This window comes from Pleurodeles waltl, chromosome 5, assembly GCF_031143425.1.
Source record: "Pleurodeles waltl isolate 20211129_DDA chromosome 5, aPleWal1.hap1.20221129, whole genome shotgun sequence".
NCBI lineage: Eukaryota > Metazoa > Chordata > Amphibia > Caudata > Salamandridae > Pleurodeles > Pleurodeles waltl.
Genome location: NC_090444.1, coordinates 1,744,390,129 through 1,744,462,217, shown reverse-complemented (window position 1 = coordinate 1,744,462,217; position 72,089 = coordinate 1,744,390,129).

Sequence of the window (72,089 nt, the reverse complement as noted above, 5' to 3'; positions counted from 1 at the left end):
ACAGGGCCCGCCGTGAAGATAGGCACCGCTGAACAGGGCCCGCCGTGCAGAAGAGCACCGCTGAACAGGGCCCGCGTGAAGATAGGCACCGCTGAACAGGGCCCGCCGTGCAGAAGAGCACCGCTGAACAGGGCCCGCCGTGAAGATAGGCACCGCTGAACAGGGCCCGCCGTGCAGAAGAGCACCGCTCCGCTGGGCCCCGCCGTCTCAAGCACCGCTCCGCTGGGCCCTTCCTGTCAAGCACCGCTCCGCTGGGCCCCGCCGTCTCAAGCACCGCTCCGCTGGGCCCCTTCATCTCAAGCACCGCTCCGCTGGGCCCCGCCGTCTCAAGCACCGCTCCGCTGGGCCCTTCCTGTCAAGCACCGCTCCGCTGGGCCACGCCGTCTCAAGCACCGCTCCGCTGGGCCCCGCCGTCTCAAGCACCGCTCCGCTGGGCCCTTCCTGTCAAGCACCGCTCCGCTGGGCCCCGCCGTCTCAAGCACCGCTCCGCTGGGCCCCGCCGTCTCAAGCACCGCTCCGCTGGGCCCCTTCATCTCAAGCACCGCTCCGCTGGGCCCCGCCGTCTCAAGCACCGCTCCGCTGGGCCCTTCCTGTCAAGCACCGCTCCGCTGGGCCACGCCGTCTCAAGCACCGCTCCGCTGGGCCCCGCTGTCTCAAGCACCGCTCCGCTGGGCCCCTTTATCTCAAGCACCGCTCCGCTGGGCCCCGCCGTCTCAAGCACCGCTCCGCTGGGCCCTTCCTGTCAAGCACCGCTCCGCTGGGCCCCGCCGTCTCAAGCACTGCTCCGCTGGGCCCTTCCTGTCAAGCACCGCTCCGCTGGGCCCCGCCGTCTTAAGCACCGCTCCGCTGGGCCCCTTCATCTCAAGCACCGCTCCGCTGGGCCCGCCGTCTCAAGCACTGCTCCGCTGGGCCCCGCCGTCTCAAGCACCGCTCCGCTGGGCCCTTCCTGTCAAGCACCGCTCCGCTGGGCCCCGCCATCTCAACCACCGCTCCGCTGGGCCCCTTCATCTCAACCACCGCTCCGCTGGGCCCCGCCGTCTCAAGCACCGCTCCGCTGGGCCCCGCCGTCTCAAGCACCGCTGGGCCCTTCCTGTCAAGCACCGCTCTGCTGGCCCACGCCGTCTCAAGCACCGCTCCGCTGGGCCCCGCCGTCTCAAGCACCGCTCCGCTGGGCCCTTCCTGTCAAGCACCGCTCCTCTGGGCCCCGCCGTCTCAAGCACCGCTCCGCTGGGCCCCTTCATCTCAAGCACCGCTCCGCTGGGCCCCGCCGTCTCAAGCACCGCTCCGCTGGGCCCCGCCGTCTCAAGCACCGTTCCGCTGGGCCCCTTCATCTCAAGCACCGCTCCGCTGGGCCCCGCCGTCTCAAGCACCGCTCCGCTGGGCCCCGCCGTCTCAAGCACCGTTCCGCTGGGCCCCTTCATCTCAAGCACCGCTCCGCTGGGCCCCGCCGTCTCAAGCACCGCTCCGCTGGGCCCCTTCATCTCGAGCACCGCTCCGCTGGGCCCCGCCGTCTCAAGCACCGCTCCGCTGGGCCCTTCCTGTCAAGCACCGCTCCGCTGGGCCCCTCCGTCTCAAGCACCGCTCCGCTGGGCCCTTCCTGTCAAGCACCGCTCCGCTGGGCCCCTTCATCTCAAGCACCGTTTATGGTTCACTGTGCCCACCATGCCTCCTCCTTGACCAGTAGAGACTGTTATCCACTTGAGAGACTGTGGCTTTGCACTCCCCAGGATGGCAGAGTGGGCAACCCACCCACTGTAGAGACTTGAGAGACTGTGGCTTTGCACTCCCCAGGATGGTACAGTGGGCAACCCACCCACTGTAGAGACTTGAGAGACTGTGGCTTTGCACTCCCCAGGATGGTACAGTGGGCAACCCACCCACTGTAGAGACTTGAGAGACTGTGGCTTTGCACTCCCCAGGATGGCAGAGTGGGCAACCCACCCACTGTAGAGACTTGAGAGACTGTGGCTTTGCACTCCCCAGGATGGCAGAGTGGGCAACCCACCCACTGTAGAGACTTGAGAGACTGTGGCTTTGCACTCCCCAGGATGGCACAGTGGGCATGGTGGCCCATTCGTGGATCTTGCGTCGTGGACTCATGTGGCTGTGGTGCCCCCCCCTTCCCTTCCCCCTGAGGTGCCTGTAGTATTTTCATCAGATGCCCCTGCAGTGTTCTCTCCAAAGGACTCAGGTCTCCTGTGTGGGCTTTGCCCTTGTGTCGCTACACTGTAGCCCACGGACTGTTCCATTTGACTTTGATGCAGCGGACTAATTGCCTCGGTTCTCCATAGCAGTGTGTATAGTATTTTTTTGTTATGGATATTTTGCATAGTTGCCGATACATATCAGAGTCTATTTTTTATATAAAATTTTGGTTCACAATTTAATTATGTCTTTGCATTTTTCAGGGGGGTTTGGGTGGTGTCACTGTGCATTGTTGCTCTGCATTGGTGTGTACATAGTTTGGGGGGGTGGGGGTCGCATATGTGTGTGCCCGTAACCTTTCCTCCTCCCCCCTCCCGTGTGTCGTAGGTGCAGTACTCACCGTTGTCGTCTGCGCCGGAGTTCGTACTCGTGGTAGATGAGCAGGTAGACGAGTGCAGGTAGGATGTTTAATTCGGGTTCCATGCTGTCCTCCGTACTCGTGGAGTGTGTTTTGGTGAGCGTTTTCCCGTCCGTAGTCTGTTTCCGCCGTGTTTTTATCGGCGGGGCTCCCGCCCCGGAAAAGGTGGCGGATTGGTGATTTGTAATACTGTGGGTGGTACATTGTCTGCCGCCTGCCTGTTGGCGGTGACCGCTGCGCTGTTTGTCTGTACCGCGGTGGCGGTCGGAGTGTTAATGTGGCGGGCTGTGTTGGCGGTTGCCGCCAGGGTCAGAATTCCATTTTTTGGACCGCCGGCCTGTTGGCGGGTTGGCCGCCGCTTTATCACCGACCGCCAGGGTTAGAATCACCCCCTTAGTGTCCTACTTAGCTAACTTTAATCGGCTGGTAGCTGCGACATCCTGGCCTGAAGAAAAGCAAGCAGCCTTGTTCTACAAAGGACTCAAGGAGGAGTTAAAAGACATTCTTGCTCAAATAGACCCGCAGCCTACAGACTGTCAAGATCTGATAAACCTCGTTTTGAGACTGAATCATCATTTAGCAGAACGAAGGGGAACATGCAAAAAGACTGAGAAATATTCCCGGCGTGTTCACAATTATAGCAAATCGCGAACCCAGAAAGAAAGAACTCCAGAACCTATGGAAATCAAAACAATCAGGAGGCCTTTGACCAAAGACGAAAAGGACCTACGTAGAAAGAATGAACAATGTCTTTATTGCGGGCGCAAGGGTCATTTCGCCAAAGAATGTCCAATCAAACCAAAGAGCAAATGAGGTCCTGTCCAGAAACTTGCAGCAAATGCACAAGTCGAGCCGGAAAACTAAATCACCCAAGATGTAAAGAAGGGTTGCTCTTGGGTGTCACCGTGGGCCCTTCACAATCTAGACATCTCAAACTGGGCATAAAAGTTCAAGTAAAGAAAAAGAACTATTTCAAGAAGGTCCTCGTAGATTCTGGGGCTATCGGGAACTTTGTTGAAGCCCAGTTGGTCCGCGCATGAGGGATCCCATGTGTCGAGAAGAAGAATCCAGAAATAATACAAGCAGTAGATGGAAAACTCTTGACTGGAGGCCCAGTAACTCTTCAGACTGTCCCCTTGTCGGTGATCTGTGAGGGGAAGAACCAAACAACCAAACATAAAGAGAAACTCATCCTTGACATGATCCATGCTCCTCAGTATGGAATTATCCTTGGTTTACCCTGGTTAACTCATCACAATCCTGAGATTAATTGGGCAGAACGGAAGGTCGTGTTCTCTTCAGCTCTATGTAAAGAAAAATGCTTCCAGAAGTCTCAAGTAACCAAAGATTGCAACTCTTACATAGCCACTGCAGTGGAGAAAGAAGTAAAGTTGCCCAAACAATATTCATCCTATGAAGATGTATTCGATGAAAAAGAAGCAGAAACCTTGCCTCCTCATAGACCTTACGACTGTCAAATTGATCTAATCCCAGGTGCTATACTCCCCAGCTGTCGTGTATACACCCTGTCAGAACATGAAAATCAACATTTACGAAAGTATCTAGATCAATTCTTGGAGAATGATTTCATCCGCCCTTCTAAGTCTCCTGCAGCCTCTCCTTTGTTTTTTGTCCCTAAATTGAATGGAGATCTTCAAGCTTGTATTGACGATAGGGGTTTGAACAAGGTCACCATCAAGAATAAATACCCCTTGCCCCTGATTCCGGTCTTGCTGTAACAAGTAAAGAAAGCTCAAATCTACACTAAGCTCGATCTACTAGGTGCTTATCATTTAGTCAGAATGAGACAGGGCGACAAATGGAAAACAGCATTCAAGACAAGATATGGTCTCTTTGAATACACCGTCATGCCTTTTGGTCTGTGTAATGCTCCAGCAGCATTTCAATTTTTCCTGAATGATGTTCTTAGAGAGAATCTCGACATATTTGCAATAGTCTACATCGATGACATTTTGATCTACTCTGACAATGAAAACAAACATGTGCAACATGTCAAGAAAATTTTCGCAGCCCTTCGAAAGCACTATTTATATTGCCAACTAACCAAGTGTGTGTTTCATGTTTATACTGTTGAGTTTTTAGGGGTTATCCTTACCCCTCAAGGTATGGTCATGGCAGAAAAGAAAGTACAAGCTGTATCTGATTGTCCCACTCCAAAGACTTTTTGAGATGTACAATGTTTCCTGGGGTTTGCAAACTTTTACCGCAGGTTTATAAACCATTTCTCTCAAACAGTGGCCCCAATCACTAAGTTATTGAGAAAGAAAGAAAAATTTGTATGGTCCCCAGAAGCTGATCAAGCCTTTTTAACTTTGAAAGAAGCTTTTTCCACTGCCCCAGTCTTGACGCACCCTGATGTGGATCATCCATTCATAGTGGAAGCCGATGCCTCAGATGTGGCAATTGGTGCAGTCTTGTCACAACGAAGCAAAGACACTGGCCAACTTCATCCTGTAGCTTACATGTCTCGAAAGCTGAACGAAGCCGAACAGAACTATGTCATTGCTGAAAAAGAGCTTCTTCGCAAGTTAGTATTTCATTGGTTGCATGTTATACTTACGGCAGGTCATCCAGGTACTCCTAAAACTCTTGAATTAATCCAACGCTACTTTTGGTGGCCTACTCTGATGAGAGACGTCAAAACTATGGTAAACAACTGCGAAGTCTGTGCTCGCATCAAGACAAGTCATTCAAAACCAAAAGGGTTGTTGCATACGCTCCCAACTCCATGTCGACCTTGGGAACACACCTCTTTAGACTTCAATACAGGACTACCATTGGTTCAACAACATTCAGTAATTCTTGTGGTAGTAGATAGTCTCACAAAATATGGACATTTCACTGCCTGTAAGAAATTGCCCACATCCAGTGACCTAGCAACCATCTTACTGAATAACGAGGTCCGTTATCACGGGCTGCCAAAAAGGATTCTCTCTGATAGAGGGTCGCAATTTGCCTCCAATTTCTGGAAAACATAGTGCAGAACACTTCAAGTCACGTCCACACTATCTACTAACCATCATCCTCAAACAGATGGTCAAACTGAGAGACTAAATCAGACATTGAAGCAATATCTGCGTGCTTACGCTGAGAAAGCACTTCATTCTTGGACATCAATGCTCTGGTTATCTGAGTTAGCCTACAATAACTCATTTCACACATCCACTGGTGTTACACCCTTTTTTGGCTTGTTTGGCTATCATCCTAACACCTTGCCCATCACGATCCCTCAATTAAGTTCTCTTACATCAGCTGTGTCGAAAACCATTCGACACCTTCACCAAACCCAGAAATTGATTCAACAGCATTTAGAAAAAGCCAAACAAAAATACAAAAAGCATTACGACAAGAAACATTGTGAGGGACCTCAGTATCAACCAGGTGGTAAAGTGTGGCTTTCTACAAGACATATAGACTTCAAGAAAAAGCACATGTTTAATCCCAAATTCATAGGTCCCTACACTGTCCTTCAGCAAATCAATCCTGTGACCTATAAACTGCAATTACCAAGGTTATTGCGTATTCATCCAGTGTTTCACACTTCTCTCCTGAAAAAGGCAGTCCAGAAGGACTTTCCTCATCCAGCTCCAGTTCTAGTACAGGGGGAAGTGGCATACGAAGTCAAGAAGGTGTTGGATTCCAAACTGAGAGGGTGTAACCTATGGTACTTAATCTCGTGGAAGGGTTATGGCGCTGAAAGTAACTCATGGGTTTCCACATCTGATATTCATGTTCCACTACTGGTGAGGTGTTTTCATCGTCTCAATCCAGGCAAGCCAGGCCCTAGAGCGCGTTTGGGAGAGGGGAGTACTGTCAACATCAGGGCATTGTGCGCTCTACGGGCGACTGGAATGCAAAAACCCAACACTTATGAAATAACGTAATTCAAGCATTATGTTGCTATGCTGTTGTTTAACCTTTTGCATTGCAGAGTTTAATCCTGAAGACTTATATTCAAGGTGCTTGTAAATACTGTTCATTTGCAATGTATTGCTGCAGGCTTTCAGTGTGTCTGGGTGTGGTCCCTTTCCAGGGCCTTCTAGAAGCTTTCTCTGCAGCATGACTGGGTGTGGTTTGTGGGCTGGGCCAGACTGTATATAAGGCTCACTATTCAGAGGTCCCGGTGCAGAGCAGCAGCAATTTCCTGAGCTCCTGTTCCGGAGGCCTATCTTGATCTTCCAGGCCTTGCCCTTCATTGTATTGGTGATCCTTGATCAGGGCAGTAAGACGGAGGTCGGGCTGGGCCCCAGATCCAGTTTTCGCCTATTATCAGATAACACACGCCTATTTTTTAACATTTTAAGTAAATCTGTGACATACTGAGATTCACTTTTTGCAATCGCTCTTGATGCTGAAAAAGCTTTTGATCATGTTAACTGATTCTTTATTTTTTCAACGCTTTCATGGTTTGGCTTTGGAACTAAATTTATAAATCTTATCTTATTACTATATTCCTCTCCTAAAGCTGCTATCTATTTGAATGGTCTCATCTCTCCTTCGTTCTCACTTCATAGAGGAGTTTTTCAGGGATGTCCGTTATCATGGCTTCTGTTTGTTCTTGCCTTGGAACCCTTTTATTGAAACTTAAGGCTAATTAAAATTTATATGGGTTTCAGTTCGGAGAGGGACAGATAAAATTTTCAGCTTAGGCTGATGACATCTTACTTTTTATGTCAAATCCGAAATCTTCACTTCCTTCTTTTCTTTCTGAGGTAGAACATTTTGCTTCTATTTCGGGGTATAAGTTAAATAAAGAAAAATGTGAAATTCTCCCCTTAAATAAATGTTGCCTTCCGGATGACTTTAAATCTTCTGAATTTCACTAGAACAATGTCAAAATTAAATATCTTGGTCTATGGTTTAAATCTTCATTTCGGGATACAATTTCTTGTAACTTCTTGCAACTATTCTCTAGCCTTGAGTCTCTTATTTCTAAATGGAAACCTTTATTTCTATCCTGGTGGAGAAGATTCAATTCTCTAAAGATGATGTTACTTCCAATCTTTCTCTTCTATTTATCAAATATTCCAATTAATATTACGAATAATTATTTCAAAAGGTTGAACTCCATTTTAACTAAATTCTTATGAATTAATAAGAGACCCAGAATGTCTCTTCAAAAATTAATGAGACCTAAAATTCACAGAGGAGTTAATTTTCCGAATCTTCATTCTTATCATATGGCTTTTTCTCTTAAACAGCCTTCCTGTTTATTGACCAAAGATGTTTCCACTTTTTTGCCTTTATGGGTTGAGGTTGAAAAAACCTGTGTTGCTCCTTTTACGTTTCCGTAAGTATTAACTCTTTGAAAAAAGCCTTTATTTATTTCCCTCCCGATTTTGAAAAATTCATGCAGAATTTTGCAACCTAATTTTACTTCATATGATGAAGGCAGACTGCAATTTCTGAATTCGTCAATCTGGTACAACAAACTCATCAAGTTAAATAATAAAACCATTTACTGGAAATCGTGGCATTTGAAGGGGTTGAATTGGGTCCACTAACTTTTCGACAATGATTCCCCTCTTTCTTTTGAGCAAGCGCGTTTTCTTTTTTCACTTCCTTCCTCTTTTAATAAGAAATATGATGCCCTAATACAAGCTATAAATACTTATCAATCTTTCTCAGTTCAGCAAGAACCATTTGTTCGGTCTTCTCCAAATTAAGAACTTGTTGCTGCTCTCTGCCTCAGCTTTCCGTATTTACCAAACAGTTACAGCTCTTCCTGTAGATAGACCTAAATCAGCAATAGAAATACAATGGGGGAAAGATTTGGCTATTTCACTTTCTCCCTCATTGTGGAATAATGTGCGGATTAAAATACGAAAGACCTCAAGAGCAGATAATGCAATTCAAACTTTGGCCCTCATTCTGACCTTGGCGGGCGGCGGAGGCCGCCCGCCAAAGTCCCGCCGTCAGGTTACCGTTCCGCGGTCGAAAGACCGCGGCGGTAATTCTGACTTTCCCGCTGGGCTGGCGGGCGGTCGCCTTCAGGCCGCCCGCCAGCCCAGCGGGAAAGAGGCTTCCACAATGAAGCCGGCTCGGAATCGAGCCGGCGGAGTGGAAGCTGTGCGACGGGTGCAGTTGCACCCGTCGCGTATTTCACTGTCTGCGCAGCAGACAGTGAAATACATTTAGGGGCCCTCTTACGGGGGCCCCTGCAATGCCCATGCCAGTGGCATGGGCACTGCAGGGGCCCCCAGGGGCCCCGCGACCCCCCCTACCGCCATCCGGTTCCCGGCGGTCGGACCGCCGGGATCTGGATGGCGGTAGGGGGGGTCGGAATCCCCTCGGCGGCGCAGCTAGCTGCGCCGCCTTGGAGGATTCAATGGGGCGGCGGTACACTGGCGGGAGACCGCCAGTGTTGCCGGTCCGACCGCGGCTTTACCGCCGCGGTCGGAATCCCCATTGGAGCACCGCCGGCCTGTCGGCGGTGCTCCCGCGGTCCTCCGCCCTGGCGGTCTTTGACCGCCAGGGTCAGAATGACCGCCTTTATTTTTTATTTATAATAGACTATTAATTACACCATCACCTTTACATAAAATTAATTTAAACCTTTCACCCGCATGCTGGTCTTGTAGTGAACCGGTTTCAGATCTTAAACACATTCCCTTATGTGCCCATACACTTTTCAATTTTGGATTAAGGTTTGGAATCAGATTAATATCATTTTTAAAACTCAAATCTCCTTAACTTTTGCAAATATATTTTTAGGCAGCCTTGCCTCCGACTGGTCACTTTTAAAAAAAAACTCTATTGTAATTTTGGATCTATTGTTGGCTGTTGCTTTTCAACAAATTACGAAATCTTGGAAAGACTCCTCTCAATTATCCGTTCAAGCTTGGTGGTATGGTATATGTTATAACCATCAGTTGGATAGAGCTTATGTTTACCCTGTGTCCCTGGGTATTAAAAGAGACATGTAATGGTTGCCTATTACGAATTACCTTAACTCTTTGGCTTACTCTGCATGCAATCATTTTCTTAGAAATGAAGAGGTTTCTAAACCACCATGAACTGTTTCTCCTTATTTTTTATTGTACTTAACCTACTGTTTATAACTTTTTCTACTGATATATTTAAATATATGCATGTACATTTTGCTATTTAAAGTATTAATATATGTATTATGCTTCTTATGGTGCACCTTTTAGGAAATTGAACTGTTACTGTTTTCTTTTCTCTCTTCTTATCAAATGTATTTATATCTTTTGAATATTGTATGAATCTTCAATAAACTTTCTATTTTCAAACATAAAAAAAAATAATACTTACCTTTCCAATATTTTTATTGTTGATATTCTTGCCAAGATATTTTGAGAGTTTGCACATGCTGTGAGGAGAGCACATCAGTGAAAGTCAGGGCCTTGGTTTGAAACTGCAACTCAGTCGTTCAGTGGAGGTGACAAGCATTTGTTTGAAGAGAGAACAGTGTATGTGAGAGTAATGTGCGCCTGCGCTCACCTGCAAGAGGAGGCCTGTGGAGGTCCCTCTGATCCCCCTCTGACTCCCCAGGGGTGATTCACTGGATATTCTGCCTGTGTGCTTCCTCTCTGCAGTGCACCATCAGTATGCCACCTGACAGTTTCTTTACTTCTATACCCACGTCATGATATGGTACAGATACAAAGGCATAGTGTTCTCTCATTTGTATGGGGAACACCTCATTGTGATTGTGGCAACGCAAAATGTGCACAACATGATCAATATTATAGAAGGGCCTACACAAGCATCTGCAGCCCGTCTATAACACCAAAGCTCCCCAGCGGTGCCTAAACAGGGAATTAAGGTCTGTTGGACCCCTCCAGCACTTTCTGTAAAAAAGCCACTAATGTGATGGAGAATTAATGATCCTTACTGGCTGGGGTTATGACTTCATATCAATCAAATCAAATCAAATCATTAACATTTATAAAGCGCGCTACTCACCCGTGCGAGTCTCAAGGCGCTAGGGGAAAGGGGTGGTTACTGCTGCTCGAAAAGCCAGGTTTTTAGAAGTCTCCGGAATGCGGAGTGGTCCTGGGTGGTCCTGAGGCTGGTGGGGAGGGAGTTCCAGGTCTTGGCTGCAAGGAAGGAGAAAGACCTCCCACCCGCCGTGGAGCGGCGGATGCGAGGGACGGCAGCGAGCGCGAGGCCAGAGGAACGGAGGAGGCGGGTGGGGACGTAGAAGCTGAGGTGTCGGTTGAGGTATTCCGGTCCCTTGTTGTGGAGGGCTTTGTGTGCGTGGGTGAGAAGTCGAAAGGTGATCCTTTTGCTGACTGGGAGCCAATGCAGGTGTCTCAGGTGTGCGGAGATGTGGCTGTTGCGGGGTACGTCTAGGATGAGGCGGGCTTAGGCGTTTTAAATGCGTTGCAGGCGATTTTGGAGTTTGGCGGTGGTCCCAGCGTAGATGGTGTTGCCGTAGTCCAGGCGGCTCATGACGAGGGCGTGGGTCACGGTTTTTCTAGTGTCGGCGGGGATCCAGCGGAAGATCTTGCGGAGAATGCGGAGGGTGAGGAAGCAGGCGGAGGACACGGCGTTGACTTGCTTGGACATGGTGAGGAGGGGGTCCAAGATGAAGCCGAGGTTGCGGGCGTGGTCTGTGGGGGTCGGTGCGGTGCCGAGGGCCGTGGGCCACCAGGAGTCGTCCCAGGCGGACGGGTTGTTGCCGAGGATGAGGACTTCCGTTTTGTCAGAGTTCAGCTTTAGGCGGCTGAGCCTCATCCAATCTGCGACGTCCTTCATCCCCTCTTGTAGGTTGGTCTTGGCGCTGGCGGGGTCCTTGGTGAGGGAGAGTATAAGTTGGGTGTCGTCGGCGTAGGAGGTGATGATGATGTAGTGCTTGCGTACGATGTTGGCGAGGGGGCTCATGTAGATATTGAAGAGTGTTGGGCTGAGCGATGAGCCTTGAGGTACGCCGCAGATGATCTCGGTGGGGTCTGAGCGAAACGGTGGGAGGTAAACTCTTTGGGAACGGTTTGAGAGGAAGGAGGCGATCCAGTCCAGGGCCTGGCCTTGGATCCCGGTGGAGCGGAGGCGGGTGATTAGGGTGCGGTGACAGACGGTGTCGAAGGCAGCCGAGAGGTCGAGGAGGATGAGGGCGACTGTTTCACCGTTGTCCATCAGGGTTCTGATGTCGTCTGTGACTGAGATGAGGGCGGTTTCAGTGCTGTGGTTGGTTCGGAATCTGGTTTGTGAAGGGTCGAGCAGGTTGTTGTTTTCCAGGAAGGTGGTCAGCTGTTTGTTGACGGTCTTCTCTATTACCTTGGCTGGGAAAGGCAGGAGAGAGATGGGGCGGAAGTTTTTCAGGTCGCTCCGGTCAGCCGTAGGTTTCTTTAGGAGGGCGTTGACTTCGGCGTGTTTCCAGCATTCGGGGAAGGTAGCAGAAGAGAAAGAAGAGTTGATGACGGCCTGGAGGTGCGGGGCGATGATGTCGTCAGCTTTATTAAAGATGAAGTGAGGGCAGGGGTCCGAAGGGGCGCCGGAGTGGGTAGAGTTCATGATGGATTTGGTTTCTTCAGTGTTGATGTGGGTCCAGTTGTTGAGGGTGAAGGCAGGGGGTGCGGGTTCGGTGATGTTAGGTTGGGTCTGGTGTCCGAAGCTGTAGTGGAGGTCGCTGATATTTCGATGGAAGAAGGTGGCGAGGGATTCGCACAACTCCTGTGAGGGCGTGACGGCGTTGGCGTTGGCGTTGGGGTTGGAGAACCCCTTGACGATGCTGAAAAGTTCTCTGCTGTTGTGGCTGTTTTTGTCCAGTCTGTCGGTGAAAAAGTTCCTTTTGGCAGCGCGGATCAGGTGGTGGTGTTCGCGGGTAGCGTTCTTGAGGGCGGTCATGTTGTCAGCGGTGTGGTCCTTGCGCCAGGCCTTCTCGAGGGTGCGACAAGTTTTCTTTGATTCTTTGAGGGTGTCAGAGAACCAGAGAGGTTTTTTGGTGTTGGTCTGTCGATGCGTGCGTTTGAGGGGAGCAAAGTTGTCTGCGCAGTTGGAGATCCAGTTTGTGAGGCTGAGGGCTGCGTCGTTGGGGTCGGTGGTGAGGGTGGGTTGGTTGGTGGTGAGTGCGGAGAAGAGTTGATCTTCGGGGATCTTGTTCCACTGTTGACGAGGGATGGGTTGAGTGCGGAGGTGGCGGGTCTCGCATCGGAATGTGAAGTGGACATAGCTGTGGTCGGTCCAGTGTAGAGCGGAGGTGTGGCTGAAGAAGATGTGTTTGCTGGCGGAGAAGATAGGGTCGAGCGTGTGTCCGGCGATGTGGGTGGCGGTGTTCACCAGTTGCTTGAGGCCGAGGTTGGCGAGGTTGTCGAGCAGGGCGGTTGTGTTGGGGTCGTTGTTCTGTTCCAGATGGAAGTTGAGGTCGCCTAGGAGGATGTAGTCCGGCGAGGCGAGGGCGTGCGGGGAGATGAAGTCGGCGATGGTGTCACTGAAAGGGGCACGCGGTCCGGGGGGACGGTAGACGAGGGATCCTCTGAGGGTGGTCCTGGGGTCGGTGCGAATTTGAAAATGCAGATGTTCAGCAGCGAGAGGGGTGTCTTCGGTGGAGGTGGTGACGCTGATGGAGTCTTTGAAGACGATGGCGATACCTCCTCCTACTTGGTTGGTGCGGTCTTTTCTGGAGATCTTGTAGCCTTCGGGGATGGCAGTGGCGATGTCTGGAGCTGATGAGGCGTTCATCCAGGTTTCCGTGATGAAGGCGACGTCCGGAGCTGTGGTCCCAGAGTTCAACGGCGTGCTTGTGGACAGAGCGAGCGTTGACCAGGATGCACTTGAAGTGGTTGATGGCGCGTGGGCTGGTGGTCGTGGTAGTTGCGTGGTGGAAGATGCGTTTGCAGGTGTTACAGGCGAAGGGTCCATGGGTGCGCTTGGGGTGGGCTTGGAAGCAGGTGTTGGAGCGCCCGGGGTTGAGGGCGTGGAGGGTGGTGGGGTCGTAGCGGGTCAGCAGGGTAGGGGAGGGTTGGGGACCAGGGGTCGTGGCGCTGGGTGCGGGCCAGGCGCGGACGGGCGCAGACAGGCTTGCCCCTGGTGCGCCTCCGGCACGCCAGCGGCGCGCCCGCTGCGCGGTCGCGCAGCGGCCGCCATAAGAGGGCGGAGGGGGGAGGGGTCAGCTGGGGGCGAATGGGAGCTGGGTGGCAGGGGCGTGCAGGAGGTCGCGGCAGGAAAGCGCGAGGGAGGGGGGGGACAGGTAGAGTGAGAAGAGCTGGGGGAGGGGGGTTTAAGGGTGGAGGGGGGTGAGTGTTAGAGTTTTAGGAGAATAGGGAGAATAGGGAGATAGATAGGAGTAGGGTTGAAAAGATAGTAGTGTCATACCTGCACTGAAAACAAACGGAGTCAGGGTTTTATTCAAAGGAATATAACTGACAAACCTAAGACCACAAAAGAACAATAGACAGGTTCATGGAAGAACTGCCTGTGGGCTTTGGTCATACTGCTCACTAGTGGGAAACAGAAATAATTAAAAAAACTTGAAAACGGAAGTAGGATGTTTAAATGAATACAATTTTAAAAATACAATTAATGCATAATCTCTCCAACAGTTCTCTAAATCTCCTGATAAAAAGCACTCCCTCTCTTTTAGTGGCAGCATTTAATTCTGGAATAAAAAATCCCAGTCAAACTGAGGTCATCAAACTGACAGGCTACATTTTCTGTGAGTGATGAAAAGATCACAGGAAGCACTCCTGTTTCTGTTTTGAATGGTAGCGACTTCAGCATGTTATATGATGAAACAGGTTTATCTGAAGAGTCAGTTTTATGGTATGTTGCCAGGCAGTGAAAATGTTATCTTTATAATAGAAAAGGAAAGGAGCATGAGTTATGACAGATGAGTAGTAGTCCTTTTATAGATTTCTGGCACCTTGCACACACAAAAGAGCCAGAATCTGCACTGCATTTTGGAAAGGGACCAGAAGTCACACATTCGAATTCTGTTCAAGAACTGAGCAGCAAGGCAAAACCTTAGTTGTCCGAGTAGAAGTAAAATGAGTCCACAATCATTGACAGTGGTCATTCAATGCTTGTGTTATGCACATTTAAAGATTTCGACCTTTTGGTGAGAAACAGAGAGCGTGGGTCTCCGACACAGTTTCTAAAAATACCCAGAGAGTGGACCAGTGTCCGGGGGTCAGCACAAAATTAATTGATTATTTTCTTTCCAGGGAGGGGTATATGTGGTCCCCCCTCCCCAGAATCATTCTTGGCCCGGGAACCACATCCTCCAGGCTGACGCTGCAACAGAACACAGGCCAAAGGAGCCCAGCCAGACCCAGGTGCTCTTACTGGGAGAGGAAGACAAGCTGCTCCCACTGAGGAGCAGCAAAGAAAATGCTGGCCCCCCACACATGGAAGGTTAGCAGGGCAGGTGGGAGTGGGCTCCCCAAGCTGTCCCCAACACCCTACCTATCCATGGGTGCTCAGTGAGCTGAGACACTAAGGAAAAAACTGCACCAAAATGAAAAAGAAAAGTAAACACACATGTGGCAAAGCTGCACTGAAGGAGAACTCACTGTTATAATATTCACTGCTGCTTGTGCTGGAGCGCCTCATAATGCTTTGCATGGGCCTGTTTTTACCCTTTTCTTTCCTTGTGGTGCCCCAACGAGGGGCAGGGATACCTACTCTGAGAGCGTTGTGGTGGCTGCAGGGAGTGCAGCAGCCCTCCCCAGTAGTGATTTCCCAAGTCAACCATATGTCTCTTAGGGCCAGATGTAGGCAAAACCGGAATTGCGACTCGCAAATTGCCAGTCTGAGCGACTCACAATTTGCGAGTCGCAATGCCAGATGCAGGATGGTGTCCCTGACACCATCTGCGAATCGCAAGGGGGTCGCAAAGACCCACCTCATTAATACTAATGAGGTGGGTCGCAATTTGCGACCCCCTTGCGATTCGCAGCACTCACAGGGATGGTGGCCTGCTGGAGACAGCAGACCACCATGTCTGTGACTGCTTTTCAATAAAGCAGTTATTTTTTTTGTATTGCAGCCCGTTTCCCTTAAAGGAAAACGAGTTGCAATACACTCAAAAAAATTAAACTTTTTTTTCCCCATTTTTTCAGAGCTGGCAGTGGTCCATAGGACCACTGCCTGCTCTGAAAAAAATGTTTACAGAGCCATTCACAAAGGGGAAGGGGTCCCATGGGGACCCCTTCCCTTTTGCGAATGGGCTAGCATCCATTTGAAATGGGTACTAACTGCGAATTGCTTTGCGACCGCGTTCGCGGTCACAAAGCAATTCTACATTGCGATGCGAATCGCAAATAGGAAGGGGAACACCCCTTCCTATTTGCGAGTCCCATTCCCATTTTGCGAGTCGGTAACCAGGTTACCGACTCGCAAAATGGGAATGAGCATCGCGTTGTGCGTTTTGCATGGCGCAAACATCTAAATTCGCTGTTTGCACCATTTAAAACACTTACTACTTCTTGCCCTTGGTTCCTAAGATACATGGCCTGGGTAGACTGGTTTCTTTTATTTTCAAACATTCTTGAAGCTGGATGTTTTGCTCTAGGGCTCATGAGTTTAAGAACCTCTAGTGGGTGGTCTTATGGCTGCATTCTATATAGCCTTAGTATGTAGAAGTAAGACTTGCATGTTATTTTGAGGTTCAATGCTTTATTTAAAGTTTATTGCTGATAATGATTTTTGGTAAATAGTACAATGCTTCATATTATAATGTAGTGACCCCCCTTGACAAAGCTAATAGGCTTTCCTTGCATTTTAATATGGTAATGCTTTGACAAAACTAAAAGGCTTGCCTTATATTACAATGTGTTCCAGCTTAAATTTTGAAATGATGTGATGGTGGGGTGGGTTTGCACACTGTATTTCCATGAGCGCGTGCCAGGCCATAGTGTCCTTTAAACCCCTATTACACACACACTAGGCCTGTATAAGGGGGGTTCTACGCCATAGTTTTAGGGACTGCAAGAGATACTCACACCATAGATTTGGGTGAAGGGGTGGGCCCATTTTCTTAGGTTGTAAGATTTGATTGTGGGCCCCAGGAAACTGTTCTGCTTGCCATGCCAGATTGCCTGTGAAGGAGCCCACAGCGAGTCATTTCTTTTGTAGAAATTTTCCTTCCATTGTCACAGTCTCAAGGCCACTGGAAAGGTGATGCAGGAGGGTTCCCAGATGTTGTGGCTCCCAACGGTTTACCACCAGGAGGGTGTGGTGGCCCGAGAAATGTTCCCATGGTGGGGGTGCGAGAAGATTGTGGTTCCCATCACCCCAATGTTCCCCATAGGTTATCTGGAGGGGAGCGGAGATGTCCAAGGGTAATGGTGGGTAGCCCGGTAAGGAGATACTTCCTGAATTAGAAGGTGTAGTGACAGACCCTGAGGAGATAAGAAATGGGAAGTGGGCTCCCTAGATCTCTGGGATAGATTGGTATTAGATCCTGAGATGTCAGGAAAGGGTAGGTAACTGCCTGAGTACATTGAAGGATGTCATCCTAGGGCTGTATTATCTGAAAATGGTGTGGTGGCTGTGGCAATGCCCAGTCAGGTGTCCAATCAGGTAGGTCCTGTGGGGTCAGACCCAAGGAGGCTCTGTAGATGAACTTGTGGTGCAGGAGGTGGCTGATGCCACTGTACTCCAGCCAGAGGACCAGGTGATACCATTATCTTAAAAAGAAACCAGAACATTGGCCTGGAGGGAGGAAATAATGTCTGTCGAGGACTGTCTCTCTGAGCTGCTGGAAGAAATTCTGCAGAGGCTCTGCCTTAGGAGACTCTGCCTGGTGCACTTTGGGAGCACCCGTTGGAGTGGAGGCCCAAAGGAAGAAAAGTGTGCAGAAGATAGGTGAACCACCATGACCTACCCAAGTGGCCAGGAGGGGACTATCATAAGTGAAGGGACCCTGACCATCATTCTGGAGTTAGGGAAGCATGTCTGTTAGTGATTGTCACTTCGAGCTGTCAGAAGGACAGGCTGCAAAGGGTCTGCCTTAGTAGACTCCTGCCTGGTGACCTTCTTGTGCACCAGTCTTGGGATAAGTGTCCTGAGTCCCCATGAAGTCCTGGCTTGCCAGACATTAGTTTGCAGTGCAGCCCCCAGCATGACGGTGCAGAAGGCCAGTGCACCAGCAGTTACATAACCAGGCGGCTCAAGTGAAGAGGCCCTGTGAATCAGTCTGGTTTGGTGCTAAGCACTTCTGGCGAGGACTGCCACTCAGAGCTGTAAGAAGGGCAGGCTGCAGAGGATTGTGTCTTGCATATGTCTGCTGGGTGCACTTTAAGGGCCGTATTTATACTTTTTGGCGCACAACTGCGCCAACGCAGTTGTGCGTCAAAAAATTTAACGCCGGCTAACGCCATTCCAAAGCGCCATGCGGGCGCCTTATTTATGGAATGACGTTAGCCGGCGGAGCTGACTGGTGTGCGTCATAAAAAATGACCCACACCAGGCAGCGCCGGCGTAGGGGAAAATGGAGCTTGGGCGTCAAAGAATGGGGCAAGTCGGTCTGAGGCAAAAAATCTGCCTCAACCCGATTAGCGCAATTTTTTTTGACTCCCACCCTCCATTGACATGACTCCTGTCTTAGCAAAGACAGGAGTCATGCCCCCTTGCCCAATGGCCATGCCCAGGGGACTTCTGTCCCCTGGGCATGGTCATTTGGCATAGTGGCATGTAGGGGGACACAAATCAGGCCCCCCTATGCCACAAAAAAAAAAAAAAAAAATACTTACCTGAACTTACCTTAAGTTCCCTGGGATGGGTCCCTCCATCCTTGGGCGTCCTCCTGGGGTGGGCAAGGGTGGCAGGGGGTGTCCCTGGGGGCATGGGAGGGCACCTCTGGGCTCCTTCCGAGCCCACAGGTCCCTTAACGCCTGCCCTGACCAGGCGTTAAGAAATGACGCAAAAGCGGCTGGACGTCATTTTTTTTTACCCGCCCACTCCCGGGCGTCATTTTTGCCCGGGAGTATAAATACGGCGCACATGCCTCGGAGTCATTTTTTAGAAGGGAACGCCTACCTTGCATATCATTAACGCAAGGAAGGTGTCCACGCTAAAAAATGACGCAAACTCCAAGATCTTTGGCGCTAGACGGGTCTAACACCAAAGTATAAATATGGAGTTAGTTTTGCGTCGGATTTGCGTACAAAAAAACAACGCAAATCCGGCGCAAACAGAGTATAAATATGCCCCTAAGTATGCCAGTTGGGACATATGCACATGTTGAGATGGGGGAAGGCGGCAATGGATGACTAGAGGATGATCTGTCAATTTTCACTGGGAGATGTGTAGGGGTGGCCAGAATATTTTATTCCGCCCAGGAAATTGGCAGAATTTTGGACACTCTGTATTACTCTTTAACACAGAATTGTGGCCAAATTCTGCCATTCGCTGCGTGGCAGAATTTCTCTCCTGTGAGGCTCCAGAAAAGGTGAGCCCAAGCGAGATTTGGTATCCCCTAAAGTGGCAGTCAAAATCGGTCACGAGCAGCCGCAGTCAGAGGGCTGAGCAGATTTGCTGCAGCTCAAATAGATTTTCTACTTGAGCTGCAGCAAAATCAACTTGAATAGCTGTAAACCCTTGAGCAATGAATGGTGCAGTTTATGCAGATTTATGAGCACTACTCATGCTACTTGAACTAAATTGCAGCATGAGCAGAACAAGCTGCACATTCTCCAGCCATTGGTGGAACTCTTTGGAATCTCATGGAGTTTTTTTGTAACTCAATGGAACACCACAGAGTGAACTTTTTCATATTTCTCCCACCCCTAGAGATATGTAGGGTTCCTGGTTGGTCTCCATGTGGATCACATGAAGGGCAGAATCTAGTCTGGAAAGGGGCCTGGGTGAGGCATGTCCTACACAGTGCCCAGTGGTGCTTCCAATTGATCCAGTGGGGCTTGAGAGCCCATGGGTGAAGGGTTCCTTTGGTGGGAACTGTCTGAGATGACTCTTATCGAGGAAGCACTTCGTGTTTGGGCTATGGTTTCCTTAAGAAACACAGTTTCTCAACAATTGCATGGTAATTGGACTGCAGCTGTTTGCCACCTGTGTTTGCCTTTTAAGATAAGACCACTGTGAAACAGCTAGGGTAAGGGACACTGGGCTGGTTAGATTTGAGCATGTGTGCACACGATTGTGCACACAGATGATACACATGAAAAACAACAATCAACCTTCCTGTGGCAGTTTTAAACTGCAAATTAGACCTGTCAAAATAACCCATTTTGACAGGCTTAAACCTTTTTCAAAATATTAATATGTAGGTCTTATTACCCATGAAGGTAGAGTGCAGGATATTTGAAAGTGAGACATGAAGACATTATTGTTGAATAAGTCTATTGCTGCTGCCTTAGGGAATTATTGGGCTGTAATGTAACATTTATTAAATGTAGATTCAGATTGATAGTGGCTATAGAAATACTTCTTTACACTCATTTTAATTGTAATTTGAAATCATCTTCAGCGGTAAATCCACATTTTAAAATATTTTTCGAAAGTTAGCATTTCTCTCCTTAAGGTTTGTGGGGGCCATTCTGTAAGTGGTTAGCTGCCTCGGCTGGTAATGGCTGGCCCATTGGCAAATGTGCAATAGGGCCAGGAAGGAGACAAAGGGGTCTGGGTGTAGAGGTGTTTTGTAACTATTCCTAATTTTTTACATCACTCCCCCTTGTCACACTCTTAGTTATCACTAAGTCTAACACTTAAGTTTGTGTACATCTGTGCTACCCATTCTGAAATTCCCATCAAGAAAAAATTGGTGGGACAGAGATCTCCATCCAGAGGACATCCATTTTGGAGTACGTAAATTGGTGCTACTATACATATCCCAACATAGCTTTTTTTTATGGGCCCTGAGTTTCAGTTTTGTTATCAAGCCCTTTTTAAAGCACATGCTGATCCTCCATTCTACAGCAAGCTTGAGAGGAAGAGAAGTTAGAAAGGAGAAGCAATATTTCCCAGTTCAATCTATAGTGCATGCTAACCAAGACCCGTCTTTTGCAGTCCTATACTCTTGAACTATAAATACCACTTTCAACACTTGATCATTTCTTTGGACATTTTAGCACCTCATTTCATCCTATTTTGACACTCACAAGTCAGAAAGTTTCCCAAGTACTGCTCTGGTCTTTGCATTTTCATGTTCAGATTTTCTTATATTCTTAAGCCTTTGCTGGAGCTGTTGAGCACAGGGGTATGTGGGTATCAGCTTCTGCGGCAAAGGGGTTCTAAGTCAAGCAATCACTTTAGTGTTTGGAAGTTACAGTTTTGCAGAGAGAGTGTTTATTCTTCTCTATTATCTAAGAATTCATCGTGTGCCAATTTCTCACTTGCTCCATGAATTTCTAGTCATAACAAACTGTGGTAGTAGCATAAGTGACATAACACGCCATTGTCACCGATTGACATCAAATGACTGACCGCAATTCATCAACCTCCTTCAAGCAAGCACACCAATTGTATTTAGACTACTTTTAAAATCCTAAATAGTAGAATATGCATATTAGGTCAAGCACAAGCTGAACATGGAAAGCTTTCACTACTGCACACTGGGGAAGACCAACTACCCCTTCTAACAGTGTCCGTGCAAATCTATCAGTATGATGACTGTAGGGCAGTTAGAGGATAACCAGCAACAGGAGACATCTTCTTGTATAGGAACTTAACAATGAAGTCAGAGACTATCATTCATAGAGTGCACTCATCCTTTGCAGGCCTCTGAAATCCACCAGGGCTTTACTCATCATTGTTTCCCTAAGTGATTCCCATGCAAGGGATCTAGTAAACATGACTTCCAAATATTTATATTTCTCACCAGTTTCCAGATTTTCAGTGCCTAAGTGCCTGGGCCCATATTTATACTTTTTGACGCAAAACTGCGCCGGCGCAGTTTTGCGTCAAAAATATTCCAGCCGGATAACGCCATTTTGGTGCGCCGTGCGGGCGTCAAATTTATACTTTGACGCACGGCAGTGCAAACCACAGGTGTAAGTCATTTTTTTTTACGCACACCGCAGCGTCGAGTCGTAAAGCAAAACGACGTTAATGCGGCACACGGATATGCAGTGTTTTTTGACGCAATAGCGTCAAAATTCCCCGCGAACACAGACATTTCAGCAGAGGAGAGCCAAAATGGATCCAAGATGCCTGTACAGACCCCAGGAAGATGGCAACAGACCAGGAACCAGCCAGGAGGACCCACACAAGAACCAGGACACTTTTAAGAAGAAAAGAAAGTGTTGCTTCAGTGCAGAGGAACAGGAAATTCTGGTTAAAGAGGTGACGGAACACCAGCACCAACTGTTTGTCACCTCAAAGTTGCCAATCAGTAGGAGAGATGCAATACGGCAACAAATTGTTGACTAGATTAACAGTGTGGCAGAAGTACGCAGAACAGTCATCAAGTGCAAGAAACGCTGGCATGACTGCAAGCGCAGGACCAAGGAAAAGATGGCCAGGAACAGGAAGGCAGCACTGCAAACTGGAGGTGGGAGTCCAGCACACCAGGAGGCCCTGGACCACATGGAGGAGATGGTCGCAGCCGTCATCCCTGAGGAGATCGTCACAGGGATTCAAGGACAGGACAGCGCAGACTACCAGGAGGAAACGCACATGCAGGGTAAGTCGCATGGGGAATTATAATGCACTAATGTTAACTGTAAGCAGGGGGGATACGGACCACAAAATGCATGGAAGTCATCATATACATTGAGTGGCATGGGTAAAGGGGTATGGCATGGGGTCATGGCCTGCACAGAGAGAAGCTGGGGCACACCATAACATTACACCAACAACAGTCCCATGGGGGCATGCTGTAATGCCAACGATGGAGCAAAGGTAAAGCCACACCAGGAGGGAAGGGCACAACGTCAAACTGACATCATGGCACACGTCAGCCACTATACCCCCTACATTAACTAGAGCCCAATTAACAAGCTCTAGCCATACCGACAACTGGAATGTAACAGTGACACGAGTTGCCACTACCACCTCCGCTCTGTGTGCAGCTCAAGTAGCCAATGGCAGTAACTTACCCATGGATCATACACACCTAAGTTAGAGGGTTGAGGATGACAACTTCAATAATCCCCTGAAACAAGACAAAGGCTCCAATCCTGTCAAATGTCAATGCCCATAGTTGTCGCAAACATCAGCCAATGTCATCAACATTAGGAGCTACACAGCACTAAGGTCACATCCATGCTGCATATGTCAGGGTGCATCCTGTGCTTGGGTCACAATGTAACATCCCAATGGCATACTGCTTAGACAACAGCATTGAGGGGGAGGACACATGTAACTGGTCACTGACATACACCTGCATAGTCAGAGAAGGAAATAGGACACTGCTACAACTATCAGGGCAATCCAATGTACCACATATTCCCTAACATCAGCTGTACACATAACCAATGCCAACATCCATATCGTGCCATAACAGTGCTATGCACAGGGTACGCTACATGTCAACTACATATAAGTGGATGTGAAAGATCAGAGACTGGGGCAGGTCCACATTGCTAAGTGTGCTGCTAGTGCCATCAGAGCACCCACAGCCAGTGAAAGGTCTCACCATGAGAATGGATGCAGACGGAGGGTTGAGTAGGACAAGAAGGTGGCAAATCACTATTTGGCCTAAACCAACACCTAGAGGAGATGATGCCGACAAGTCTAATAACTTACCACAATACATGTGACATGCAGGTGTGCCATTGGGTTTGGAGAATGCCCATCTGAAGGATTGGAGCAATGAACACGAAATACCCTGATGACATGGATGACGAGCTGACAAACGTTCCCCAGCAGACCATCCAAGATGTCCTTGGAACACTCCAGACCCCACCTGCAGTCACAAGGAGGAGCACAGAACAAGCAGCCATCGCAGAGGATCCACCCACCACCCCAATTGTAAGACCTGCCAGCTCCAATACAGCTGAGGACCCAGACGACACTGGCACCAGCTTTGAGAGAACTGTAGTTGGGGTACAGCGGGAGCTGGCCAATGAGGTGCCAGTGGGTATGCAAACTATGGCAGCCAGCCTAGAGCGGGTGCGTTCGTGCATCATGTCATCTGCAGATCAGGCAGCAGCCATGCAAGCCCTAACATCCATCCTGCAAGGACTACAAGAAACTCTCAAGGAATTCACCACTGCAGTAAGGGAGTTGCCACAACACCTCGCACCCCAAACCTTCCACTGCATGCACGAATGCAATCATGACCCCCTCAGGGCCAACCTGGCTGCCTACAATTGTGATGTGGCTGCTATTCTTAAGAATCAGCAGATCCTCCTTGCTGCAGTACTGCCCTTAAGACCTTCACAGGTAGCAGTGACCGGGATGTCTGACTCCACGTCTTCTAACACTGAGGTGTGTGTTGCCCCTTCACAACCACCATCACCAAGGACAGAAGAGGCAACACACACATCAGAAGAAGAAGACATGGAACAGATCACATTCACACGGAAAAGTACCCGGAAGCACTAGTCCCTGCCACATGGCCAACTATTACCAAGGTCCTGGGTTTTGTAACATGCCAGTCTTACAATAACTGTACTCAATGACTGTTCTGCTAACCAGTGTGTATCTTGTCAGCCTGCCCAGTGCTTGTCTCTCTCTTACTTATTGGCAAATCCTGTCCCTCTGCACTGTCTTAAACATCACCCCAGAATGTCAAAAGCATTTTCCTTTACCCCTTGAGTAGGATCACAATGGACGATGTCACTATAATGGACTCACAATCATGGACAATGTACATATAGCACTACTTTTCAATAAATAGCACTTACACAAACAAATCTGTTTCTGAGTAATGTAACACATCAACTGTGCAGTAGATAACTGAAATGTGCCTACTGTCAAATAATGTAGCTTGTCAATACAACTGTCCTGAAATTATGTAGTCAGATAACTTTACACAGTGGCCAGGATTGCATCATACTCTGCCCTTCCTGAGGGTAATATCTGATGAAGTGAGAAACCATACACCATCATGCTGTGTTGGACAGAATAATGCTTCCTCAAGGGATGTCTAAGTCATCAAATAGTGGCCGCAAAATGTGGTCACCATGCAATACTAACACATATAATACTAACACATATAAGCTCTTCGGCATCGTCAATGAGCTCTCCACCCCCAGGACCTGTTCCAATGAACCCCTGCCATCACAGGAGTTCTGCAACTCACTGGCAACCCACTTCCGTCGAAAGATAGAAGAAATCCACAATAGCTTCAAACCCCAGACCCACCAGCTGACTACAAACACCCAAGAACCCAACGCTCCAAGCAACACCCACCTCATCCACACCTGGACCCCTGTCAACATAGAGGACACCGCCACCACCATGGCCTCCATCCACTCCGGATCACCATCGGACCCCTGCCCACACCATATCTTCAATAAAGCAAAACCATCAACAGCTCCTTCGAGTCAGCCACCTTCCCAGAAAGATGGAAGCACGCACAAATCAACGCCCTGCTAAAGAAACCAAAGGCAGACCCAGACGACCCCAAGAACTACCGGCCGATCTCCCTCCTCCCCTTCCCAGCCAAGGTAATCAAAAAAATTGTAAACAGCCAACTATCCCGGTTCCTGGAAGACAGCAAGGTACTCGACACCTCCCAATCCGGATTTCGCAGAAACCACAGCACTGAGACTGCACTCATTGCTGCCACAGATGACATTAGGACCATGCTCGACGAAGGAGAAACAGCAGCACTCATCCTCCTGGACCTCTCCGCAGCTATCGACACAGTATGTCATCACACTCTCCGCACACACCTACACAACGCTGAAATCCGCGACAAGGCACTCAACTGGCTCTCGTCATTTCTCTCAGGCAGAACCCAGAGAGTCCACCTCCCACCGTTCCTGTCAGAAGCTTCCAGAATCATCTGTGGAGTTCCCCAAGGATCTTCGCTTAGCCCCACGCTCTTCAACGTTTACATGGCCCCCCTCGCCCACATCGCACAAACCAACCACATCAACATAGTTTCCTACGCAGACGACACTCAGCTCATCCTCTCCCTCACGAAAGACCCTACAACTGCAAAGAACAACCTCCACAATGGACTTCACACCATCGCCAGCTGGATGGAATCAAGTCACCTCAAGTTAAACACAGACAAGACAGAAATCCTCATCTTTGGCACCAACCCCTCAACTTGGAATACTCCTGGTGGCCCACCTCCCTAGGAACAGCGCCCTCACCCACCACCCACGCACACAACCTAGGCTTCATCTTGGACTCCACACTCAGCATGACTCAGCAGGTCAATGCCATCTCCTCTTCCTGCTACAACACTCTCCGCATGCTCCGCAAAATCTTCAAGTGGATTCCTGTCGAAACCAGGAAAACTGTCACCCACGCCCTGGTCAGCAGCCGATTGGACTACGGAAACACCCTATATGCAGGAATAACAACCAAACTCCTAACAAAACTGCAAAGAATCCAGAACGCATCTGCCCGCCTCATTCTGGACATCCCACGCCGTGACCACATTTCCCCCCACCTCAGAGACCTTCACTGGCTACCAGTGTCAAAGAGGATCACCTTCAAACTCCTCATCCACGCACACAAGGCCCTCTACAACACAGGCCCAGCCTAGCTCAACGACAGACTCACCTTCCACATCCCCACCCGCAATCTTCGCTCCGCCAGCCTCGCCCTCGCCTCCATCCCCCGCATCAGCCGCACCACCGCCGGGGGAAGATCCTTCTCTCACCTAGCCGCCAAGACCTGGAACTCCCTACCGCTCCACCTTCGCCAGACCCAAGACCTCTTGACATTCAGAAACGCCTCAAGACATGGCTCTACGACCAGTAGCTCCCCCCCCCTAGCGCCTTGAGACCCTAACGGGTGAGTAGTGCGCTCTATAAATCCTTGATTGATTGAATCCTTGATTGATTGATATAACAGTGCACACAAATCTAAGCAAACACTCCAAAAACTGCATGAATGAAGGTGTCTGAGTTTACATCCAAATAGGTAATCATGCTGAACAGTGTCACAAATGATCTATGTGAGTCATGAAGACGATGCTACAAGAGTGCTTTCGACAACTCATCTTATAAGGGTGTCCTTGAACATCACATTGCAGTCAGACCTAAAACAGTTCCCCCAATACCAAGTATGGAAGCACTGTGACTTAGAAAACATATCTATCGACAAAAACACGTTGGGATCCATTTTAACTGTGATTGGTGGTTGCAACGTATGGTGGAATCTTTGCAAGGTAGCTCTGGGGTAGCTGCCAATCTTACAGCTCATTTGGGATTTGATAGTAGCATAGAACACAAATGTAATAGTACAAAATTCATGTACACTAATGCCAAGGCCATGATCAACAAGCATTTAACACATACTGTAAAGGGTTCACTATATATTTATTAAATGGTAATCACAGAAGAGGAAACTGAGGGAAAAGTTTTACCTACCCTATTCTACCTGACTACTCATTACCCTCAACTGTCCCTAACTAACCTAACCTAAACTTATTTATCACATGTAACAAAATGTTCTAAACATCAGCCCCCCACCCCCCTTATGAGGCAGGACACATGGAGTACAACAGCTACTAACCTAAACACATACTATACTATCCTAAACAAATATATATATTTTTTTGTATTTTTTATATATATATATATATATATTTCTTTTTTTTAAACACACAAGAACCCCAGCATAGCCAACACACTTAATAAGAAAAAATAGAAAGATTTTGGACCCCCCCCCCACTAACACTAACTAAACTAACAGCCTATACTAACCTAACACTAAGCACCCTAAGCCCACTAAGTATGAGAACAAGGAAAGAGGAGGGAGGGGAGGGAATCATGTCCATACATCAAAGTCTAGAGGTTGGCCCTCCGGAGGGTCCACTTGATGGACCGCACACGCCTGCTCATATGGCGAACATCCCGGCTCAGATTACTAATTTTCCTCAGCACACAGTCCATCTTACGTTCCATTGCCTGGAAAGCTGCAGGGTCAACTGTAGCAGCTGGGGCAGTCTGGGTGCCGGCGGAGGAGGTTTGTGGGCGTGTAGAGCCAATGCCTGTGGGCTGCCCTGAAGGTGTTGCACTGCTGGGGCCTGGAACAACTGGAGACATTGGGACAACAGACCCAGCTGTGGGTGGTGCCACCTGGGTGGAACTGGTGGTTGTGCTGGTGGTGGCTGTGGTGGGCAAAGTAGGGCCACCCTGTGGGAAAGCCCTCCATGCTCCAGAGGCCCGTTCATTGTGGTATCTACGGGCCATCCTCCTGAACCCCGAATGTACCAGCAGGATATGTAGGTATCTCATGGCCCACCGCTGGAACTCACGGACCTGGATGGGTGTCATGTTTGCAGCTGTGAAGACAAAGGCAAACAATTTACATTAGGAACTGCATTGTCTGAAGTGGTACAAGAAGTAAATCAGACAATACATCTACTGTACTTGTAACAGCTCATATCACCATACAGATCATTGAATGTCCCTGAGGAAGTACATGGCAGGTCAGCCTACATAGGTCATATCACACATAGCACATCCAAAACCTACAAGATGGGTAACAACTGGCATTACCTTGCCATCTGAGTTCTGCCAGTTGTCAGCTAACAAGCATGCTGCACATCCTCCGCCAATGCCTGGGCTACAGATGTCAGTGTACGGAATGAAAAACTAAAGCCACATGGTCTGCAAGTTGTAATTGGACTTGCTAGTATAGTACTCTTGTGCCATACCTGAGTGTGTATACTAGATTCAGACCAAACATTCACTTATTCACATGTATGTGTAACATATTGGTGGCATCAGTTCTAGGCACCCTATCCACAAACCCATGCCTGTGTTTGAGGGGGGGTGGAGAAACAACAAACAATTCCAAACAACATGGACAACCAGGAGTGTATAGAAAGCTCTACACGTGTTTGGCTCTACACACACACCACAGGTAAGGTCTATCAACAATTAGGAGTCTGCAAACCCTTGACCAATCATAGCACCACACATGTCAGGAAATGCAGACCTTGGTCCACATCATATACTTCGAGTAAGGCATGACTTACAACAGACACAGAGTTGCAAGAACACCCATGATCATGCTTAGCATGCAAACCTAGGCCATTGCACTCTAGTTCCACATACTTGTAGCACTACATGTGGAAGTACATGCTGCTAGGAAGTTCTACCTACAGTTTATTAAGTACTTTGGTGAATAGGGAAGCAGAAGTCTGTTGGAAAGCGATTTGCAGTACCAATCTGGGAGAATGTCGGTCTGACAGTCGGACTAAATCTGAGATGAATTCCAGTGTGACTCTTGTTGATACAAGTGTTATCCACATGACTCACCCCAGTTCTCATTGTGGGGCCTACAGGAATGACCTACAATCCCTAGATAATACAATAGGATAAGCATTGGCCAACTCAAAAATTTTGAGAAACTGAAATCCCACTCATGGAACAAGACAAATGATTGGCCAGCGCATCACACCTTGCTATGTGTGCAACACAGAGGAGTCGATCACACATCACCAGCAAACACAACACATAACAGACATATCAACACTTACTGGAGTGGTTGGGGTCCTCAAATGTAGCCACCTCTCCCACAGTGTAGGGTGCCGGTCCACCTGTAAGGCATGGAAGGAAGAAATGTGCTCAGAATCTGTGCACTGACCAACAATTTCAAAGACAAAAACAATGTGTAAGCTGACTAAAGTAATGAAAGCCATTCAGACATGATGATACTGCATCTGATATATCACGGCCAACATGTACATAGCATGGGTCTCCTATGACAGTTATACACATATCTACACATATGCAGTGGCCCTAACTATCATGTGGTGGCAAACATGTTCCTTCATTAGTGACCAGAAATAATAATGGTGTGTAATCGTCTCATCATGTGCAACCAAGAGAGACATCCAAAGCCTGGTTACTTGAGGACTGCATTACCAGTCAAACAGCCAATGTGGCCATGACACATTTATTACACATAGGTACAATGTACAGAGGGACAGGGACTTTTGTAAGCCCTCATGTTGTTACAGTTTCTTCATTTGATGTGGCCCAGCAATGGTGATTTGCACCAAACATAGAGATATGAACCCATGTGCATACCTTTGGACTGCCATCCCTAATTGGAATGTGGCACAACAAACTCCAAATACCAGTCCAAGATGTTAGCTGAGGGCACCTTACACCTTTTCCCAATGTTTTCAAATCCAGATCTGACATGTATCCAAAAAGATGAAGGACCACAATAATCCCTAACATTCATAGGACTTCCGTGAACGCTTTCCTTACACACTCACCAGACTCACATGAGACATATGTCTGGGCCACATTGCTATCATCAATTGACGAGAAGCCAGCGTTTATTTCCTGCATCATGTAGTGTTTCTAACATCAGTCTAGCTATTGCGTCAACAAAGTTTACCAATATATTAGTACATCTATACTTCACTGGCAAATGTGACCTATATAGACATGCTTGGCTCCTATTTTGTTTTGTTGTCTGACACAAAGGCAGCACCAAATAACATTAAGCAAAAGTATACTGTAAGTGTGCAGAGCACGTGCTTCCTGACGGCTAGCAATTGTGATCCTTCACATTGTGCATCAATTTCCCTGTATGTTTTCGCAGCATTCCACACAGTCGGCAACTTAGCTGGCAGATACTGTACAAATCATCTGATGTCACTACAGAGCATTCAATCGTGCACATTTACATGATTTGTACTCACCAACAGGGCCACCAATCACTATTCCCAGGTGGTCCAGCAGATCTTGCTCCCTGGTGATGAGGTCAGCCCAGCGGTGCTTCAGCTGGTGGTCGTTCCTCTGGCTCCCATACACGCGCTGCAAGTGATGCAGCACCTTTCCCCACCGGATTCTTTGCGCCTCAGTGTGATACCCCTGTATCACCCTGCCCCCGCCTCGATCATGAGTGGGAGGAAATGGCACACCAGCCATATAAACCCCCCCAACTCCTCCTAAAAGTGAAAGTACACCCACTGTACATAATCTGTAAACAGGATATCCTATTACATCACATCCTGCATAAAATGGCCGCCGTATATACCGTTATGCGTCATATTTTTTCATGCATATAGAATGTGCGGCATATTTTTCGACGCAAAGGAGTGAAAATTAGGCCGCATCCAAATAATAGTAAATAGTCTTTACAATTATTTGGATGCGGCCTAATGTTCACTCCTGTGCGTCGAAAAATATGACGCAAAATCTGTATTGGTGGGGAAAAAATGACGCATAACGCTAGCAACGTCAAAATTTCAGCGCATGAACTGGTTTTGGTGATTTTTTAAATTTTTATGTTATGTTACATTTGTGACACAACTGAGATAGGCTGATTGCACCCACTATGGTGTTGATGGTGTATGTTCACATGTGAGACATCATACTGCAGCGGACCATGACCCGCTACTTCCTTAACAGGATTTTGACGGTTGGCTGACGCACTAGATGGCCATATGTGTGGCCTACATATAGGTATTGCACAATTTGGCCATGTTTGGCATCAGGAGAGGATAGCAAGGTGACGTACATAAGTACAATACCTCAATGCCTATGGCTCAATGTGTGTGCAGTGGCAACTAATGTAGTTGTTGACCCAGTGTGTGTGTATCACAAGATGCATATTTGAAAATATGCTTGTATGAATGTGAAGTCAATGTGTCCATACCTTAGATGCAAGTCATTGTGGAAATGAGAGAGGCCATGTGTTAGTCATACATGTAGCAACATCCGTTGTGTGCACTTCCAAGATTTTGGGTAACGTAGACACCACAAATGACAAAGCATGCACCAGATAGATGGCAGAAGCTTGTTCATGTCAATGGTCCACAATTTCACCATCCCATGTCCTAGATTTTTGGTAACTGCTTCCTAGGCACTTGTTGGTGAATCCAACAGTGAGTCAGGCACATGCATTGACGAAGTGGGTACCATGTAATTGGCCCAGACAGCCAAAGGTGAACCACAGAAGTATTATGACGCCACAGTTGAGGTCATATAACTGAGCCACAACTCTCCAGTGGCTGTGGTGGACCAGCAGACGAGGCAGCACGTGTCCACATATTTCCAGTGATCAATTGCACAGAGGTGTCTTGTTCATGTGTGTGGTCCAATGTTGATCCTGCATATTTTTAGGGGTGTATGTTGTCACAGTTACGTCCAGGTCTCATCATGAGTCAGTGGCAGCTATTCCTGTATCTACTGAGTATCCTTCGGAGATCAATGTGAGTAAAGTCAATGAGGACATGAGAACCTACATGGGGATGGTCCCACCCTGTCACTGTAGACGTGTAATGAGACTGTCAACAGGGCAACCTTGGTGTGCTGAGTGAGATCATGTTTCAGGTGTCATGTTCCAGCAAGTGTCATTACAACAATTGTACACAGGTTGGCCTCTGAAATTCCCACTGCATCTGGGAGCATCATAGCCTCTGTGCTGAATATTCTCGCAGCTATTCTCCACGCACGGACCATCAATATGTTGTGAGCAATGTAATTCAGCGTGTGAACTGTCAGGGTCCTAACATGTGTGGATTTTTCATGGACATTATCAGAGGTTGCTGGTTCTGCTAAAGGCCCCGTACCCAATCCCTGCATATGGCCCTGGGACACTGTCACACTTTGTCGTTCATGCACAAATGAGACTCAGACAAGGGATGGGCCATGATTTTGGTATTCAAAGGCAATTTAACAAATACGGTACAATTAAAAGGCAGATGATGCTATACAATGTATTTGGGTATGCATTGATGAAGCACATGACAAAATACCCTCTGAGGAATGAGAGGTTTGGTAAAGCAAGTGTGGTACATATGTAGCCACAGGGAATATTTAGGGTGACGCACAGACAGATGCCAGTCAGGCTGACAGGATGCAGGGTGAATCAGGATCCAGCAATTTCACAAGTTACATAATCAGTGGTCTGACTAAGACTGTTTGGAGGACTAACTAGACAGTTGACATGTAAAACTGTGTATGTCCTGTGTTTTTGAAGGTGCCACATGAACCCAAGGGTTGTGTTACTCTGCTTCATTACTATCAATGCTTAACGGTGTATTTGACAAAATGGCAACTTCTATGATGTTCCAAGCAGCAGCTGGGGCAGTGCAATGTGAAATGGGTGGTGTGCATGGAGGTGATCACAGGTGTGGGCTGCATCAGTTTCTCACAAGTCCTGTAGGTGAGATTTGCATTCAAATGGCCAACAGTACCTTTCACACGGGAAGCAATCTACAGGTGCTAACAGGGCTTGGAAATTACAAGCCAGTGTATTAATTGACCTGACGTCTGTGCGGTCAGATGTACTATGACAATGGTATACCATAGGAAAGGGTGTAGCACACTGGATTACTATTGTTAATCTGTGTGTGTAGAGGAGGGAATATCAGGGTACACATATTACTATTCCAGGGACCTCTTCAGACAGGTGGGTTGTGACCAGGTGCATGGGTGTGTCAGGAGTTAGGAAATGGGCTGACATGTACATGGAATGTCATGTGCGCAATGCTTGTCATATGTGTGGCACTTGTGTTGTCTATGTTCTGCTTATATGGAACTCTAGTCACAGATAGTCCTTGCAAAGATTGGATGCAGTTGGACTTACTGCTGTGAAGGGTCTGGTCATACATTCCTGTTACTGATGCAAAAGAACATCAACTGCCTCATGTATGAGGCTTTTTTTTCCCTTATTGAGTGATGGTGTCTTAGTTGTGTGCCATATGCTGCGATGAACCATGTTTCCAACATGTATGTGTGAAATAGGTGTGGTCCTCTGCTATTGACCTTCAAAGGGGAAATGTACAGGATCTATGTCATTTACAGTGTGTGTGTATGTGACCGTTGTATGATACGCATCACAATTGCTCAGGGATTTTCTGTGTCCTGATCGGTATATCCGCAATGCTTCATGAGGCAACTGTGGTGTGTTACATTATTTCTTTATTGAGTTTATTACGGAAATGTTCCTTTTTTCTGTATAGTGTTTCTTTTAGTTATATCATTTTTCTTAGTTGGTTTCTCCCACTGCTTCTCCTCCTTTCTCTTGTGTCTTGGACTCTCCGGAATGTTGACGGAGGGGTCTTGGAAGCAGTAGGAGTGGAGACTGGGATGCTCTGTGTCTTGGTGGTGGATGAAGTTTCTTTTATGGATCAAACTGGAAATAAAACTACATCAAATCATTCAACTGGTGTCAACTTGAATCTATGCTTGGATGACAGCATTACTACAGCAACACTCTTATTCTGATAGTTAGAGATAAAGGTGAGCAAAAATGATTAGCCAGACCATGTTATGGTGATTATTATCGGCGTTTATTTACATTAGTTAATAAAGTGGTGCTGGTGATTATATTTAAAAGAAATTGTTCACGATATGTTGGCGCCTACGCAATCCAGCGGCCGTGTTTTGTTGTTCCCCTTCATGTTGCAGGCCACCATCCTCCTCTTCCTCCTCCTCAGGCATGTGTGGCTCTGGTTCCAGGAGGGGAATGGTCCTTCTTATGCAAATGTTGTGCAGGATGGCACATGTTAGAATGATCTTACAGACCATTTCAGGGGAATATAGGAGGCTACCACCAGTGATGACGAGGCACCTGAATCTCGACTTGAGGATGCCGAAGGTCCTCTCGACTATGGTGCATGTCCTCCTATGTGCATCATTGTAGGCACGCTCTGCTGCGGTGCTTGGGTTGCCAATAGGTGTCATTATCCATGGCTGGATGCCATACCCCTGATCAGCTGAAAGAGAAAATGACTGGGATCATGTTGATGTAGCTAGCCCCATTGATATCACCTTGCATGGCAGTAGTTGTCTTGTGTTGTCTGTGACTCTTTTGTGTTATTGTGTCGCATCCTAGGCTTGTAGGATGTACCATCTGCATTGTGTTGTTTCCTTGGCTGAACGAGTGTTTGGCTGCTGACCAGTTGTCAGCAGTATGTTTTGGGATTTGCAGTACAGTGTCCCCTCCCTAGCATTGTGACTTGTGATACAGGTGTCCCTGTGTCTTCACTGGGGGTGAGATGATAGTTCCATACACAGGTTAAATTTGACAGTGTTGTTAACACGTTCATATCAATGTACCCTGGACATCACATACCTTTAGACTTATGCAATGGATTAATGTAAACATAATTAAGATGCTTACAATTTTCAAGGTGACATTTAGGCAAACCACTCCAAACGTTGTGATCATTGACGTCTTAACATTAGGCTGTACAGTAATTTCAGATGTGTGACAGGTTCAATGGTGACCTATGAAACATGGCTAGCGATGTCACAACCTCGGTGTGTTCCTTTCAACATGTTGCTGTTGTGGTGTATGTGTTGTGTGTCCTAGAGGGTTTCTGTGCAGTGTGTATATAAGTAGGTTTTTGTACTTACCAACAAGTAGTCCATTGCCATACCGTCCATCATGGAAGTGTTGATTGATGGTGCTGTGACGGAAGATGAATGAGTCATGGACACTCCCAGGATATTTGGCCACGATGTTGGTGATCAATCCTTGGTGATCGACAATGGCCTGCACATTCATGGAATGTGTGTGCTTCCTGTTGCGGTAGAGGTGTTCAGTTGGAGCAGGTGGCACAAGGCGTACATGTGTGCAGTCGATTGCATCAAGGACGTGTGGGAAGCCACTAATGAGGTAGAACCCCTGTTTTGTTTCCTGCTGCTTCTGCAGTGTGTTAGGGAAGCAGATGTGGCAGGGTGTGAGTCCAATGATGGCATCCAGTACTTTGGGCAAAAAGGCAGAGAATGATGGCTGTGATATTCCGGCAACCAGGGCACCAGTTGTTTGAAAAGAGCCACTTGCCAGCATGTGAAGTACAGCAAGCAGCTTGGTTTCTGTTGGGATGGTGTGTGGTGTCAGCAAGGTGGGTGTCAACTGTGGCTCAATGTTTTGCAGCAGCTGCTGAATGGCCTGCCAGAAGTTCAACCTGTACCTCTGGATGATGTCATGTTCCCTGAGGCCATGAAGGATTGTTCTGGGGCGGAATATCCTCTCCTGCCTTCTGCGCTGCCTTTGGTGTCCCTTCTGGTGTTGTGGTAGCTGCTGTTGTTGTTGCTGGGCTCTGCGTCTGCGTGCACGCTGGATGAGAAGCACCTCCATGTCTCCCTTTTGCTGCTCTGCTGCTCTGCTGTTGCTTCTGTGTGTTCTGATTAAATACAGGTGTGTTTGCCCCATTTTAACGCCTGCCCTGACCCAGGCGTTAAATTTTGACGCAAATCGGGCTGTGCGTCATTTTCCGGCTCCGACTCCCGACCATGCGTCATTTTTGCCCGAAAGCAGAAATACGTCACACGCCGATTAAGTCATTTTTTGGACGGGAACGCCTACCTTGCATATGATTAACGCAAGGCGGGCTGCCGCATCCAAAAAATGACGCACACGGCAGGATTTTGACGTCCGCGGGCTCGGGCGTCAAAGTTTAAATATGGGGCAAGGTTTGCGCTGAATGTGCGTCTAAATTTTGGACGCACATTCGGCGCAGACGGAGTATAAATATGCCCCTAAGTTCTTTGTGTTTGAATTTTCTGAGTGTTCATTTTCACATTAATCTCAATACAGTACTGAAATAGTAAGTCCAGCCAACGTTGCAGACCTGTTTTAGCCCTGTCCAGGAGGAGCATCAGCATGCAATAAAATTGGTATTTAATTTGGACCAAAAATCAGAGGGCAACTCCATTTGTTAACTGGTGCATAAATAAGGAGAAGAGGAGTGCAGTCAGCATATGCCCCTGTTTGAGTCCATTCCTAACTTGGATCAGTGCTGTCATATCACCCGAGGTACTTAACTGGAGACGGGTTCATGTCAAGTCATGCAATTGCATGCACAAGGTCAAAAGAGTGGGTAAATACTAAGCCATTCACCATAAACCAATGGTTCCCAACCTATGATCCGGGAACCAATGGAGGTCCATGACTGCTTAGAAAATTAAATAATATTAACAGATTAGGTCCCCAGCTTTCAGTAATGACTCAGTAGGAGGGTCCCCAGTTTCCAATGATGATTCAGTGGGGTCCCTGAGTTCCAGTAATGATGAAATGCGGGTCCACAGAAGTCAAAAGGATGGGAGCTACTGACTGAAACAATTTCTCTGTACCATGTCAAACTCTGCTCAGAAGTACATGAAAAATATTGGAAGATCCACAAAACACATATGAAGGAAAGGTAATGGACCTCCATGCCAAGTACCATAATGCAAATGAAGTTGGGCACTAGTACCCGGTCTAAATCTGCCTATACTCCAAGGAACTATTTGTTGTCTTCTGCCCAGTCTTACATATAAAGGAAAATTATTTTTGCAAAAACTCTTTCCGCCAACATCTAACAAAGAATTCAAGCAGCTTATTCAAATTGTTTTTTTTTCAAACTAGGCTTTACATTTGAACCTTTCCAGGACTAGCATATTTCTTATTTTCTTACCACAATCTTAAATAAGGGAAGATATAACTTTGTCCGCCAGGTCCAATATACTACAGGAATACCATCAGGGCCTGGGGCAAAACTAATTTTCAAGGAAACTATTTTCTGTACAGTTTTATCCTCAGAAATATAATGCAGCAGGTTCACATTTTTCTCAAAGTGAACTAATCAATTTGGTAGTATCAAAAGATTAATATTTAAAACTCAGATAGTTGAACCAACCTTTCAGAGTGATGTCAAATCAGGGGCGCTCCTTATCTGCAATTAAAAAATATAAATGACATCACTCAAAACCCCAAGATGAAAAGACTTCCCTTTATTCACTGTTATTTATGTTGTTATTATGTTGTATATGTGTTCCACGCCTATTTTATAGAAATAAATGAGCACAATGCCTGGGAAGAAACATAACAGTGAAAAGCAATTTCACTTACATGGCGTGCCTGAAGAGAATAACAGCATTTAGAAGTCTGTTTCCAATAGTGGAATAGTAGAATTATAGATGGGTAACAGTGAATAACAGGAATGCTTTTTCACTAAAGACAGCATCGAGTAGACAACAAGAGCAAAGGTTGGGTTGTTTATGATGTCACTTAGAACCCTGAGGTGGAAAACATCCCTGTAATTTACTTTTTACCCATTTATCATTGTATTTTATGTAGCCCCCCATAATCATTTGCCTGCTATGCAGAGACAGGGGTATAATGAGGCAGCCGTGCATAACAAGGGCTGTCCTCCAAAAGATTAAAAAAAAAAAAAAAAAAAAATACCTGGCCACCTGTCACCCACCCCCTGACCCTTTGTCCCCTCTCCAAATCCCGATACTGCTTTCATGTTGAAGTGGAGAGGTTTACATGGTGCAAGTGAGGCTGGCAGGCTCAGACAGCAGGCCAAACTGACATGTGTATTGTAAACTGGTGGAGTGAGCATCACTCCCCTGTTGCCAGTCAGCAGCAATGCCATTACCATTATTACCATTTTATTTTTCACGCTTGCTGCACTGGCAGCAGGGGGGCGGCACTCCGCTGTCCTAATGGGGGAGCAGGGACGCCACTGTTGTTTCCTATGGTTGCCAGATCACAGAGGTAAATAACTAGATTTAAAATAATGCCAATTTTATTCATTCTGAAATGGTGTAGATCAGGGTATATCATTGGTGGTGTGGAGGAGGAGGGGTGTCAGGACATCAGGTACATTTTAAAAAAATATTGTTTTAGGGGAGGTTGTTTCAAGGGCTGTGAAAGACAGTGGCCAGATGCCTTGTACTCTTTTTATTAAATATTTTTCTGGGGTGGGAGAATGTGTTTTAAGGGTGGGGTGAGCGGTTCTAGAAGGTCGAATACTTATCAGGGTCAGTCTAAGAGTGCATGCACTAGCGCATGTGTCTCGCTTGCGAGACTCTGTTGTGTTCACTAAAGTGCTTGGAGCCCGTCTGTCGCTTACCATTTCTTGGGTTGCGTGGCACTCTTCTTTACTGCTTCGTAATTCGTTAAGGCATGCCTGGCATAATTTCAATTCCTCTGTGTGGAGCAGGGTTCAACCACTAATTGATTCAACTTAATTATTGTCCGTCTGCTGCGCCCGACCTGAACAAGGTACTATTTTGTTCTTTTTATCTTCCAGTGCCCCCCAAACAGAAACCTTGTGACTGGCAAAAATGTGCCCAGCTGGACAAACAAGATTGCAAAATTTTATTTTTTAAAGCTAGCTTTCTTTTATTTTGCCAAGTCTTCTTTTCTCACTTTCCACGCCTCTTTTCTTTTGTTTTCTTTTCTTTTGTTGTTGCTCCTGGGCGTTGTTCTCAAAAGACGACAATTAACTTGTTTGAAATATTGCAAAGCGACAGTGTTTCTTTAATTATGTGAAATCTCTATAATGATACGTTAACACATAATCATGCAGTGAAACCCAATCCACCCCACTCAAACCTGCTCCACTACAATCAACCCCAATTTACCCCACACCAATCCACCCCACCCCGGTTTACTCCAACCCACCCCACTTCAATATATCCAATCCTACCTAATATTCCTGAATCCAGTTGACCCCCTATAATCAAGAACAATCTGCACCACTCCAAAGCAATCTGCCCCACGCCAATCAAAACAATCTATCCCACTCTAATCTGCTCCAATTCAAAACAATATGCCCCACTTCAACCCAAAGCAATCTGCCCCACTCTTTTGCGCCACACTCCAGTCTGCCCCACTCCAATCAAAAACAGTTTGCCCCACTCCAATCTGCCCCACTCCAATCCAAAGCAACATGCACCACTCTAATCCAATCCACCTCACCCTGATCCAACCCACCACACTCCATCCCAATTCACCCCACTCCAATCCACCCCACTCCCATCCAATTAACCTCATTCCAAACCAGTCCACCCCACTCCAATCCACCCTAATACAGCCTCCCCACTCCAATCCAAAACATTCTGTCCCACTCCAATCCGGCCCACTTCAATCTGCCCCATTCCAATCCAAAACAATCTACCCCACTTCAATCTACCCCACTCCAATCCAAAACAATCTGCCCCACTCCGATCCAAAACAATCTGCCCCACTCTAACCAACACAATCTGTCCACTTCAATCTGCCCAATCCATTCCACTCCACCCTAAGACACTTGAGTCCACCCCAGTCCCATCCAATCCATCCACCTTACTGCACACCAATCCACCCCACCTCCACGCAATCCACCCCACTCCAATCCACTCCACCACAATCAAATCCAATATGCCTCACCCCTTTTCAATCTACCCCAGCCCAATCCATCCAACCAAAGCTCTATCACTCCAATTCCAATCCAAACCACCCACCCAATCCAATCAAATCCACCCTAATCCCATTTCAATCGCCCCACTCCAATCCAATCCACCCCACTCAAACCACCTCAATACAATCCACCCCATTCTATTCCAATCCAATCCCCTCAGTACCTCAATCCACTCTAACCTACTCCACTCCATTCCATCACATCCTACTCCACTTTACAACACTCTCTGAGACTGAATCCTGCTCCCCTCTACTCAACTTTATGATTCTCTAATCCTCCTATTCCACTCTACAACATTCAGACAATTTCCCTCTACGACACTGTACTCCCTCAGTCCACTCTGACCTTCATGCAATTAACCTTTAGCCATGTTGAACAGGAGCCACACTGGAATACAACAGGGCAAAACTAAGCCAATAGAACTTATATAGGCGAGACCTATTGGTTTTGCCAATGCTTGTTTAAAATGTTGAATTGTATTGCTACAAAGTATTCTCTTTTTAAGACAAGCCGCTGTCATAGTTTAGTCTACACTACACACAGTCCATTAATTGCACTTCTGCTCATTCATACAGGCTAGCAATTACCCAATTAACTAGTGCACACCATAAATCCAATACATTTGTTGCTGGGGAAAACTCAAAGTAATCAGGATAACATTAGCCCAGTTGTCTTGTGGAGATTTCAGTTTGCATTTCCGAGAAACATATTTGCTTTTTCATCTTACTTATGCAAACAGCTATGTACACAAAAAGCAAATTCACGAAAGCAAAATATTGAGTTTTGCCAACAAACAGACGTATTTTTGTTCAGTTCAACATGAAACAAAGCTATGTGGTTGACTGGAATAGAATAACTAGTATTTTCTTTATTAAGTGAAAGAAATGGATTGGTTAAAGATAGCTAACACATTACGTGTGTTTTCTAGATGCACTGGGTGCACGATTCTTGATGTGAACATACATCACAATGTGTTAAAAAGGGGCACAATAATTAATCCAGGGGATACATGTGAATGTTTATGACAAGTGCAAAGAATTGGGGAGAATGCTACTGATTTCAATGAAACTGTCAGTAGCATTCACCTCTTTAGATGCACATATTATTTACAAGCCCCTCTGACCCACCGATTTTCACTTTTAGTGATGGTCTGGCAGCACATCTCAGGTGCAAGGCTACATGAAGCCACCCTGCATTGCTTTTCATGGCCTTGTAAATATGGACTGAGGCAACACAGCGCAAGTCTCTCTATTGCCTCACCTTACGACAGGAAGGCGTGCCTTTATGGGCAGTATGGTGTGTGTTATCACATAACACCCATAGCATTTGACACATTCCCAGATTTACAAGATTTTGTAAGGCTGGGAATGCGTCAAAAGCCTGTACCTCCTCAGGGGAGTTGCAAGGGAGGTGTAACAAGGGGAAATACCCTTATTTCTCCTTGTTTTTCCTTTTTCTGCAGTGCACATAGAGAGTAAAACACCTCTCCTGTTTTTGTGCAGGAAGGTGTCCCTTTCTGCACAAAAACAGTTCTCTCTGCAATGCAGACACCCATGCACCATGGTGCAAAGGTGCATGCTTTGGTGCATGGCAGCCCATTGTGCTCAAGCACAGGGGAAAAGGACAGGAATGCGCCATATCTTGTAGATACGGCGCTTTCCTGCCCTATTCTTTTGACATATGGCAGCGCAGCAAGAAGGCTTTGCGGAGCAGTCCTGCTCCGAAAACTTGCAAATGTGCCCCCATATTTATTGCCTGTGCCACAAGTGGGCATGCTCCCTTCTTTCCCGAAGGAAAAGCCACTTCTTTTCATCGAGTTAAACACTTGCATTTTGCGTTTTAAAGACACAGACCAAAAATTGACTGGCTGAGAAACTAAAAAACGAATGTATCAAACATTGGTTTTAACATAACCCCCCGTCCCCATCTCCTGCAAGCACGTTCAAGAAGCCACATTTTATATCTCATGAAATGTACCCATAAGAGAGGCCACAAGGTGGCGGACTGTCTCCACAATCAATCATCAATCTTCCAAAAAGCACTGCGGTAGAGAAATATGCCATAAATCACCGGCAGAGCCTCCTTTCAAAGTACGAAATCAGCTGCTTGACTGTACAGTGTAATATGAAAGTTCTCTTCTAAAGTTAGTTAAGGCCTGCAATATTATTATTATTGTTATGATTGTTGTTTCATTATTATAATGATATTGTTATTGTTTTCAGCATTATTATTCATAATGATAATAATAATAATTATTATATAGCAACGTGTTTTATATAGCAGTTCTTCACATGCCAGTTGCTTCTAAGTGCTATACATTACAACTGTTACGTTTACTCAATTTGATGCAACGGAAACTGGCAGAATCGGCTTTGGGGTGATTGGAACTCTTAACCCACGTATTTTTATTATATTTATTTAATTATATATTTCTAAAGTACGCATAATACTCTAAACCACATCACAATAAGGAGCAGCGAATGTAATCGACACCACCCCCTCAGACACGCTGCCCCAACCCTGAACACAGATGCAGGCTTCAGCAAGAAGCATTCAGCTCCTTGGACCATCCTGTTTGCAGTCCAAGGCCCTATAGGAGAGACAGAATTTCACCCAGATGTTAACTCATGGGAAATTCCACCATCTGCCATTTCCAGTGTCTCTGGGCCTGGAATTATCAGATCTACAAATTCAGTGATGTCATCAATTCTGTAATTTTAGATGTCAACAGTGATGTTATAAGTTATGTCATAGAACATGTCATGAGTGATGTCATATGTGAGGTCATAAGCAATGGACGTCGGGTGGCAAGTTATAGTCAGCTCTGCTAATATAAATGGTGAATTTCTGTGTACTTTTTTAGTTTAAAACATTAATGTTGTCACTTACAAGTTCATCCAACTATAACATTACTTTAACCTTTGTTTTTTCCAGTGCATTTCTAAAGTTTTTCTAAGAAAAAATATCTTATCACACCTAACTATAACATCACTTTAACTTTTGTTTTTTCAGTGATTTTTTTTTTTTTTAAATAAGGTAATATTTAATTAACATATGTAAATCTCACCTCCACCAACTTTGGCTGTGCGCAGTGGGGAGTTGGCACCAGGGCCAGACTTTGCAGCCAACCCCCATGCTTCACACAGCTTTCAGCCGTGGGCAGTGAGGGGCTGGCCACAGGACCTGGCCGCAAAGGCAGCCAACCCCTCACTGCACATGGCCTTTGGCTGTGCACAGCAGGGGTTGGCCACAGAGACTGACTCTTGGGGCCCCATCCCGAAGGGCCTTTTTTTTAAAGGTGAGGGGGATATGTGGCCTCCTCCCAGGACCTATTATGGATCCCCTCCCCCAAAGCCACATATATTTTAAAGAAGAGGGGGCATGCGTGGCCCCCCCCACCGAGCCTTAGGCCATGGGACCACATCTCTTGGGGCCATTACTAAAAATAAAGGAGAGGGACACCATGACCCCCCTTCCTGAGCCTCTTTAGGCCCTAGAGATCCCATCCCCTAGGGCCATATTTTTAAAGTAAAAGGGGAGTGGCCATGCAGCCCCCTTCCTGAGCCTCTTTAGACCCTAAGGACCCCATCCACCTGGGCCTCTTATTTTATTTAAGAGGAAAGAGGAGGGGGCCAAGCGGGTCCCCTCCCCGACCCACTATAGATCCCGGGGACACCATTCCCCAGGGGTGTACATATAAGTTAAAAGGGGGGAGCATGCCTCTTTTTTTAATTAAAGGAGAGGTGAGCCATGTAGCCCGCCTCCCCGAACTTCTTTAGGCACTGGGGACCCCATGGCCCAGGGACATACATACAAGTTAAAAGAGGAGCGGGCCACACATCTTCCCTTCCTAAGCCTTTTTAGGTCATAGGGGATGGGGTCCTCAGGGCCTTTTTTTATTGAAGGGGAGGAGAGATCCGTGGCACCCCTCCCTGAACCTCTTTTTGCCCAGGGCAGCCCATCCCTCAGGGCTGTACATACATGTTGAAAGGGGAGGGGGCCATACAACCTCCCTCCCAAATCCTTGTTAGGCCCTAGGGACCACATCCCCTAGGACAATTTCTAAAAATAAAAGGGTGGGGGCCTATGTGCCCCCCTCTCTAAGCCAGTATCAGCTCCATTAACCTGATCCCCCTCAGGGCCTTTCACTGTTAAAGGTGGGTGCCTTAGTGCCCACCCATGGCCCCACCATATTGTCACTGGGGGTCACAGAAGGAGCCCCAAGGGCCCAGTGGCCCCAGCCACCTCCCTGCATGAAGTGGGAGCCTGCTTTGCTCCCACCAGGAAGGAGCAGCTCCTAATGCTGCTCCCTCCAGGCAGAAGCAACATTCAGACCCTCCAGGACTTCGCAAATTTAGTGATTTGCAAAAAAAATGCTAAATTGGCAGGTTTATAAAAAGCCCATGCTTTTTACAAAAGTGATAGTGAAATTCAAAGAATGCGACCCCTCCTTTTATTTTCCCATCATTAACAGCTGAACCAAATAAAAGGAAGGGGGTCAAAGAGCAGGAGAGGTGTTTGTGTACTCTCCTGCCCGCTGCCGCTTCGCATCCCCCTGCCTGGAGGCACATAAAGCAAGCCTGCTGCTGAAGAGAGAAGAAGACAGAAGACAGAGGGAAGAAGGAAGAGAGATGACAGAAGGGAAGAATGAAGACCAGAAGAAGACAGAAGGCAGAAGGGAATAAGGAAGAGAAAATATGGAAGGGAAGAAAAAAGACAGAAGAAGAAAAAGAGTACACTGGTGCTCGGACTGGGACACCAAATAGCAGGTAAGCTTTATCTCAGCCCAGCAAGATGGAGTTTCCCTGCTCCTGCTCCCCTGCCCTCAGCACTCCCACCACCCACAGACTGAAAGAGGATGGTGTGACTGTGAGAGTTTGTGGAAGAAGTGGGAGCACAATGCAGTGGGCAACACATATTTTTCTTTTTTTCCAAGGAAAGAAGAATTTAGGCCCATGGACATGCGGCAGAACCCGCGGGACAACATTTAAACAAAAAGAAAGAATGCAGTCCTGCTGGCGGTTGGTACCTGGTGGGACCCGTTAGGAGCAATATATAAATATATATATATATTTCTTTTAAAAAGAAAGAATTTAGGCCCGCAAACCGTGGGCATGTGGCAGGACACCGTGGGGGGGCAATTTTTTTTTTTAAATAACAAATTTGGGACCACAGCCCATGGGCATGTGGGGGGACCCACTGATGGGAATAGATTAAAAAAAAAAAAGAACATTTTGGCCCGGCACCTGTGGGAATGCAGCAGGACCCACTAAGGACAATATTAAAAAAAAAAAAAACTAGAAGTAATTTGGGCCCACCGCCCGTGGGCATGTGGAGGAACTTGCTGGGGGCAAAAAAAGAAATAATTCAAGTTCAAGAAGTTCAGGAAGTGATCTGATTTCATATTCTGGGAATTCCACATGTATACCAAGTGCCAGCCGGTGGATAGGGGACACCCTCGTTGTCTAACCCTAAACTGGTTTGGTTAGTTCTTCCCTTTCCCCTGAGTTTAGATTCAGCCTGGCTAGTGAAACTAGTGAAACAAAGGCCAGGCAGGCCCAGATGTGAGCTCCATATGCCTATGATAGGGTAAGCCTCTTAGTTAATGAGAAAGGGCTCTGTACAGCCCCCTGACTACTCTTTGATGTGCAACCATGGCAGGGGGCACAACTCGTCACCACTCATCCTGTCAGGAAAACACACTTCTTTATACACCCTGGACCTTTGTCCGCTGTCTAGTACCAATACACATATCCCAGTGGTGGAGCCATCAACAGTGGGAAGACACTGGCAGAAAGGCACATTTGAATTAGGCAGGATTTTCTAAAAAGTGGCAATTTGTAATTTAAAACTGACTTTCCCATTAAAGAGGATTTTAAATTACAGAACAAATGAGTGGCATAAGCATTTCCCCAGCTGTTCTCAAAATCAAAGTTAGCATTTACTGTAAACCAGGGTTTTCCTGTGGGAGAGCTAGCCTTGCCACAATGACAAATGACTTTGGAGGTTTTCACTCTCAGAACATGGAAAGCTTTAAATAGACATGTCCTACTTATTACATGCCATGCCCCTGCCCTATGAGACTTTAGGGCCTACTTTAGGGGTGACTTGTAAGTATTAAAAAGGAAGGTTTAGGCCTGGTAAAAGGTTTATTTTGACACGGTCAAAATAACAATTTAAAACTGTATTGCAGGCTGCAATGGCAGGACTGAGACACGTTTTAGGGAGCTACTTTAGTGGGTGGCTCAATGGGTCCTGCAGCCTACTAGCAGCATTTAATTTACAGGTCGTTGGTACTGGTACTACCATATATTAGGGACTTATGACTAAATGAAGTGTGTCAGTTATGTAGGTGCCAATTTTACCATTTCTAAAAGAAAAGAGAACACACTTTACCTCTCTTTGGTAGGGGTAAAGAGCAGAGTCCTAATGCCAACAAAAACAAGTTCAGCTAGAGAAGGCAAACATCTGTGGTGATCCTTCAGAAAGGCCAAACTCCCAACAATAACATAACATGGCATGATATAAAATGAAATCAAATAAGAGAGCTATCATCTATCTCAATGATATGAATGACTAATTCACAGTTGTAAAGAACTCTGTGACCTTGAAAAGCATCTCAACACTGAAAAGAAAAGATTGAACTAGAAAGAATCACAAAGGTACAATTACTGCACAGAGGCTGAAAAGGAAGTTTTAAGGACTTTTTGGTACTGCAACATTGTTGACAGAATGATGGAGATGAAGTGGTAGAGAACTGCACATTTTTTCTATGGGAGTGGAATATGTTCAGCCACCAATTGGGAACATCAACTAAGAGGTAACCCATGTATGACAGCAAATGATAATTTGTTGTTCATAGCTGTTTAAGAACAAAAACACAAGAAAGGAGATTAGGAACAGAACTGCAAACTGCTTTATACCAAAAATGTTTGATGGCTGAAAATGATCAACTTACAAATTGGAAATCAGGGCAGCCTGGCAAACTGCTCTGAAACGTGCTCCCTGCAAAGTGGGCCTAGGACTTATTTGGCAGCTGCATTTTGGATGAGGTTTAGCCTGTAGAACACATTGCTGCCATTCCCATAATGAATCTGGCCAGAAGGAAAGACATTGAGGGCAGTTTTTCTTGGGATGGTGAGGAAAGGAAGAATCTTAAACAGGCTGTGTATTGGCATGACAGAGGAAGTCGCACAATTAGTAATCTGAATTTTGAAAGAAATAGGCATATCAAAAGCTATGCCAATATTTCTTAACTGGTCAATAGGAATTGGAAATTGTCCATTGTATGTGGCCACCAGGAACGTGACCCAGAAGAGATGGTGCTTCAGAAGATCAGAACCTTAGTCTTCTCTGAATTCCGCTTCCAGTGACTGTCAAACATCTAAAAGGCAATAGCGAGAAAAGGAACTGGTTAATTCCAATTTTCCTATTAGCTGTGCATTGTTAGCCCAGCGGTAAAACTGGAAGCCAAAGGATCTAGTAAAGGCTGCCAGGTGATGCATGGTGGATGAGCTAAAGGGATAAATCCTGAAGCACTTTTCAAGGCACCACTCAAACCATAGCAAAAACAACAAGTGATGGACGGAATGCTGAACATTGTCAAACACTCACCCCCAGTCATAGATCTGGGTTTAATCCATCGTTCTTTTGCTCACCATGCCACCCCAGTTTGGACCCAGCCATATGCAAATCAGTCTTGACCCTGTTCCTCATGGGAACAGTCCAGACCGAACTGCCAAGCCAGGTCCTCACTGGACCGGAAACAAGCATCCTGGGACCGGTTTCGGGGTTTCACCCCTCATCAGCCAGGCTAGCTTGAATCCAGTGGCATGGGAAGCACGGGACCCACGTCTGGGCATACCCTTCCCACTTAGGGCGACAAAGCAAAAATAACAAGTGATGGACGGAATGCTGAACATTGTCAAACACTCACCCCCAGTCATAGATCTGGGTTTAATCCATCGTTCTTTTGCTCACCATGCCACCCCAGTTTGGACCCAGCCATATGCAAATCAGTCTTGACCCTGTTCCTCATGGGAACAGTCCAGACCGAACTGCCAAGCCAGGTCCTCACTGGACCGGAAACAAGCATCCTGGGACCGGTTTCGGGGTTTCACCCCTCATCAGCCAGGCCAGCTTGAATCCAGTGGCATGGGAAGCACGGGACCCACGTCTGGGCATACCCTTCCCACTTAGGGCGACAAAGCAAAAACAACAAGTGATGGACGGAATGCTGAACATTGTCAAACACTCACCCCCAGTCATAGATCTGGGTTTAATCCATCGTTCTTTTGCTCACCATGCCACCCCAGTTTGGACCCAGCCATATGCAAATCAGTTTTGACCCTGTTCCTCATGGGAACAGTCCAGACCGAACTGCCAAGCCAGGTCCTCACTGGACCGGAAACAAGCATCCTGGGACCGGTTTCGGGGTTTCACCCCTCATCAGCCAGGCTAGCTTGAATCCAGTGGCATGGGAAGCACGGGACCCACGTCTGGGCATACCCTTCCCACTTAGGGCGACAAAGCAAAAACAACAAGTGATGGACGGAATGCTGAACATTGTCAAACACTCACCCCCAGTAATAGATCTGGGTTTAATCCATCGTTCTTTTGCTCACCATGCCACCCCAGTTTGGACCCAGCCATATGCAAATCAGTCTTGACCCTGTTCCTCATGGGAACAGTCCAGACCGAACTGCCAAGCCAGGTCCTCACTGGACCGGAAACAAGCATCCTGGGACCGGTTTCGGGGTTTCACCCCTCATCAGCCAGGCTAGCTTGAATCCAGTGGCATGGGAAGCACGGGACCCACGTCTGGGCATACCCTTCCCACTTAGGGCGACAAAGCAAAAACAACAAGTGATGGACCGAATGCTGAACATTGTCAAACACTCACCCCCAGTCATAGATCTGGGTTTAATCCATCGTTCTTTTGCTCACCATGCCACCCCAGTTTGGACCCAGCCATATGCAAATCAGTCTTGACCCTGTTCCTCATGGGAACAGTCCAAACCGAACTGCCAAGCCAGGTCCTCACTGGACCGGAAACAAGCATCCTGGGACCGGTTTCGGGGTTTCACCCCTCATCAGCCAGGCTAGCTTGAATCCAGTGGCATGGGAAGCACGGGAACCACGTCTGGGCATACCCTTCCCACTTAGGGCGACAAAGCAAAAACAACAAGTGATGGACGGAATGCTGAACATTGTCAAACACTCACCCCCAGTCATAGATCTGGGTTTAATCCATCGTTCTTTTGCTCACCATGCCACCCCAGTTTGGACCCAGCCATATGCAAATCAGTCTTGACCCTGTTCCTCATGGGAACAGTCCAGACCGAACTGCCAAGCCAGGTCCTCACTAGACCGGAAACAAGCATCCTGGGACCGGTTTCGGGGTTTCACCCCTCATCAGCCAGGCTAGCTTGAATCCAGTGGCATGGGAAGCACGGGACCCACGTCTGGGCATACCCTTCCCACTTAGGGCGACAAAGCAAAAACAACAAGTGATGGACGGAATGCTGAACATTGTCAAACACTCACCCCCAGTCATAGATCTGGGTTTAATCCATCGTTCTTTTGCTCACCATGCCACCCCAGTTTGGACCCAGCCATATGCAAATCAGTCTTGACCCTGTTCCTCATGGGAACAGTCCAGACCGAACTGCCAAGCCAGGTCCTCACTGGACCGGAAACAAGCATCCTGGGACCGGTTTCGGGGTTTCACCCCTCATCAGCCAGGCTAGCTTGAATCCAGTGGCATGGGAAGCACGGGACCCACGTCTGGGCATACCCTTCCCACTTAGGGCGACAAAGCAAAAACAAACCATAGACATAGAGAAAGAGCAACAAAGACAGCTAGCCAGGAACTGGACCTCTCCTTCCACAGTCCCTCTGTTTGGACAACTGAATGGGGTAGAAGACCATTTCAAAGGTCACCGAGAGGTCAAGAGGAATCAGAGCAACCTGAATACCATCATCAGGTATTTTATGTAGCTCATCAAGTGCTGCAATAAGTGCAGATGTGGTTCCGTGTGGTACACTGAAACTAGCTTTGGTCCAGTTGATTAAGAGAGTGGGATTTTAAGTAGGATTAAATCAGCTGATCTACTGCTATAAATTAAACTAGTTAAAATATAGGTTTACAAGAAACTTTCAAGCTGCGTATTTTCACAGTACATATGTTGGACCTAGCCCTCTCTCCCCAAACTTTTTGCCTTCACTCCTCCTATTTCTGGTGAATTTGTTTTTGTTAGTCTTACAATTCTGCATACTTTATCACTGCTAACCTGTGATTGTGATCTCTTCTTTAAACATGGTGGAATTGGCTTACACCCAAATGGCACATTTAGTTTACTTCTACATCCCTCACAAAGTTGTATTACAGGTACCCAGGGCCTCTAAATTAAATTCTACTAGTGGGCCTGCCGCTCTGATTGTACCACTCACTTAAATAGCCTCGTCTCAGGCCTGCCACTGCAGCCTGTGTGTGCAGTTTTATACTGCCATTTTGACCTGGCTAAATAAACTTTTTTGCCAGGCCTAAACCTTCCTTTTTATTACATTTAAGTCACCCCTAGGTAAGACCTAAAGCAGCCCCAAGGGCAGGGTGCAGTGTATTTAAAAAGGTGGGTATGTACTTTTAAGTTTTACATTGTTCGTTAGTTAGGGTATGCACCTAAGCCAGGCAGAACCTACCTACTCTAGTCAGGGCGAGGGAGTTACACACCCAAGATAACCCCTGCTCACCCCCTTCGTAGCTTGACAAGAGCAGACAGCCTTATCTCAGTGGCAATGTGCAAAGCCTTTGCAAAACATACGCAACATATGTGAAAAAATACATACCACAATGGAAACACAACAACAAGTTATATAAAAATAAACTTTATTGTATAAATATGCTTGACTTTCAGGGTCATAGGGGGCGGCGTTGGAGGACGCATAAACATGCACCACCAGATGCACTAAATAGCGCTTGATATTCGTGCGGCGCGGGACGCTTGACTTTCTTTTCACTGCCCTCAGGGTCATAGGTGGCGGCGTTGGAGCTCTCAGGATGCAGGAGCACACACCACCAGATGCGCTAAATAGCGCTTGATATTCCCGCGGTGCGGGACACTTGACTTTTTTTTCGCTGCCCCCAGGATCATAGGGGGCGGCGTCGGAGGACGCAGGAGCACGCACCACTAGACGCGCAAAATAGCACTTGATATTCCCGTGGCACAGGCGCTTGACTTTCTTTTCGTTGCCCCCAGGGTAATGGGGGCGGCGTCGGAGGACGCAGGACGCAGGAGCACGCACCACCAGACACGCTAAATAGCACTTGATATTCCTGCAGCTCAGGACGTGCCCAGGCCAAGGACGGGCCCGTCTGCTCCCGTCCGAGACCGACAGAGGCAGAGCCATCCCTCTTGGCCCTGAGGAACAATATTTATACGTGGTTTTGCCAAAGGAGAAGGAGAAGGAAGATACCCCTATTAAATCCTATTGTTGACATTCCTGGAAAGGATTCCAGGTTGAACTCAGCATTGCTAGGAGGTGCTATTGTAGGGGAGGAGTTAGGCCCCTACGTCCCTTGAACGCCCACCTGCTATAGACTGGGGTTGAGCCACCTCTACTTTAAGCAGGCTAAACGATTTGATACACGTAGAATTTCTAAGGCACATGAACTATCCACCTAATGGGTGTTAGAAATGGGGTCTTTTGTTGACAGTCAGGTTACCCTCTGTTCAAGCAAGGACCCTCACTCTAGTCAAGATAAAAGAGAATCACCCTCAGCTAACCCCTGCTTACCCCCCTTGGTAGCTTTGCAGAGGAGTAGGCTTAACTTCAGAGTGGAGGTGTAAAGTACTTGTACCAACACACACAGTAACTGAATGAAAACACTACAAATGACACAACACCAGTTTAGAAAAATAGAAAATATTTATCTAAACAAAACAAGACCAAAACAACAAAAATCCACAATACACACGTCAAGTTATCAATTAAAAAGCAAAAAGAGTCTTTATGTAGTTTAAAACACACACTAACACTGTTAGCGTGAAAATGTACCTTGGGTGCGTCAAAAATACCCCCGCACAGGCGAGTGTGCATCAAAAAGGGCTTGCGATGCGTTGATTCCACTCATGAGCGGGACCTTGCGTCGTTTGTCCTTTCGTCGGGTTGGGGCGCGTCGTTCCTTCTCTCCACAGGAGAGCGATGCGTCGGTACGGTCAGCACTCTCGGTTCCGGGCAGGCCTTGCAGTGTTTTTACCTGCCCAGCAGTACTTGCGTCGAAAATCCAGCCGCGCGATGATCCGAAAACCACGCAGCGCGGGTTGTGATCTCCCAGCCTCCATCAGCGATGCTGCGCGTTGTTTCTCCTGCTCCGTGCATTGATTCTTTGGTCGCGTATCCAGCGAGCATCGATTTCCAGCCGCTGAGCCAGCGGCGTGTCGTTTCTTGAGCCACAGATCGGAGTTGCGTCGATCTTTTCCCCGCACGAAGATCTGTGCGTGGATTTCTTCCTCTTAGGCTGCCAGCTTCTCCTATTAGGGTCACAGGAACTTGATGGGCACTACAGGGCAGAGTAGGAGTGTTGGACCTGGCCCTTTTACAGGGTCATTCCCCAGACTTTTTGCTTTTTGCCTACTTATTTTTCTGACCTTTGTTGGCTGACGTTTTGACTCTGAGCACTTTTTCACTGCTGACCAGTGCTAAAGCGCATGTGCTCTCCCTTACAAAATTGGTATGATTGGCTTACACCTAATTGGCATATTTAATTTACCTATAAGTCCCTTGTAAAGTGGTATCCCTATACCCAGGGCCTGTAAATTAAATGCTACTAGTGGGCCTGCAGCGCTGCTTGCGCCCCCCACTGAAGTAGCCTGTCAAACCTATCTCAGGCCTGCTAGCGCAGGGCCTGTGTGCTCAGTTTTCTGCCACAGGGACCTGGCATCTAAATTTACTTGCCTGGCCCAGAACTCCCTTTTTAGTACATGTAAGTCACCCCTAAGGTACGCCCTAGCTAGCCCTTTGGGCAGGGTGCTATGTATGTAGAATGCAGGACATGTGCCATGTTGTGTGGCCTGTCCTGGTAGTGACAAACAGCCTAACTTGGTGTCTCACTGCTGTGAGTGCTGCCCTCTCCTAGGATTGCATTGGAAATGCCCTGCCTTATGTGTAAGGGGTATTGTCTGATTTACAAGGGGTAGCGTAGGCATGTTTGGTACGGGTGTGATAGTGATGAGAAATGCTGCTTACTGGTGTAGGTGTATTTTTTATTACTATCACAGAAATGCCACTTCTAGAAAGTGCACATTTATCTGTGCTTATGACTTTGGTGTTTTGCAGCTTGCCTCCAATCCCCTTCTGTAAGAAAAAGGGTTTACCCACTTAACCCAACAAGACTTGGGTAATGAACAGCAGTATCATAAATAATGGCTATGATACATCCCTATAAGATGGCCACTAAATAATAAACAGTGCATTTGTTATAGATGACCACCAGAGCTTTACCTATAATATGTGACTTGAAGTCTTCCTTATTGTTATTATTTTTTTTCTATATATGTTTTGGCTAACAATAGAAATGGTGACAGTAAGTTTTTACTGGACACTTAAGGAAAAATTAGACCTGTGTTGACAGTCACAAAGGTTTTTCCTTGGAATTCGGGTCGGTCATACCTGCAAGATGGCCGCCGCTATTGTGTTTATATAAAGAATTTTTAAGTAAGTTTTTGTTAACCCTCCTTCCCCCCTTTTTTAAGGTTCTGTAAGGTTTTTTAAGGCTTTTTGTCGATTTGGTACTGGAATCACTGTAGGTAGGAACTTGGCTCACTAACGAATAAATATAAGTTTACTCGCGGGCCGACACTGATTATATTTTCAAAATGGCCGCCGCGTATAGTTCAGAAGCGAGAATCTCGGGAGTAGCCGGTTTCTACGGCACTCCGATCGAAAGGGATGCGTTTTTTCACCGAGACAGATCCATTCAGCCTGTAGCGTTCACTGTAAAAACCTTGGTACCAGTAAGTTGTTGAAAATGTAAATGGTTTTTTTCAGTTACTTTCTCCTTGGAGTTTGTAATTAAATGAGGGTTTGCATTACTTTCTAGCTTACTCGGTAGACACAAGAAATAAGTTACCCCATGGCAGGGTAAGTTCAGTCTGTAACCCAACAGGCTTTTGCTATTATTTTTTGCCCCAAAACATAGAATTATAAAAAAATTCTTAAACATTTTCTATAGTTAAAATAACATTAGCATGTGACACAAGGGTGTTTCATACAGATTTGAGGCACATATTTATACAAACAATATGAGCACTGCATGAACAGCATGTTACAATATAAATATATGTCCATTGGTGGTTCTGACTATATATTTGGTTTTTATTTTTATTTTTTTATTTTTTGCATTTGTCTATAAGATTTACACACGCGAGGGTGTTTTGTAGGTAGTCGGTTAGATTTTAATTTAGTTATAGGCATGTAACTTAATTTGATGTTTATATTTATTAGGTGTGGTTCTCTCCAGTAGTCCTGAGGAGGGCCAGAGTTGTAGGGGCCGAAACGCGTCAACTGTATAATCTTGGGAGGTTGCAATTAATGCTGAACTTTGTCTCTAAAGAACTCTATACCACAGGCCTTCTCATCTTTCCCTCCAAAAAAATGAGGATGTTGTAGGTCTGGGATTTAGCAACCATCCCTTACATGGGGATTTTCAACATAAAATTCTATGGACACTACATGGCTCCCTGAATAAGGAGAGGACTTTGGGACTAACCATCGTTGTCTTGTGTTTATTGTGTGGTTGTTTAGATTTGAAGTGATTTTTGGATGTGATACATCAACCAGAAGATTTTGAAAAGTTTATGTTTGACAATGTATATATAAATGGTGGCTGTAATTTGAACAGTTGTTCCAGTTGGTGAGATGGGGTGAGATGCTGTGATTAAATAGCAATTAAATTGCATGCTCAATGATTGATTTATTGTATCATTGTTGGAATTCTTATGTGTATCGATTGCCACAATTTGACAAACCTTTTTATGATACTGTTGTCCTATCCACTTCTGGGCAGACTGACAGTTGGGGCTTTGTGCATACTTCAGACAGCCTGAACACAGGGAGGGTATAGGTGTCACAGAGGTGAATCTACATATTGTAAAGCCTTCCTGGGCTGAGAGAAGGGAGAGGCGGGGCACACCTACATTTGTAAAGGCTGTGCCCTGGCCTCACACAATAGGGTTGTTTATCCCCCACTGATGTTTGGAGCCTGTGCTGGAGGAGAGAAAGGGGACTCCCAGAACCAGTTGTAACTGCTTGGAACTCCCTCTCCTCCCCATTGTAAAACACACTGAAACTTAGTATAAGTACAGGGGAATTTTCCTCACAATTGATACATCATTTGACATCACTTTGGACATTCTGGGAACTCCAGGAACCTTACCTGGAGCTGGACAGGACACTGTTGAAAGGACTCACCAGGACCTCCTTGGACTGCTGCTGCTGTGCTGACCTGTGACCTGGCCTCTGAAAACGCTCTTCAGCATGAGGAGTGCTGCCTCGGCTGTATAGTGCCTTGGGAGTACTCTTGTGGTAGCTGTGAAGTGCTTTTTCTAAAGCGCGATTTTTCCTGCTGGAGAGAATCACCGCCGCAGCCCAGGCTGCAGATTTGGGCCCTACCGCTGTGAAAAGCGCTCTCTTAATTGCCCCCAAATCACTGCCACGACCTGGGTGTCGTTTTTGCATCCAGCCCGAGGTCCGCGCTGTTTCCAGTGCCCCCGGGGCACAAGCAGAAGTCAAGTGGAGCAAGCATGCTCCTCTCGGTGCCCTCGGGGCACGGGCCGCTCTTGGGAGCACCCCCGGGGCAGCCGCCGCCTCCGACTTGCCAGTGAAACTTCAGCGCGCAGACCGTGAAGCTGCTTCAGAACACTTGTGCACCGCATCAGGTGCGGGCGAGTGATTACTCTGGCCCCAGGAGGGGTCCGAGCCTTACAAGCCATGTCGCAGGACTCGGGGAAGACGCAGGAGAGCCCTCCTTCCCCGGTCTCTGCAGTAGGAGCAGGACGCTCCGTTTCTCTTTAAATACAAAATGGGCATTTTTAAACCGAGAAGGGAGACCTCAACGGAGGCCCCCTTCCGCTCGTCCCTCATTGTTTTTGGGCCTCGCCTGGCCCCCACCCCGAGGACAGGGTGTGAGGAGGCCGAGGCAGGCCCCTATCCGAGTCACGGGCCCCAGAGTGGGCTGTTCTCTACAAGGAGATGGTGCCAACCGTCCCTTTCTCCAGGAGCACCGCGTGGCCCCCATAGTGCACGCAGGAGCGCTGGGGGCAACCCCATGCTCTTCCAGGCAATGAGAGGGCCTCTTTATCAGGAAACCAGGTACTTTTTAGGGATATAGTGGCTCAGTGAGCCAAGTATGGACCTAGGGGAATTTATATGTTTTACCTGCTTTCCTGCCATAACATATATGTGCTGATGTTCCTTTTAGGGGCATGACATGCTGATATGTATTTTTATGACTTGTGATATGTTCTCTGATGTTCCTTTTATGGGTATTTACGAGTTATTCATGACAAGTGCATAGAATTCTTACTGTAATTCCTGACTTCTGCTTATGTTGCAGAATCCTGAGTACTTACCTGTTCTTATGCGACAACTGCGTATTCTTGCAGAGTACTAGTAACTTGTGTAACGCTCTGACATCTGCTGAGGTAGCAGGGTATTACTTGCGTGTAATGTTGATCTAATTATGTTTTGTGCAATACAGTTTATTTTTACCTAGCTCAGTATTGTGTTTACTTTGTGGTGTACATTTTGCATCATGTGTGTTGTGTGTGTTGTGCAAATGATTTACACATTGCCTCCCGGTTAGGCCTGACTGCTCGTGCCCATTTTCTCCTTTGAAGTAGGCCTACTTCAAAGTAAAGTCTCTTTTGAATGTGAAATCCTGCCCTGCCCAGGCCTGGCCCCAGACACTCACCTGGGGTTTGGAGACTGCATTGTGTGAGGACAGGCACAGCCCTTTCAGGTGTGAGTGACCACTCCTTCCCTCCCTCCTAGCACAGATGGCTCATCAGGATATGCAGGCTACACCCCAGCTCCCTTTGTGTCACTGTCTAGTGTGAGGTGCAACCAGCCCAACTGTCGAACTGACCCAGACAGGGAATCCACAAACAGGCAGAGTCACAGAAATGGTATAGGCAAGAAAATGCTCACTTTCTAAAAGTGGCATTCTCAAACACACGATCTTAAAATCAACTTTACTAAAAGATGTATTTTTAAATTGTGAGCTCAGACGCCCCAAACTCCACATGTCCATCCGCTCCCAAAGGGAATCTACACTTTAGTCAGATTTAAAGGTAGCCCTCATGTTAACCTATGAGAGGGACAGGCCTTGCAACAGTGAAAAAAACAAATTTAACAATATTTCACTGTCAGGACATATAAAACATATTACTATATAACCTACCTTAACCATACACTGCACCCTGCCCTTGGGACTACCTAGGGCCTACCTTAGGGGTGTCTGACATGTAAGAAAAGGAAAGGTTTAGGCCTGGCAAGTGGGTACACTTACCAAGTCGAATTTACAGTTAAAAACTGCACATACAGACACTGCAATGACAGGTCTGAGACATGATTACAGAGCTACTTATGTGGGTGGCACAACCAGTTCTGCAGGCCCACTAGTAGCATTTGATTTACAGACTCTGGGCACCTCTAGTGCACTGTACTAGGGACTTACTAATACATCAAATATGCCAATCATGGATAAGCCAATTAGATACACATTATGTAAAGGAGCACATGCACTTTAGCACTGGTTAGCAGTGGTAAAGTGTCCAGAGTAACAAAAACAGCAAAATCAAAGTCCAGCACACATCAACAACCTGGGGAACAGAGGCAAAAAGTTAAGGGAAACCACGCCAAGGATGGAAAGTCTAACAATGGGGAAAAGAAAGAATAGCATGCAAAAAGGGGAGGGTGGTCTAGGCTCTTTAGCCCAAACGTCAATTCCCTGTTACTTATCATCTGTAATTGGGGCCATAGAATCTGAATTAGAGCAAGTAGAGGAAAAGATTGGGGCTGTTCAGAAATCTGCTTAGAGGCCACCCTTGGAGCCCATTGTTCTTATAAATTCTACACAAGTGGATCAGATACCTTTGAAGGATTCAAACTCAGGTACCTTACAGCCTGGACTTAGTGTTCCATCCTTGCAAGATTTAAGTAAAAATAAGGATCCAAATATAAACTGAACCATCAACTGCTCTCAGGTGGATTCCTCACCCCTGAAGAAGAGAAGAGGGGGAAGAAGGGCTAAGAATACAAAACGACTTTCATGGTCAGGGTCAAGGTCTAAAAAGGGACGTTATATACAACCGGGAAATAAGGCCAGAAAAATTGTAGTTTTGGATACAACAAGTGAATGTAACTAGAAGAAAGATATCTCAATTGACCCCACCTACATAAATGACTCCATACTTAAACCATTTTGTATAGCTCTGGAGGAGAAACGTATTAATCTGTTAACTAAGAGACTCAATTGTTTTTGTAATAACGTGATTGGTACACTTTCTCAAACTATTAATCTAGGGCCATCTAATTTAGGGAAATCACACAACCAAGACTCTGGTGGTCATTACAACCCTGGCGGGCGGTGTTAAAGCTGCGGTAATACCGCAAACAGGCCGGCGGACAAAAAAATGGAATTACGACCCTGGCGGAAACCGCCAACAAAGACAGCCACTTTAACACATCGCCCGCCAGGGCAGTACAGACAAACAGCACGGCGGTCACCGAAGACAATGTACCGCCCACACTATCACAACACACCAATCCGCCACCTTTTCCGGGGCGGATTCACCGTGGATAAAAACACAGCGGAAACAGCTTTTGCTATGGGAAAACGCTCACCTCAACACATCCCACGAGGAACGAGGACTCCATGGACCCGGAACTACAAATCTTACCTGCCCTTGCATTCCTGCTCATATACGACCAACAGCGACATAGGCGCAGAACATACCGGTGAGTACTGCACCTACGACACGGGGAGGGGGGAGGCAAAAGTTACGGGGACACCCACCAAACATCCCCACCCTCGCATTTTACAACATACACACCAATGCAGTCACAAAAATCACAGTAACAACCCACAACCCCCCCAGAAGAATGCAATGACAAAGCGAATAGCGCCCAAACTTTGTATTTAGCCAATACACTACTCATTAAAAAATATACGGATATATATCACGAAATCTGTCAAAAATAAATGTACAAAACAAGAAGTAGTGCAGATATGTACACAACAATGTCCGTGCACCAACAGTCCAAAAATGCATGGGCGAGGCCCACAATAGATACCTGACCAAAATCCGAGAGAACACTGCCGGGGCATCAGATAGAAACACTACAGGCACCTCAGGGGGAAGGGAAGGGGGGGCACCTCAGCCACATGAATGCGAAGCCAGATCCACGACGGGGCTCCATGCCCATTGATGTTTCCTGGGGGGTGCAAAGCCACAGTCTCTTAAGTCACTACAGTGGGTGGTTTGCCCACTGTGCCATCCTGGGGAGTGCAAAGCCACAGTCTCTCAAGTCACTACAGTGGGTGGTTTGCCCACTGTGCCATCCTGGGGAGTGCAAAGCCACAGTCTCTCAAGTCTCTACAGTGGGTGGTTTGCCCACTGTGCCATCCTGGGGAGTGCAAAGCCACAGTCTCTCAAGTCTCTACAGTGGGTGGGTTGCCCACTGTGCCATCCTGGGGAGTGCTAAGCCACAGTCTCTCAAGTCACTACAGTGGGTGGTTTGCCCACTGTGCCATCCTGGGGAGTGCAAAGCCACAGTCTCTCAAGTCTCTACAGTGGGTGGATTGCCCACTGCCATATCCTGGGGAGTGCAAAGCCACAGTCTCTCAGGTAGATGCAGGTCTCCACTGGTTCTGGTGGGGGACTGGTGCCCAGACTGGATGAGTCTCCCCGTGAAAGTACCTGTCCTGTCACTGTCCCAGCTGCACATGGGAGAACGATGCCTGATGTGCCGGACTATTCATACCCACACGGTCTTTGCCCTGTTCAGCGGTCTTCACCATGGCGGTCTTGGCCTTGTTCAGCTGTGCTTTGCCATGGCTGCCTATGGACTGTTCAGCGGTGCTTTGCCATGACGGTCTTTGCTCTGTTCAGCTGTCTTCACCATGGCGGTCTTGGCATTGTTCAGCGGTGCTTTGCCATGGTTGCCTATGGACTGTTCAGCTGTGCTTTGCCATGGCGGTCTTTGCCCTGTTCAGCGGTCTTCACCATGGCGGTCTTGGCCTTGTTCAGCGGTGCTTTGCCATGGCTGCCTATGGACTGTTCAGCGGTGCTTTGCCATGGCGGTCTTTGCCCTGTTCAGCGGTCTTCACCATGGCGGTCTTGGCCTTGTTCAGCGGTGCTTTGCCATGGCTGCCTATGGACTGTTCAGCTGTGCTTTGCCATGGCGGTCTTTGCCCTGTTCAGCGGTCTTCACCATGACGGTCTTGGCCTTGTTCAGCGGTGCTTTGCCATGGCTGCCTATGGACTGTTCAGCGGTAGCCTAAGATGGCGGTTCAGATACTGACATTGGTGTGTGGCATGACGAACTCCACACTGGACATTGGTGTGTGGCATGATGATCTCCACACTGGACATTGGTGTGTGGCATGACGTTCCATCATTGCCCAGCGGGGCTGTGAGATTCTGGACCCTCCTGGGCTGTGACTCCGGCGGTTGCGGTGGTCTCCTGACCAGTAACGATACGGAGCCCTCCAGGGCTATGACTCCGGCGGTTGCGGTGGTCTCCTGACCAGTAACGATACTTGAGCCCTCCTGGGCTATGACTCTGGCAGTGGTCTCTGGACCAGTAACGATACTTGAGCCCTCCTGGGCTATGACTCTGGCGGTGGTCTCTGGACCAGTGACGATACTTGAGCCCTCCTGGGCTATGACTCTGGCGGTGGTCTCCTGACCAGTAACGATACTTGAGCCCTCCTGGGCTATGACTCTGGCGGTTGCGGTGGTCTCCTGACCAGTAACGATACTTGAGCCCTCCTGGGCTATGACTCTGGCGGTTGCGGTGGTCTCCTGACCAGTGACGATACTTGAGCCCTCCTGGGCTATGACTCTGGCGGTGGTCTCCTGACCAGTAACAATACTTGAGCCCTCCTGGGCTATGACTCTGGCGGTTGCGGTGGTCTCCTGACCAGTAACGATACTTGAGCCCTCCTGGGCTATGACTCTGGCGGTGGTCTCTGGACCAGTGACGATACTTGAGCCCTCCTGGGCTATGACTCTGGCTGTGGTCTCCTGACCAGTAACGAGGATGCTGGCGGTTGTGTCTGGACCGCCGGAAATGATGGCGAACTTCTCCGCCGTGCCAATCACAACAGGTTGGGGAGACTTCCTCGGGACCTTCCCCACCTTCTTTTGAGTTACAGATGACTCACCAATCGCCTTGGATCCCATTTCACTGTTTGTACCACCAGGAGTCTTGACACGGTCCCGTCGTCCAATCTCCAATTTCGGAGCCTTCACAGGGGGTGGGCTGACAGTGCCTTGGCTCCGGGTCCTACTGCCTGCCCTGGTGGACGGGGCACTCCAAAAACCTGGAACACGCACCACTGGTACTGGAGGCATTTTGGCTGAGGCACTATGACGGGACTGATGAATTGGAGGGGGGGGGTGGGGGCAAAAAGGTCAATTTGACATAGGGACAGTTTCTGACGTACACTGGGATGGGTAGTTGGAGGGGCTCTGGGAGTGGAGGAAGAGGAGGTGGTTGTAGGAGGTGTCACTTTATGTGTTTTGGGTGCAGGTGCAGGTACTGGAAGCTGTCGTGAGGTGGATGGATGTTGGGTGAGTGATTGCCGGCGTTTGTGTACTTTGGGAGGGGGCGTCACAGACACACTGGGAGAGGACACAGGGGACGTGTATATGGCAGTGGAGGTGGTGAGTGCAGGTGAGCGGCTTGTGGTGCTGGGTGTCCTGGTGCGAGTCCTAGTGCCTGTAGATGTGGTGCATGCAGGTGTGTGTGTAGACGAAACTGGGAGGGAGGAGGGAGAAGAGGAGGAGGGGGGCACAGTGGAGACAGTGGATGTTGCTGTGTCTGTATGGGTCTAATGCTTGTGTGAGTGCTTGTGGTGAGTGTGTTGCCTATGTTTGCTTGAGCTACTTTTGGGTGTTGACTTGTGTGCATGCTGGTCTGTAGGTGTGCTTGGGATGGGCTGGGGTACAGGGGATTGGGTCTGGGTGGAGGAAGTTGGAGGGGGGGAGGCTGGTCACAGGGACAATGGCTGCCATCAGTGCTGAGGCCAGAGATTGCAGGGTTCGCTGAAGGACAGCCTGACCAGAATGAATGCCTTCCAGGAATGCATTACCGTGTTTCAACTCTCGTTCTACACCATGGATGACATTCACAATGGTAGACTGCCCAACAGTGAGTGACCTAAGGAGGTCAATGGCCTCCTCACTGAGGGCAGCAGGGGTGACAGGGGCAGGGCCTGAGGTGCCTGGGGCGAAGGTGATGCCCACCCTCCTGGGTGAGAGGGCACGGGGCGAACGCTGAGGGGCTGCTGAGAGGGTGGTGCTGGTAGGGCAGGTGGCGGCTGTACCTGTAGAAGTGGGGCGCACAGATGGTGCCGCCACCACAGGGGAGCTCACATCGGCGGACGAGTCCGTGTCACTGTTTGGTGATCCTGTGGCCGACGTGAAGCTCCCCTCGCCCTCCGTCCCACTGGTGAAATCAGAGTCTCTGGTGTGGCCCTCCATGGCCATGTGGGATGCAGCTCCCTCGTGCTCCGGTGCCACTGTACCTCTGCCTGATGATGCTGATGTACAGAAGGACAGGGAGAGCAGAAAAAGGGTGGAGACAGAAGAAAGAGAGTTTTAGTGCATGGCATACCGCTACCGTTGGCGGACAAGACAAACGCAGCAGCCCCCTGCATTACGCCGTGATCCTGCCCTCTGCACATGCAATTCCTGGGAAATGGCCTACATGGCAATGGTAGACATCTGCCCACATGGATGGCAAAGGGGCAACTATACATCAATTTGCCTTTTTTTGAGCTGGGGTAGAGTGCCACATGGCCTACATAATGGAGGGGCCTTGCCTACCTAACTCGCCCTGGCCTAGGGACACCCACAGCCCACCACCCCCACCCAGACAGCTCCACAGCACGCAAAGTCCATTGCATGAGGTTGAACTCACCCCCTTGTGTCTGCTGTGATGTCCTTAAGCGCCCATCCAACTCCGGGTAGGCCACCGCCAGGATCCGGAACATCAGGGGGGTCATGGTGCGACGGGCACCCTTCCCACGTTGGGAGGCCATCCCCAGCTGAGCCTCCGCCGTCTTCTTGCTGCAGCGGCGAATGTCCACCCATCTCCTCCGGCAGTGGGTGCCCCGTCTATGGTGGGCCCCCAGGGTCCGGACCTCCTTGGCGCTGGCACGCCAAATGTCCCTCTTCTGGTAGGCGGTGACCTACATGACATGCATAAGGAAAGAGAAACAGTCATTACCTACTGCACCATCATTGTAATTGGCCCCCTCCCAACTCTATCCCTGTGGCCCATTCATCCCCTTGCATGACTGTTCTATGTACTCTGCCCCCTTCCCTCATCCACCCAGCCCTCTCCACCCAGGCCTAGCCTATACAACGTGCTCCCTGTGTACTAACCTGTTGGTCTGGAGGACCGTAGAGTAGCATATACTGGGGGAGGACCCCATCCACAAGTTTCTCCAACTCCTGTGCAGTGAAGGCAGGGGCCCTTTCCCCAGACGCAGCAGCCATCGTCGCTTCCAGACCGAGGTCACAGCAGCACTAGCAGTGTAGGTCCTCTCCTGTCGAAGGTCAGGTATCTAGTGATTGAACAGATAGAAAATGGTGGTGACGTCCGCGGCGGTGATGTCCGCGGCGGTGCGCATCATCACCGCCAGCGCACCTGTTCATTGGCTCCTGGGACCCATAGGGTCCAATGTTAACCAATGCAGCATTGCGCCACGCTCTATGACCACCTACCGCGACGGTGTGCAACGCCAGCGCAGTTACCCCACAATTCCATTGTCCCATTTTAGAGGTCAGGCAGCCGCCATTTCAGGGGCCCACATGGCTTCATTTACTACTGCGTCACACATACCGAGGCCTACACTCAAAACCTTTCCCGGATGGGTTAATTGTCTGGTGTAGTCTTGTGTATGACTGTGGGTACATACCTGGAGGAATGCTGACAGTTTTTTTGCTGTTGTCCTTCTTAGGCACCGTCAGTTGGGACATATTGGAAGATGGCGGAACCCGCCGGTGTACCGACCGCTGGTGGACCTGTTGACAATGGAAGAGCGACATGTCATCGTGACGTACCGGTTTGACCGTGCCACAATCCGGGAACTATGTACCCAGTTGGAGTCTGACCTGCTGTCACCAATCCGCCATCCGACTGGAATACCCCCTGACGTGCAGGTGCTGTCAGTGCTCCATTTCTTAGCAAGTGGGTCTTTTCAGACAACAGTGGCCATGGCATCAGGGATGTCCCAGCCTATGTTTTCCAACGTCTTGTCCAGAGTGTTGGCTGCCCTGCTGAAACACGTAAGGAGATACATCATTTTCCCTGAGGTGACGGATTTGCCTACAGTGAAAGGTGACTTCTATGCCCTCTGACATATCCCCAACGTCATAGGTGCCAATGATGGGACCCATGTAGCTCTGGTCCCCCCCGCAGGAATGAACAGGTGTACAGGAACCGGAAGAGTTATCATTCGATGAATGTCCAGATGGTCTGTTTGGCAGAACAGTACATCTCGCAGGTAAATGCAATGTTCCCTGGCTCAGTGCATGACGCCTACATCCTGCGGAATAGCAGCATCCCTGATATGATGGGTGAACTCCAGAGGCACCGTGTATGGCTATTGAGGGACTCTGGTTACCCCAACCTGTCCTGGCTACTGACCCCAGTGAGGAATCCCAGGACCAGGGCAGAGGAACGCTACAATGAGGCCCATGGGCGGACTAGGAGGGTAATCGAGCGGACCTTCCGCCTCCTGAAGGCCAGGTTCAGGTGCCTCCATATGACAGGTGGGTCCCTATTCTACTCACCGAAGAAGGTGTGCGACATCATCATCGCCTGCTCCATGCTCCATAACTTGGCATTGCGACGCCAGGTGCCTTTTCTGCAGGAGGATGATCCAGATGACGGTGTTGTTGCAGCGGGGGAGCCTGGGGAGCCTGTGGACAGTGATGAGGAGGAAGCTGATGAAGATGAAAACGACAACAGGGAGTCAGTCATACAGCAATATTTTCAATGAGACACAGGTGAGTGCAATTTCATTTTTCACATTATATTACATTTCACACGTCTACCTCTATCATGTACCTACATTTTACTCCCTAATTGTTAACTGAGTTGTCCCCTTCCATTTCAGTTTCACTAATGTGTTGACCTACGTGTAAACAGCTTGCATCCTTGAAAGGCTTGTGATGTGTGACATTGGTATGTTGACCTTCCAATGGCTAACCTTTTTTAACACTGTAATTGACAATACAAAGTTCACAATCATTGACTAACTCCAATATTATTGAGGTTTCAAGGGTGTTTATTGAAGTGCATAAAAATGTAGGGGGGTTGTGAAATGGGGAGAAGTCATGGTGGAATAATGTCCATGGCAGAGTCCAGTCTATTAGTCTCACAGGTACATTGCACATCTGGCCATTGGAAGTGGAGCTGGGGCAGTTCCAATCTGGACAGGGTAACAAAGTGGGACAGTGGGGGGACAATCAAAGTAGTCTTATTTCCTGGTGGAGGTCTTGCCATCTTGCTCTGTCCTGTTCCTGGATCTCAGGGCCCGCTTGCGTGGTGGTTGTCCGTCTGCAGGGGGTGGGGTGCTGGTGTGGTGGTCCTGTGGCCGGGCCTCCTGTCCACTAGCGCCGGCGGAGGTGGTGGGCAGTTCGTCGTCCTGGCTAGTGTCAGGGGCCCCTTGGAGTGCCACGGTGTCCCTCAAAGTCTTTTGAATGTCCGTCAGCACCCCTAAAATGGTGCCCAGGGCAGAGCTGATGGTCCTGAGCTCCTCCCTGGAACCCCAAATACTGCTCCTCCTGCAGGCGCAGGGTCACCTGCAACTTGTCCAGGACCGTTGCCATTGTCTCCTGGGAGTGGTGGTATGCTCCCATGATGGAGGATAGGGCCTCGTGGAGAGTGGGTTCCCTTGGCCTGTCCTCCCTCTGTCGCACATCAGCCCTCCCAGTTCCCCTGTGTTCCTGTGCCTCCGTCCCCTGGACCGTGTGCCCACTACCACTGCCCCCAGGTCCCTGTTGTTGTTGGGGTGGTGGGTTAGCCTGGGTGCCCTGTAGTGGTGGACACACCGCTGATTGACCTGTCCTGGGTAGGGAGGTATGGGTCCGCTGGGTGGGTGCTGTGCTGGTGTTCCCAGAGGGTGGCAGTTCGGTGTTGGGCTGTGGCTGGGCAAGGGGAACCGACTGTCCTGAGGCCCACGATGGTCCGGGCTGGTCATCAAGATCCAGTAGGGCAGAGCTGCTGTCGTCACTGTGGGCCTCTTCTGGGGATGGAGTGGTGTTGTCTGGACCCTCTGGTGTGGTGACGGTCCTTCGGGTTCCTGCAGGGGTATGAGAACATGATTATTGCATGTGTGTGTTTCATGGTGTGCTATGGATGGGTGTGCGTGAACCCCATTGCAGGCATTCCTGTGTGGGGGCTTGTGTGGTGATGGTTGGGGGGTGTTGTGGGTCTGTGCAGTGGGCATGCTTTAGTGATGGGTGTCCATGCTTAGTTGTGTCATGCAGGTCTTGGGGTTGGGATGGGTGGTTGGTGTTATGGGTAGATTAATGAGGAGTTAGGGTGATAGGGGAGGGTGTGAGGGTGGGGGTGTGTGATAGCATGCAGGTGGGGCGGGGGATATGATAGTGAAGATTTGACTTACCAGTGTCCGTTCCTCCGACGACTCCTCCGAGGCCCTCAGGATGCAAGATGGACAAGACTTGCTCCTCCCATGTTGTTAGTTGTGGGGGAGGAGGTGGGGGTCCGCCGCCAGTCTGCTGTACCGCGATGTGGTGCCTGGATACCGTTGAACGCACCTTCCCCCGTAGGTCGTTCCACCTTTCCTGATGTCCTCCCTATTTCTTGGGTGCTGTCCCACAGCGTTGACCCTGTCGACTATTCTTTGCCATAGCTCCATCTTCCTGGCTATGGATGTGTACTGTACCTGTGCGCCAAATAGCTGTGGCTCTACCCTGATGATTTCCTCCACCATGACCCTGAGCTCCTCCTCGGAGAAGCGGGGGGTGTCTTTGGGGGTGGTGTGTGTGATGTGTGGGGTGGTGTATGTGTTGATGAGTGTGGTGGGTGTAGTGGTATGTGGTGTTTTGTGCGTGGATGTTGTGGGGGTTATGGTGTAGTGTGCCTCTGTGTGATGGTGTTATCTATTCTGTGCTGTCTCTCTCTGGCCTTCGTCTCTAATTTGTGGTCGTAGGGGTTTGTGGGTGATGTGAGTGTGTGTTTTATATTGTATTGGATGTGTGGGAGTGGTGTTTGTATGTATATCAGGTGTGTGTATTTTGAATTGTCCTATGTGGCGGTGTTTTGGAGAGGTGTGTGTATTTTGAGCGCGGCGGTGTGTACCGCCAATGGAATACCGCGGTTGAAAAAACGCTGCGTGGATTCGTGGGTCGTAATAGCATGGGCGTGTTTCTGTTGGCGTGGAGGTGGAGGATTTTTTTCTGCATATTTATCGCTGACCTTTGGTGTGGCGGACTTGTGTGGGTGTCTGAATTTCGGCGGATTCCGTGATGTGTGTCATAATAGCTGTGGCGGTCTCCCGCCGCCGCAGCGGTGTGTTGGCAGTCTTCTGCACGGCGGTAAGCGGCTTTTACCGCCAATGTTGTAATGACCCCCTCTGTGTCCAAAAATGAAAATGTAATACTTAATTCTCCACCAAATGGAATTGGTCCATCTTTGGCTCAACTTTCGGATAGTCTTGGATCCTCACATATTGAGCATAAGCTACTATTGGAAAATCGAAATCGACGACCTCCAAGCCTCCAAACACCACTGCCAAAAACTCAAGCAAATATGGCTACTCGAACGCACTCCAGACAACCGCACGGCACTCAAGGATGCCACACGCAAACACCACCAACTCATCAGGCTAGCAAAAAGATCCTCCTTCAAAACCCGCCTAGAAAACAACGCCCACGACTGCAAAGAACTTTTCAGCATCGTAAAAGAACTCTCCAACCCAAACGCCACCGTCAACGACATCACCCCTTCCCAAGAACTATGCGACGCCCTGGCAACCGCCTTCCAACGAAAAATCACGGACATCCACGACAGCTTCAACTCCCCTCACACTCCGGACGCTCCTACCCCACCCACCACCAACTCCACCCGCTCCAGCAGACTGACCTCCTGGACCAGCATCAGCGCGACGAAACCCGCAAGACCATGAACTCCATCCACTCCGGATCACCATCAGACCCCTGCCCACATCACATCTTTAACAAAGCAGACACAGCCATCGCACTACACCTATGGAAAGCCATCATCATCTCCTTCGAAACTGCAAGATTCCCGGAAAGTTGGAAACACGCCGAAATCAACGCCCTTCTCAAGAAACCAAAGGCGGACCCCAAGGACCTGAAACATTTCCGGCCCATCTCTCTGCTCCCTTTCCCGGCAAAGGTCATCGAGAAAATCGTCAACACTCGGTACCTCGAAGACAACAACATCCTCGACCCCTCCCAGTCCGGCTTCAGACGCAACCACAGCATGAAAACCGCCCTCCCCGCCGCCACAAACGACATCAGAAGCCACCTCGACAATGGAGAAACATCAGCCCTCATCCTCCTAGACCTATCAGCCGCCTTTGACACCGTCTGTCACCACACCTTAAAGTCCCGCCTCCACGCAGCAGGAATCCAGGACCAGGCCCTCGAATGGACTGCATCCTTCCTCGCCGGCAGAACCCAAATAGTCCGCCTCCCCCATACCAATCCAAAGCCTTAAACATCATCTGCGGCGTACCCCAGGGCTCAGCCCGACACTGTTCAACATCTACAAGCCCCCCTCGCACAAGTGGCCCGTCAGCACAACCTCAACATCATCTCCTACGCCGATGACACCCAACTCATCCTCTCCCTCACAAAGGACCCGCACACCGCCAAAACCAATCCTCCATGAGGGACTAAAAGCCATCGCCGACTGGATGAGAGACAGCCGGCTAAAAGTGAACTCGGACAAAACTGAGGTCCTCGTCCTTGGGCGCACCCCCTCCGCCTGGGACAACTCATGGTGGCCGACCATGCTGGGTTCCCCACCGACAGCGCATGAAACCTCGGCTTCACCCCGACTCCTCACTCTCCATGTTAAAGCAGGTCAGTGCCATCTCCTCCTCCTGCTACAACACCTTCCGCATGCTTCGCAGAGTTTACAAATGGATCCCAACAGAAACAAGAAAAACAGTAACCTAGGCCCTCGTCAGCAGCAGACTCGACTACGGCAATGCCCTCTACACCGGTATCGCATCCAAACTCATACAACGCCTCCAACGCATCCAAAACGCCTCTGCCCAACTCATCCTCAACATCCCTCGCCACTGCTATTCACCCCCCACCTAAGAGACCTTCACTGGCTCCCGTCAACAAGAGGATCACCTTCAAGCTCCTCACCCACGCACACAAGGCACTCCACAACACCGGACCAACATACCTGAACAACAGACTCAGCTTCTACACCCCCACCCGGCATCTCCGCTCCGCAAACCTCACCCTTGCCTCCATCCCCCGCATCCGGCGCAAACATTCCAGCAGCAGATCATTCTCGTACCTCGCCGCCAAGACCTGGAACACCCTCCCGCTGGATCTACGACAGACCCAGGACCTTCTTTCCTTCAGAAAACTCCTCAAGACATGGCTCTTCGAGCAGTAGCAGCACCCTCCCCTGCCCCCCCCCAGCGCCTTGAAACCCTCACGGGTATGTAGCGCGCTTTACAAATTGATTGATTGATTGATTGATTGACCCTGGTTGTCTAAACCCTCCCTTCCACTCATTCCATTAACAACTGTGAAGAGACGTTGCATTTACCTCCCGAATGCATGTCGTATGTCTTGGTTTTAGAAAATGTGCATCCTTTAGACAGCCATAAAAATGAAGATACTCAAGCCTTAATGAGGAAGACTGCTTACTGGTTGAGGACTAAACTTAGATATCAAGAGGATTTAAATAATAAGATTCTTATGGCACGAAGAGTGAAATGGGTTGGTCCATCAAGAAAAGCTTATGAGGGTGATTGCGTTGTGATTAATTTTGTTAACACCTGTTTAGTAAAGCACTTGTTGGTTGATCTGGACTATTGTGCTAGGACTAAAGAAGGGATTCAAATTTATCCATGAAGTCATCATTATGACCCAACTACTTTACTCTTACGCTCTACTGCAGCTCACAGTAAACATAATCCAGCGTCAGTTATCCCTCAGTTTCGGGCAAGCGTTCCCACTACCAATTGCTTTCAGGTTCTTAATTCCTTAGATGAGAATGATTGATGCATAGATACAGAGAGGCATGGTAGGGCTAACCTGGAGGGGCTAACGGTAGGCAAAGGCCATGACACATTTCTACTAGAGGAAGGGGTGGTCCTGATAGGTACTCCTCCTAGTGTCATGGCTCGTGACATTACAATGAAAGACTGGTATCAGGATTAGGACATAAACACCTAACACTAATTAGTTGGAATATTGCGGGGCTCCGGTCTAAAATAAAAAACCCAGACTGGTTGAGATTTATATCTACATATATGATAAAATAATTTGTTTCCAAGAGACTTGGTCAGAAGTCAACTTTTTCTTTGGATGGCTAATTATCCTTACATCAACCAGCAATAACCTCCATAGCGGGAAGGGCGAGAGGGTGCCTTTTAGTTCTTGTTTCATTACAATTACCAAAAATGGAGGCAACTTTAATCTGGTCTTCGTCTTGTTTTATGATTGTTCTATTATTTATTGAGGGGAGGAAGGGTATCTTGATAATACATTTTTATAATAATGTACCAGGTGGTCTTTTGAATGGAAGCCTTGAGGATGTAACAGATTTTATTGATTTGTCTATTCAACTACAGGATAGAGAGCCAGTTATGTTATGGGTAGGTGCCTTTAATACACCCCTGTGCCATCAGGAAATTCCCCATTTGTACAGCATACCTACAGATGGTAGAGAGATGTTAACTCATTTTACTCATTCAAATGAATGTGAAGCTTTACACTCTTTTATGTGTAAGTTTGATCTTGTATACGCAAGAGGAAAAGCGTCTGCAAACATCCAAAAAATCCCCACATTTACAGAGAATTCGAAGGGGAGTATTATTGATTTTATTCTTATTAGTTCTTCAGATTTTCATTTAATTTACGATTTTAAGATTATACCCCACTGTGCCAGTGATCATAATCCCCTATGTATTGATCTAGCATATGATATTAAACTGGATTTAAAGAATAGGGAAGTGAGAAGAAATTCAGTTTTTAATAGAAACTCTGGTGTCCGCTTGAAATAGGAAAAAATAGATCCAAATGCATTCAATCAGAAAATTATAAAATCTAAGTTAGACTCTATTAATATTTGTCTTTCACATCAGTTAACCCATGATTTAATAGTCCAAGAATATGAACGCTTAAGTAATGCCATCTCTGACGCACTGATTAAGGACAGGTTTTCTCCGGCTCCAGTGGTACATTGATGGTTTAATTCTGCGTGTACAGCTGCTCATAAAAACCTAAGAAAGCTCTTAGAACTATTCCCTTTTCCAGTGATCTAGTTAAAAAGGCAAGGGGTCATTATAAGGCAATGCTAGAAGAGAGGAAATTGGAAATTAGAACTAAAGCAGGGGAAGAGCTTCTGGTAGCTACTAAACTGAAGGATACATCAACATTTTGGAAGGTGATAAACCACCCGTATTTTTCTGATACTAATATTAAAGCTGACGATTGTTTAATCTCAGAAGCTGTTTGGATGAAACATTTTACAAGAGTATTTCACCCAGGAAATGACTTACCCATTGAGGTGAATGGAAGCGTTAAGCAGAATATTGTAGACCAGAATTTGAACACTTTAGATATCTCTATTGACCTTCATGAGGTTATTAGAGCAATAAATCATTCAAGGCCAGGAAAGGCACCTGGACCCAATGGGGTCCCTGTAGACATTTTTAAATCTATGCCAAATTTTTGGGGTCCATTAGTTACAAATGTGCTAAGAAGTGTAGTAAAGAGTAATATTCCTTCTTCATGGAAATTGGCCATTCTTACCCTTATACTTAAAAGGGGTAACAGATAAGATCCTACATGTTATAGGCCAATCTCC